Source organism: Centrocercus urophasianus, unplaced genomic scaffold, assembly GCF_019232065.1.
Source record: "Centrocercus urophasianus isolate 14NV4802_14NV808 unplaced genomic scaffold, USGS_Curo_1.0 seq_23, whole genome shotgun sequence".
NCBI classification, from domain to species: domain Eukaryota; kingdom Metazoa; phylum Chordata; class Aves; order Galliformes; family Phasianidae; genus Centrocercus; species Centrocercus urophasianus.
The window spans coordinates 7,125,086-7,197,174 of record NW_024884789.1 but is presented as its reverse complement, the minus strand read 5'-3'; the positions used below and the strand labels follow the sequence as shown (position 1 = coordinate 7,197,174).

At 44.3% G+C, this 72,089-nt stretch overlaps 1 protein-coding gene across 2 annotated transcripts; it reads right to left on the bottom strand.

The window, feature by feature from the left end:
* Positions 1 to 25,493: 25,493 nt before the first annotated feature.
* On the bottom strand, positions 25,494 to 42,029 carry MINAR1 (membrane integral NOTCH2 associated receptor 1). 2 transcript variants are annotated; one of them, XM_042824761.1, is made up of 5 exons: positions 41,887 to 42,029; positions 33,824 to 36,166; positions 32,100 to 32,354; positions 28,579 to 28,689; positions 25,494 to 28,483 (listed from the first exon to the last, which is right to left on the bottom strand). In XM_042824761.1, exons 2-5 carry the CDS (start codon positions 36,119 to 36,121, stop codon positions 28,472 to 28,474), a joined length of 2,676 nt encoding a protein of 891 aa, XP_042680695.1. In that variant the 5' UTR covers positions 36,122 to 36,166; positions 41,887 to 42,029; the 3' UTR covers positions 25,494 to 28,471. The 2 variants fall into 2 exon arrangements, with proteins under 2 accessions (XP_042680695.1, XP_042680694.1); XM_042824760.1 differs by having other exon boundaries at positions 25,494 to 28,689.
* Positions 42,030 to 72,089: the final 30,060 nt, after the last annotated feature.

Here is a 72,089-nt window from a genome sequence, read left to right as displayed (position 1 = left end):
GCCCATCACATTTTCACCCACAATAGTGTGCTGGCCAGCTGTGAGGAGAGGAATCTCATCTGGCTGTGAATCAACATAAGCAGGGGAGATGGGATGCAGAGTCAGGCAGAGAGGCTGTCGAGGATTATTTATGGTTCTTAGTGGATGGACAACTTTCATCACTGAATAACCCTGTAGTCAGTGCTTTTTTTTTGGTACTTCAAGAGCAACAAAGCACATCTGGCATAGATTCTCAGACTGGCAAGTACTGGATTGCTAGGGAGATGGTGTCCTTGATGCTAAGAGGAACTTTCTGTCTTATTTGCAGTGTACACCGGTATAATCAAGAGGCAGCATGGGAAGGGGAGGGAAGAATCATGAGTGATTTGTCCCTGCCAAAGACCCCTTTATTAAAAGTTTTGAGGATGCTCATCTCCACAAGGACTTTGCAAGAAGGAAATTGCAGGACTCCTACGCAGAGAGCTGCAGGTTTGGGTCAGACCAGGACTGCAGAGGGTGGAGAGCGACTCTGAAGGAAAAGGTTTTACACGGTGTCATGCACAGCATTTCTCTGCATCATCCCAGCTTTCTGAAATGGTCACCCAGGCCTGGTGCTTTCCTCACCATAAATTGACAGGGTGGATCTTTAGCCTGAGTCACTCCTAGAATAATTATTATCCCTGAAGTTCAGGAGGAGATAAAGGAGTTTACAAGTTAAAAAAAAATACTAAAAAAAAAGCACTCCTGAGGATCACAGCTGAAGTATTAAGGCCTCCCAGCATATGGTTGCATGGGGCGCCCAGCAATTACCTCCAATGTCGAATAAGCTGTTCATATCACGTATCATTTCCGTGCATTAAGCTGATCTATGTTGACAGAAGTGGGATATTGGGGAGAACGCACTAGGACTCCTGATACCTTGCACAATGAAGACGTGGGTAATTGAAAAAGATGTTCCTTTCCACAAAGCACTGCGGGCCACCTCATCATCCTTCTCTTTCTGTTCCTCTTTTATGGGTAAATTGAAAGCGAGCGCACTGCCTGCCTCCCACTGCTCTTTCCACTGTCTCTCTTTCATGCTCCTGGCAGCAGAGCTGAATGTTGATGGATAATCAAATGGGAGATGCACACTGTGCTCCCGCTATCAGGCAGTGTCACAGCAGCTGGGAGAAAGGCAGGCAGGCAGACCGACCCTCAGATGGAACCCAAACACAGGGACAAGATGTGATCCACTATGTTCTAACAGCAGCAGTTGGATCCAGCTTCAGAATTAAACCATTCTCAGTCACTTGAGGAAACAATTCCCAAAAGCTCAGACTAGGAGTCAGAAATGCATGTTGAGAAAATGCTGCTTCCTCCCTGACCTCGGCAGGATCCACCACCATGCAGTATTTTCTCCAGACTGTCCCTGAATCACTAAAGTGCTTAATAGAATCACCTACATTTTATACTGAAAACACATGGGACTGGATGGACAAAAACCCTCCTGACAGTGCCAACTGGGAGCAGGCAGATGGGAAATGATTGGTGTATGTTTTATGGTCTACTTCAGCCATGCCCAGCATCAGCCTGCAGCCTGCACCCAGGGGAGCTGCACCCTTCCTCCAGGATGGCTTTGTGCTTTAACTGGGAGCTATGATTAAACCTGAATGTCAGAATGCATGGAGAGGCTGAGGAACAAACTCAGGGGAATGGATGCAGTGAGACATTATTTAAAATACCTTGCTTGATTTATGCACCTCCAGTAGCATTTATGCAACCTTTCGCTAATGCTCATGTATTTATGGACTTCAGTTTTCAGCTGACAGCAAGATGGCTTGGCTTTGCAGAGGAGATGAAGAGTCTCAGTGCTGAACTTAGGCTCATAACCCACCATAAACTCAGCACTGTGGGTTCCTGGCCTTTTCCTACATTTTAAGAACTAAGTGGGACCCAGCAGCCACAGGTTTAAAGGATAAATATATATATATTAAAAAAAGAGAGAGAAAAAAAACAACACAACACTGAGAAATAAACCACCACACACCTACATGCAGGAGGAAATAACTTCCCTCAGTACATAATTAAGATGAGCAACTCTCTGCCACAGGGTTGTGGAGACTGAAGGGATAAGTATATTCATAGATGGCAAACTTCTGGAAGACAAAGCAGGGATGAATGGGATGACTGAAGTGCAGCCTCTGCTTAGGAATTACCTGATTCTGATTGCTATGAATGAGGACATGAAGGAGGAGGTGGATGCTTAAGGACAAAGCATGCATTACAATCCTGCTCATATTCCTGCTAGAAGATCTGCTGCATGCTGCTGCCAAAGGAAGGACTGGGGACAGAAGAGCGACTGGCCTGACTCAGAAGAGCTGCACTTAAAATCCTGCCCCTGTGTTTCACTGCATGCAGGAGGTGGTTCAACAGCACTGAGCAACAACGTGGGGAGGAAAATTAATTACACAACTCGTTTTGGGGGGTCATAAAACTGGTTTGTTCTGCAGATAAAAACATTATAAAATAAAACATAAGTCATTTAAAAATGGAAACACAGCAGGAGAAGAAAGAAAGGATAAAGGAACAGAGAGGTACGGAATCTGGAAGGACAGATAAGCAGCTGGAAGATGAAAGAGGAAAATAAAATTAGAAAACAGATCTGTCGTGGAAGGAGAGCCACAGAAATACGCACTGGAGGGGCAAGTCCTTTTGGGGACTAAAATCAGTGGATGTAACACTGCCTGCAGATTTTCAACATAAACTTTTGCAGAAGTAAACTTCTGAATGATTACACTGGCATCTAACCTACCAGAAATATGGCCACGTACAGATATACATATACACTTATGTTGATTTCAGTCTATGTATGTAATTTTACTTAAATATATGTGTATTCTATACTATGTACATGTACATAAAGATAAATATATGTAAACATATGCATGTTTGTAAAGACATATTTATACAGTTCTTTTCACAGCTCCAGGAAGGGAAAAAAATAAAAAAAAACAACAAAAAGGTTTTGTGAAGATAACAGTGTTTGCTGTTGTCAGTAATCAAAAGCTATGTTCATTTCACCTGTTCCTTCCTATCTGTGCCAGAGGCACATCACCAAAAAATGTTTCCCACCAAAACATGAGGACAACACAACTGAGTGAAAGTTTTACAAAAACAGAGGCTGAAAGATTTGTAAACGAACACAAAGTGAGACAGGCACCCATTGTCCAGAGAGGCTGTGGATGCTCCATCCCTGCAGGCATTCACAGCCAGGCCGGATGTGGCTCTGGGCAGCCTGGTCTGATGGTTGGCAACCCTGCCCATGGCAGAAGGGTTGAAACTACATGATCTTTGAGGTCCTTTTCAACCCAGGCTATTCTGTGTCAAAAAAACATCCACCAACTGTACAACAGACCTGAAAATTCATTGCTGTCACAAGTAATGACATTCCTGGAAGGTGCTTCCCCATAAGGAGCATGCCGCAGCCCCATCCTCTGCACGCAGCTCCCACCTGGCCTGGGCTGCTGCTTTGGTGCGGGATGGAGAAAGGAAATTCTTGTGCACACTGCATATGCGTAAGGCACGAATTATAGCAGCAAGGCTTTCTGTGACCTTTGTGTATCATCCATCAGAAAGCAACAACTCATTGTGCATCCGTACAGTGTTGGAGCAAATGGATTTCATTGTGAAGAAAAAAAAAAAAGCAATGAAGCAAGGAAGCCGACAAGCTCGAAACAGTAAGCGTGCATTTGAGTTCTCTCCTTGATTCAGGCCCTTTTCTGAGAGTTAAATATAGCTCAGTGAACACAAACGTGCCCCTCCTTCCTAATCCACTCCAAAGTGGAGCTGATTAAATCCGGCCATTTATCACAGTCCCACCGCATTGGGCCGAGCTGCGCCGAGCGGCTGCAGCACCGTGCAGAAAGGAAATCCCAACAAGGACATGGCACAGTTTTGTAGGACCAAATCCAATTAAAACATTTCCATTTTCATCTCCTGACCACCCAAAGTAAAGCAGAGTGTATCCGGCTTCAGAGAACTTCAAAGAACTGTTTAATTGCGTGAATATTTTAAACATAACATGAGGGATGAATTCTCTGCTGCTCTCTCAGTCAGTGCAGCTTCACAAAGTCACACCAGTGAGGAGTCTGTCCCCAAATGAGGAAAAAAGTAGAAAGAAAAAGAAAAGAGAGAAAGAAATTTAAAAGGAGAAAGAAAAAAAGTAATATCCCGGAGTGGAATTTCAGCTTCTGTGTAACCTTTAAATATTTCTATTTCTGCTTCCCAAATGATGTATCATAAATTTATGAGCGAAAGTCCAATTTTGGGTATTGTCCCTGGCTCAGCAGAGCTTGCCTTGCTTATCCATGGGTCTTGCAGCAATGATAGTCTCCACTGCTGAGCATCTCTGTGCCCTGCACTAGTCACTGCCCTATGGGAACTGGAGTTTCAATGCATAGGAATAACTATTTCCCAAAGACATATAGGAATAATTATTTCTTAATTCTCCCAGCCTTAGAGGGAAAGATAATTCCCATAGTACTCCAAGAATGTTATTGGGCAATGAGTGCTGGGAGGTGGTGCTGCTCTGCAGCACTGGTGCAATGGGTCTGGTGTGGTGGCTCTTGAAGTTATCTCATGTCAGAAAATAAAGCAGAAGATGAACTAAGGCTCCTGCAGCTGAGTTCTGCACCTGAAGAACCTGGATCTGAAAAGCCTTTCAGATTTTTCAGGAAAAGGGTAGATATGGCACTGAGGGATGTGGTCAGAGGATATGGTGGCATGGGTTGACGACTGGAGCAGACGATGTCAGAGGCCTTTTCCCATCTTCAAGATTCTATGATACTATGAAAGGACCAAGGTGATGACGAAGCAAGTACTCATGCTTCCTTCTATATGGAAAAGTACAGAATTTCAAAATTTCAACAGGAAAAGACATACTTTGCAGGAAAACATTCTAAACAAAAACAAAAACAAACCAACAACTACTCAACAGCCTCAGCTGCTCAGTAAACAACTGCTATAGGGATTCAATGCGTTCATCCAGCAGATCCATGTAGTGCTGACAGAGTGGCCTATTTAGCCTCAAGGCTCAAGAAAAATTAGCACACACCAGAACCTTGGCAGTAAGTGGATTCTGAAATTTAATGGGTGAAAAACTGCGTATATTAACTGTTAGGGGAAAAAAGTGAGCTGATGTCAGGTTATTGTGCAGACCCTCTTTGGGGCTAACTGCTCCAAGGAAGGGCCTCAGGCATCTCCCATTTCAGGTGCGGTGGATCTGCTCAAACCCTACAATAGCTGGTTCAAGGTTGGACTGAATGAACTTAGTGGTCTTTCCAACCTTAATGATTCTATGGATCTAAGTTCACCACAATCTGTGTCCCAAGGACACCCTGCTGCCATCAGACCTAAAGCAAAGCCCAACATAGCACCTTCCAGTCTGCACTCATCTTTGTCTCACTTTGGGAAGTGCCATCTGAGGCTGGGGCTGCCTTGCAGGTGCAATCCCAGCTTTTGGCAAGAATTCCCAATGGGCCAAGGCAGCAGATGTTGTGTGACAGCCCCCACGGCTTCACCTCCCAGCTGAACATTTTGCATGCCTCCAAAAACAAGGAGATGAGGACAGAAGGTTTGTCCTCCCCTCTGGTTGCCCTTAGCAGGTGCTAGTGCAGCACACATAACCCAAAACTCCATAAAGAAGCCTGCCTGCCTGCCTCCAAAGCTGCTGGAAAAGGTGACTTTCCTCTGCAAAGCAATGACATAAAAAATGGCCCTTGCTCACTTGATATCTTTCTGGCAGGCACTCAGTCATGCTCTCCTTGTCTTCCTTCTCCTTTTTCCTAAGGCTGGTGCCAGAGCTGAGTGAAGGAGGGCTGGGATGCAGCACACAAAGCGGGCTGTGCTATGTGCAGGTGCTCCCCACACCCCTGCCCCGACTCCACACAGAACACAAGGATGGGATATAAAACAGATGCACCCTGATCATAACATTCTTTAACGTCAAATTAAGCTTCTGTGAAATTTCAGGATAAAGTAGACTTATATAAATAAAACCAGTGTCCAACTCTGTTCCCCCATCTCTGATATTAAGATCTGATTGTTTCCCTGCCCCTGAGTCCTAATAAGGGAGAAAGGTCCAGGACTTGCTACAAAACAGAGAGATTTGTGCATCTATTTGCTGGAGAAATGTTGTCTCTGAGTTTCAAAACAAGTGATTTACTCCCTAAATATTTGTGTAAAGTTTTGCCAGTGTGGAAATAGTCTTCAGGCATCACTTTCAAAATGTCATTTCTGAGAGTTCAGCTTTTCTCTACTGTTATTCATCAAATCTGCCACTTTTTACTGTCTAGACTTCTACAGCACAAATGCCTCTCTAAGGAGGCAATTATATATGCTTTTTTAATATTCTTAAATGTTATCAGATGCCTGCAAAACAGTTGTCAGATCTCTTACAAAAATCTACGAGACGGCTGTTTTACTTGGAGAGCCTTTGCTCACAATAAATCACATTAACAAGACCAACTTAGTGCAGTTTAACTCTTCCCACAGCAACTTCGGTCTTTCCCAAATTACACAGGTTGCACTTTTCAAGCTGTGCCAGCTCTTTTTCCCTGTTAACCAAAATTAAGGGAGAAATTCTCCAAACCATACTTCATTTCTCATTTCTCGTGGAGGAAGAGCATGGTATTTAGCAGCACACTTCTTCCCTCTCCATCTTGAAGGATACACCAATTAAAGGGATTGAGAGCTCAAGGTTTTGTCTCCTGAGTTCAGAGTGACTGCCCTCAAAACTAGCCTCAATGAACACATTTTTGTTAGCAAAGTGGTGATGAGCAGTGATGCAGTGGCACAGCTGCTCAGGGAGGTTGTGGGGTCACTGTCCCTGGAGGTGCTCGAGAACTGTGGGGATGTGGCACTGAGGGATGTAGTCAGTGGGCACAGTGGAGTGGGTTGATGGTCGGTCTGGATGATCTTAGAGGTCTTTTCCAGCCTTAATGATTCTATGATACAAGTTATTGGGGAAGTGGCAATGAACCATCACTCTGAGATCAGGAGGAGAACCAGATAAGCACCCCAGATTAGGGGCTTGAGGCAGAAGAAGAGTCCAGAAATATCTCTCTCCAGCATTTTCTATGGGTTTCTCTAGGCATATGGGAAACCCAAGGGAACCCTTCCTTATCCATTCCCTGCCCATTGCTATGGCTCAGGAGATGCTATGCAGAACACCGAGGATACAAAGATGGATTCACTGCTTGCATGCAGAGCCTGGGGTATCTAATAGTCCTTGACCACTGCATGGATTGATTTTCTGAGTTTATTAAAAAATATGTATATATATATTTCAATGTACATCTAGCTGTTCTCATCTGTGAAAATAAGAAGCAACCTCACAGCACTGAGGCCCCGAGATGGAAAAGCAGGAAACAGATTTCAGACAAGGCACCACAAAAGCATTACCATCATACTGACCTGAATAAAGGACAGTGGAAATAAAGTAGAAATTAAGTAGAAGTGAAGAGTTAACACAGATACTCATTAACTTGTAAGATCTGGGAATTTCACTCTGCTTGTTGTAGAGCTCAGAGGAGCAAGCTATCTGCAAGGACTCCTCCCCAAGGAAGCATTGCCTTTTGTACCCATGGAAGTGTGCACGCAATGGAGAGGCAGATGTACAAAACTCAGAGCTGCTGCTTCCAAACAAGCCACTCTCATTGAAATTCCTGATGGATTTGTGTTCCCAGGTATTCTCTCAAGAAGCATGTCACTGTCAGTGGGGGAGTGACTGGGAGGGGAGCACACAATCTGTATCCTAAATCAGAGCAATCTCAGAAAATGAGCTGGCCAAAGGACAGTGGAAGAGGAATGGGGCATGCGATGAAAACACATAAATCCGTCCCCCAGCAACCTTGCATGTCACGATTTTTAGACACCCTCTCAGAGAGCTGAACCTGTGGTTACCACTTATTTTGCTTGGGTAATTCAAACTCACAACACGAGCTGGAAACTTCAGCCCAGCTCATATCACCACATACAGTCTCAAGCGCTCATCGTGCTTTTGCGTTGCAAACAGCAGTGCCAAACGGTGCACCCCCAGACAGCTCAGCCTCCTCGTCTGCCATGGCTCAACTCCAGTGATTCAGGAGAAGCTGCTGTGCAGAAAACCTCACTCAGTCCATGAACCATTTTGCCTTTGCAACCTGACTGGTGACACGTGAAATAGTAATTTCAAGATGGAGCCACCCTTAATGGCAGGCGCTGCTCTAGCAAACGCAGCCAGCAGGCAGATCTCACCTTGACCATCCCAAGGTCACAGCCTGCAACATCCCTGGTGCTCACGTGGGAGGTGCTGCGGGCTCCTGGGTCACTGCACTCATGGCTCCGAGCATGGAAAAGAAGGGTGAGAACAGAGCCAGAGCAGCTTTCTAATGTCCTTTACCAAAATAAAACACAGTGACTCATCCAAAACTTTCAGGAAAAAAAAAAAAATTAACACCACCTGCAAAATCTTTTCTTTGAGGCAAAAATAATCAGAAAAATCTCACTGCACTCAATAAACTTCCAAGGTTTCCTGTGCTTCCTGCCTCTCACCTGAGATATTTCCTGCTGATCACTCAATAGCAGTTCAATCACCAGTGCTGCCATGCTTCCATAAACACAGCAAGCTGAGTCTGGTCACAAGGAAGCTCACTAACACAGGAGTTAGACCAACCCACGTGTTGTTGGGTTGGGTTTCTGCTTGCTTGTTTTCTCCTTTTGTTAGTTTGTTTAAAAAAATACATATGCAATTGCAAATCTTATCTTCTCTACACATACAGCTCCTGCATGGAAAATGTTCTTTCCACTCAGAGAACATCCAGGGGCACAGCATTAGCTGCAAGCAAGCAATGCAAATACTGAAATGCCTTATCACCATCACAGAGTCCAAGTGTGAAAGCAGTATTTGACCCAGAGATATTTTTCAATTCCTTTTTTTTTAAAAAACTGAGTAGAAAAAAAAAGAAAGAAAAAAGAAAAAAAGATGACTAAAAGCTTCTGTAGGAACATTTGAATAACAAACAGTGCAACATAAATAGCAACTGCTTCCTGACAGACTACAGTGTGATTCTCAAAAACTCAATTGCAAGTTTGAAAAATTTAACGTATTTCCCTTCACCAGAGCTCCTCAGATGACCCACACCCATGAGGAAACCATGCAGAAATTAAAAGCAGGGCAGGCCCGAGGCAGGTTTGCTTGAGACATAGGAAGGATGCTATTGAAAACTGGAGGTTTTTGGGGATACACATCCTGCTGTTCTTCTTACGCTCATTAAGCAGAATAATAAACAAGGAGAGGTAATTCAAGCACATGAATACAAGGATACTCACGTAGCTTTTGATGAGGAAAGCAAATTACTGCTCTGCTTGAGGAAAGTGGATCAAACCCTCAGCTTGCAGCTGATCCCACTTTGAGCAGGAGTTGGGCTGGGGCTTCATGAGGTCCTTTCCCAGCTGAGTCCTGTAACTGAGTAACAAGCTTTTCCTGCAAATACATGGTGTTCCTGAGATGCTCCTATCCAAATCTGAGATCTAGGCAGAGGGACAAGGATGAAAGAGCTGCACCACATCAGAAGTAGCAGAAGAGATTTAAGAGTTTCCTCCCGGCAGTTGTGCAAGGTGCCAATTCAACACTCCTCCTGAGAATGCTTTACTGCATTTGGGATTGCAGTGTGAATTCCCAGTAGGTGCTTCACATTAAGTTTCTGAGTTCATATCTGTGAAGATTTGATTGAACCCAGAAACTCAGCCAAAACTGCTGAGCTTCATCCAATTACAAGGTAAACTACTGTAAAATCCAAACAGTGTCTTGGCAGCTGAGTCGAAGGTTAGATTTCATATGAGAGAGCAAACCCAAGGGAGTTTCCTGCAGTTTCAGGTTTCCCAATATTTCTGACACTGCAGAGATAAACCTTGATCTATTCTGATGAACGCACAACTGTAAAAGTTCCTTAAAATCCCCAAGAGTTTTGACATCTCCTGGGCAGTTCATGTCAGCCATCAGGTTTTGCAGGAGGTTCTGTGTGCAGTTGGGTTTATCGTGGCCAGGCACAGGGGGAGGGCTGCTGGCTCAGTGGCTGGGACAAGCACTGCTGTTGTCATTGTTCATTGCTTCAGACCCAGCTGGAAGATTGGATTTTCACTGTGTGTGGTTATTGAGAATTAACCATGTATTGATCATGCCTTTTCAATGCCCAAGATTAATCAAAGTGTGGTGAGTTATCCATTCCCAGGATGCACTTTTCTGTGCACTTACACTTGTTTTTCTGAAAGAGCAAGGGGACTCCAACAAGATTTGAAACCCTCACAAATGATTTTCCAAGACAAAATGAGTTAACGTGCTATTAACATGAGTTTTAACAATCCCAGGTGTCAGCTGAGCTTCTACTTTGCTTTTTATTTCTGAAATCCATGGACAGCCTACCGGTGCATTTGACTTCAATTGGCAGCAAGCCTAGGTCACCTTCCCCACACCTCTTCACATCTACCCCCTCTCCAGGATGTACCACCACTACTCATCATCTGAGGAATGAAACTTTTTTGGTTATTTCTGTAGCTGGCTGATAGTACTACCAGAAGATTGAGCAAGAATACAGTTCATTGAGAACTCTGACCAGTTTCCTTTGGGAAAAACAAATATTTTGTTGAAAATCTTGATGATGCCTATAGATTTCAGTGAGCTTTTAACCACAACAGTAAAGAGCAAGACCACCATGCTTTTTCTAGATGGGAGAGTAGAATCCCAAGGGGGCTGTGCTGGGGATGATGGATCCTGTTTGTATCCCTCCAGGAGATTAGGTTCTTACAAACAAGCACATGGGAAATGAAACGCTGGAGTAGGAGAAGGACAAGAGAGTGTGGGCAAATGGATGTAGCATGGTGAAGAGGGCCGCAAACTCCCCAAAGCACCCTGTGGCCCAGCATGGCAATGGGGCAGCTCAAGGTGCTGGCACAGGGCAGCCCCACTGCCCATAACTGCCACATTCCTTTCGGTTACGACTCCTGTCTGGCTGAGGTGGAATCGACAGCAATGAGGGTGTAAATCCATTTCCAGCCAGTGAGAGCACAGAGCACTCATTAGCATTCTGCAGGCAGAAGTGGTCTGCTTACTCTTTGATGGAGGTGGCCGTAAGCAGCAAGCAAAGCAAAGATAAAAATTATCATTGGAGGGAATTATTGGAAGTTTCCCCTTCTGGCGTGACAAAACCAAGCACCCTCTGTGTTTAAAAAAGACATTTCCTGATTGTAATCACAAGCCAGAAGTTCATAAGCTTTTATTAACAGCTCAGACAAGAAAATTGAAGTATGTGATTAGCAAACGTTACAAAGGCAAATAAGAAACGCCGTATCTTTCCAACACCGTAAGCACGTAAAGCTAAATCAACCGTTTTGTGATTTGGGGAATACAATGGGCTGAAACATATTTCAAAGGAATTAGCATGGCCAAAGTAATGCATCTTAATGTGTCGGGCTGAATTGTGTGTTGAGAGAGCAAGGAGGGAGGGCTTAGCTCAGAGGCAACCCAGGCCTCCCTTTTTCCTGCTGTGTTCCACAAATCCTCTCATTTAAACACAGGGGTACTTAGATTAGCATTTCCATTCTCTGTTCCTAGCTATTTGGGTTGGGGCATTTTTCCCTTAGAAGTGTGGTATGTGAATTGTGCTGCATGCTAAAACAAGGCTGTAATGAGCAAAAAGCAGTTATTCAGCAAATTAGTCCTGACCATTGGAAAAAAGGTCAGTTTTCTTCTCCCTCCTCCTTTCTAGCTTCCAGAAGTTAGGCTCACTCAAAAAATGCAGAGGCTCTTTGTGCTGTGTACTCTTTGAAATAAATCTTACCTTTACATATGTTTGCACTATAAAATGGATCTGTGCTTACACTAAATGAAATATTTACTAAAATGATTATGAACATTTTTCATTTGTGTAAGTCAATTAATTAAATTCTTTAACGCTGTTTCAAGGGCTGGTGCATTTTTGCAACAAAAATAATGTTTTGGCCATGCTAATTTTTCACATTGTTAAAAAATTGGCAGACCAATTAATATCAGACAAATATTCAGAACAGTTCTGGCAGTTTCTCATTATCAATAAACGTGAGAGTCTCACATTTGCAGACCTTTGCCAATGATTAAGAAGCTCTACTGTTCAGCTCTGCATTGTTCAAGCTCAGGTTGTTTTCCAATGCGGTGGGGAAAATAAATCCCTGAGAAAAATCTGTTGCTTTCAAGATGTAAGAAGTGAGGAAAGAAGAAAGCAGGACAAACGCACTTAAAAACTAGGATGGCAACAACAAAGCCAGGCTCTCAGCTGGTGCAGTTTGCCCTATGTCTCTTGAATCCACTAAAGTATCACCATGTCACAGCAGCCATGGGTCTGCCTGTGCTGCAGTGCTTACAGGCACAGATTCCTCTCTCTACCCAAAGTATTTCTTAAAATCGTAGAATCATTAAGTTTGGAAAGAGCTCTAAGATCAGCCAGACCAACCACCAGCCCACCCTCACCATGCCCTCTGACCATGTCCCTCAGTGCCACGTCTCTACAGTTCTTGAGCACCTCCAGGGATGGTGACTCCACCACCTCCCCGTGTAGCTGTGCCAGTGCCTCAACGCTCTTTCTGACAGGAAATTTTTTCCTGATATCCAGTGGTTACTCCACTTTTTGTGGTCTTACTGTGCCAAAGCCAAAATCCAAATTTTCTGATGTGTTGCCAGAAAGGAACTTTTCTTCTCTGTTCCATCTTATCCCTGATCTACTGAGGACTAGGATGCCACACCAAGGTACACTTCAAGGTATCCTGTGGGAAAGAATTCTGCTGGCCTTTGTCTGAAAAAGCCATCCCAATGCTCCTATCCACCTCTGGGCAGCAGCTCTTAGTCCCAGCCCTTCCAGCCTTGTGTTCGGTTCAAAGCATGCCTCACAGGGGAATTACCTATTTAAACCATCCAAGCATCATCTCTTGCCATGGGAATTCGGTGATAATAGCATAATAAATCTTTTCCTTTTCTTTTTTTTCCTTTTTTTTCAGCACTGCTCATCACACAATATTCTCAGGATTCCTACCTCAGCCTTCTGAAGAGGAGTTGCACACTACAGCAGCAGTGTGGCAGCACTGGGGAAGCTAGAATTATCTTTCTAATAAATCTTGGAAGGGGTGAGCAGTGATTCCCTTTGACTGATTTTCATTAACTGAGCTCTTTGTTATTGCTTGGGCGTGGGTTATGAATAAAACAGTTTTCACACGAGTGTACCTTCAGCTCAAACACAATATAATCCGCTTCAATAAAGAGGTGGAAGAACGCAGCTTTCGGAAGCATTTTTATAAAGTGCTGGAGATCCCTCCTGCATGTTAATGCTTGATAAAAATACTGACCCAGATGCAAAACATGGTGGTAAATTAAGGCATAGGACAGCTGAAGCCAAATATGTACACATAGCAACCATCATCCTTGCAAACTGAGATCACAAGCTTAGTGATGGAGGCAGAGCATTCTGTGCTTATCAGTATGTTACATTTTGATCATCGCCTTTGAAATTGCATCTATTTCACCTTACGCTGCTAACTCAAAAAACACAACAATGGATTAAGTATTTGCAAATGAACTGCACGGCTTGTACTACTGTTAAGTAGTTTCTGTGGGAATGCATTAATAATGGATCATTTATTTTATATTCATTTACAAAACCAGACAAGAATGGAGAATTAGATGGTCTTATGGCTTATACAGAGAAAAAAACACAAGCATCAGTTGGCAGTTGGCAGTTTCTTGCTGTTTTCTTTATTCCCTTTCACTTATATGAGTAACCTTTATGAAAACGAGCTTAGGAAACCACATGATTAAGTCATCAAATAGCTGTAGATCCATCCTTCAACATAAGCAGCATTGATTGGTATGAGACAACTACTTGTCTCATACCACAATTCCATGATTGCTTGAAGCCAATGAAAGCAGTTTCTTCCACCAGAAGAATTTAAACCAACCTGGCAACACTCAAGAAGTGTGGCTTACAGTGATGATGGCCCTAAGGCATCAAAAAAGGCATTATTCCCTCTTGGGATAAAATATTTCAGGATCTTCTGAATTTACTGTAGTTCAGCATTTTCCATGAAAGATTTCTACTTAGCCACTAAGCAGTATTCCTTCTGAGAATCCACTTTTAGTTCCCAACTGACTACTTTATTCCACTGTTATGTGCTCAGTGGTAGATGTCACTCCTCCTTACATCCACTTTCTTCCCCGTTTGCTCTTTCTCTCCCCATGCATGACCAATTGTGATCCACTGGTACTGACCACACTGTTGAGAGCTTCCATATACAATACTGTGTGGATGGGTAGAATAAGCAAGGTCAGCAAAAACTCAGTGAGAATTTTTGAGGGTGTTAGCCCTTACATACTCTAGTCAGCACAAATCTGGTGTCAAAGGCAGCCACAGAAACTCACCAGCATTGCTGAGAAATGGTGGTTGATAGAGCAGGGCTGACTCAAGTCAGCTCCTCAGTTGAGGTCGATGCTGACCCAAGCTCTGGTTCAATCCAGGCTGCTTTCCCTGCATAGGGAGCCCAAAGGAAAGCCACTGCCAGTTCAGTATTCATCCCAACACCACTACAACACCCTCTGCCCACAATAGAGTTGTGCCATGAGAGTGCATTGTCTTCTTGGAGGCAGTGAATCATACAGAATCACCTGGGTTGAAAAGGACCGTAATGATCATCTAGTTTCAAGCCCCTTGCTGTGTGCAGGGCTGCCAACCACTAGAGGCTGTTCAGAGCCACATCCAGCCTTCCTTTGAATGCCTCCAGGGATGGGGCATCCACAGCCTCCTTGGCTTCTGTGCCAAGTTTTCACTATGCTGCTTAGTCAGTGCTGCTGCAAGCAGGCAGTGTGGGAATGTGGGTTGTGCTAACGTCTCTGCTGCATTCCTATTGCAGGGATATTGCACTCGTTAAACACAAAAAACTCTTTTCCCCACAATGACAGCAACAAACAGGGATTTAAATGCTTGGCTGTGTTTTCACAGTGCCACTGAGAGAATGTGCAAGAGGAAAAGCAGCTCAGTTCAATTTGTGTTATTTATTAAGTACTTGAAACCCTGCTGCAGGACTGTGAGACATAATTAGGCATGAGGTCAGAGGAGCTCCCAACACAATAAACAACTTGGTTTGGAAAATATCTTTTCCTGTTCATTAGGAAAGCGAGTGTTAAGCAAGTAATCTGTCTCTCCAGTGAAATTTCAGTACAATATATGTCATGACATGTCTTATGAAATGAATTACAGGGCTTTCTGATAAGGGCTCACATTACTAATAGTAAAGTGGCTTCATACACCCAACAGGGCTTTGTTAAGATGGAAGCATATTGTAGCACTAATGAAGCATGAGTTCAGCCTAATTAACGGGATGGCAACAGCAATCATACAGCCTTTTCATTCACTTTTATACATTCTGTCAGAGTAACAAAGTTGTGTTCGCTACTGCCGGAACCCTCTGGCTTTGCTCTCTATTTGCACGCCTGCTAATCCTGCTGCTTTGTTCCAACGGGCCCAGATCCAGCCAAACGCTAAGCCCGTATAATCACACACAGTAAGGCAGGGGCCCTGGGCAATCGTGTTCATCCACCCAGCTGCCATCTCCCACCCCTCATGTTTAACCGCAAGCAGGAGAGCTGATCCCCTGAAATCAGCAGCGCCGCTACAAGTTCCCAGTTAAGCACCCACTAAAGTGCTCTTCTGGATTAAGGCCACGGTTTCTAATATAAGAGGGAAAGTCACAGGTAGAAATTGTCTGCCTCAACAACGTATTTTGCCTTTGTTGGAACACGAGCACATTCACGGCCTGCTTCACAACTCACCTGAATGAATGGGAAAGGTTGCTCGCCCTCATTGGAGTTTGCAAGATGAGCCTTGGAAGAGCAGCACGGCGCAAGCCATATTGACCAGCTGTCTGTGCCTAATAAGGGTGTGATGAAGGAGATGTCCAAATAGAAACAAATTTTGTTTCATTCAGTTTGATGCATCCCGTGCAATCTCTCATTTGAAGTGCTAAAAATGAGGGTGCAGATGGGGAGCTACAGATCCTTTCCCCTGGCACTGCTCCAGCAAAGGTAATTATATGCTATCTGCCTCAATCCCTTTATATGGCTTCAAATGCAAAAATCATTCTCCCCTTTTCTTCTTGAAACACAGCAGTGCAATGCTGCAATTGCAGAACAACAACCTGGCCCTACCTGAATCATTCTCTTTAGCACTAAATCTCAAAAAAGGCTGAACTGCTCCAGTAAACTCCATGAAGAATCATAGAGACATTAAGGGTGGAAAAGATCACTAAGTTCACCCAGTCCGACCTCTGCCCACCATGCCCACTGACCACGTCCCTCAGTGCCACATGCCCATGGTTCTTGAGCATCTCCAGACAGGGACACCACCTCCTCCCTGGGCAGCCTGTGCCACTGCATCACTGCTCTTTCTGAGAAGCATTTTGTCCTAATGTCTAATATAAAACTCCCCTGACACAATTTAAGGCCATCACCTCTCATCCTATCACTGTTACATGGGAAAAGATGCCGACCTCTAACTTGCTACAACCTCCTTTCAGGGCATTGCAGGCAGAAGCCTGTATCACTTCAGGATACAGCTTCACGTGGAGCTTCCAGAGTGCCTCAAAAAGTAGGAGAGCAGATAGAGCTGGTGGAAGGGTTAGTGCAGAGATGCATGGGATGGCAAGCATTTTTGAGGGAAGCTCATCTCCAAGTCTGAAATAATGAAAACTGACAGCAGGTCACCTTTCCACCTCATTACAGTGGTGCCCTGCATGGTGGTGTTCTCTGGTGTTGCTCCTGCTGTCAGTCACTTGGCACATCCCCTGCACTAAATCTGCACAGAGGTTGTTCACAGTCTGTGTTCAACTCAAGCCCGAAGATCAATTGTCTCCCACCTTCAGAACAAATTTATCTTTTCTTTCTTAAAGTAAATCAGTCACGACATTTTTGCACAGAGTAACTTTGTAGGCAACATGAAACGAGGCGAAGGAAGCCATGATCAAGGTGTCTGGTTAGGACTACAGTCACTGAGGACATGTAACAACTTGCCAGATTTTGCTCTTGTTTTAAAATGCTCCTCTGAAGTGGCATCATCTTTTGATCACATATTTAAGTGAAACAGAGCATTGCTGTAAAACTTACTCCTGATGAATTTTATTCACTTCTGATCAGTTACTACCTATGGCAACCTGCTAAGAGAAGAGCAGATAATTCAGTATTATTGGGGGAAACTGCCCTTTACCTGCCCTGAATGCAGCTCTTCACTTCCCAGGAGGTTTTTTCCCTTCCACTGTTACAATTCACCTAAAAAAAGACACAGCTCATTTGTACATGATGAAAAAGAATCCCCATATACTTTATATTCATGAAATAAAATGAAAATCGAGTTCTCTTGTTATTTTCCGTTACATTTATGCCACAGTAGCTTGTAGTAAAAGTAAGATGGACCACTCTTACCATACTAAGTCATCCAAAAAGTCAAAAAACATGTGCAAAACAATGCTTTCCCCAAGTTCAAGCTCATGCTGAGATTCCAGAAAAGCAGTGCAACACGCTCTTGCCAAATGCAGTGTAAAAACAGAGCTCAGAAACACGAGGGGCATTTTCTGTAGCAACAACAGAAAATATAGCAGCATACATCTCTATTTGCAGGTATTTTCCTCTCTGCCTGGCTGATAAAGGAGAACTAGGGGAGATTTGGGGAAGAGAAGGAGGCGATGTGGGAACAGGATGTTCTAATACTTCCAACAGAAGCCTTTTGCAAAAAGGACGTCAAATCATTTTTGTTGATCTAAGAAAAAATATTCAGGATTGAAAGCCTCATTAGAAATGAAGAACTGAGACACAACGTGTGCAAGCTCATGACACAAACAAATAGTTACAAAATGGCTTTATTATCTGAAAGAACATTGCACCATCGGCAACAAATATGCTGTTTGTCTGTACTTATATTCCAAACAGTGTTGTTACCTATACATCATCGGTTCTACATTTGTCTGCGTTCTCTTCTCCTCTTTTTCCTGAAATAAATCATACCCATTAACGCCTAACGGCATCGGACATGTTCCCGCGCGCAGGCTAAAGTGTTCCTTTCAAATCCATCAAGATACTCCACTCTCTGCACATTTTGACTTGCGCTGCTGTGACATCCTTTCAGCATCGGTATTCACTTTGATGGAAAATGTTTCAACAAATGTTGTCTCTATAGACAGAGCCAGCAGGTCTGTGACAAAGAGAAGAAGAGGAGTATGGGCGACCCTGGGCACTGCGAGAGCTCACAGCATCAGTACTGAAGCTCTAAGGAAATCAATAATGACCTGACAGAGCTTTTAAGGAATACATTTGATTACAAACAAACAAACTTCAGAATAGAATCGTTAAGATTGGAAAAGACCATCACCCAGTCCAACCATCAACCCACCCCCACCATGCCCACTGACCACATCCCTCAGTGCCACATCCCCATGGCTCCTGCACACCTCCAGGGATGGTGACCCCACCACCTCCCTGGGCAGCCCGTGCCAATGCACACCGCTCTGAGATTAAATTTTTCCTAATATTTTACCTGAAGCTTCCCTGTTGCAACTTAAAGGAGTTAATTCTCATCCTCGCTAATTACACAGGAGAAGTTTCTGCGCTGTGAGCTCCGTGTCTAAGGGGAAAACTTGACCAAGATCAAATCTATATGGTCTGGTCCTATTGGAGCTAGGGGTGTGCGATGCCTTAAAGGCAGCTGGATCTGAGGACTGTCTCTTCCTACTGAATGCTGCTTCCCACAGCACAGAGTGCAGGTACACTGCAGGGTGCTTGGAGTGACATACTGACTCTGCCGAAGTGCTGGGAACTCGGACTTCAATAGCACCAGAATTTCACCCTTGTCCACAAAAGTTTAAAAGGCATTGATTTTCCTGCTTTGCCTATTTCTTCCAAAAAATAGAGCAATTGCTCTCATTTTCTCTCTACTCCTTTGGAAATATACAGGAAAGAAAAAAAAAAAATCAATAACACTAAAAATACTGTTAGAAAAACATCGGTGGAAGAACAGGGGAAAGTTAATCAATTAATGTTTTAGGGGGGAGAAAAAAGCTCCTGTCCTAGGCATTTATGTACAGCTCAGCACATGTTAAAAAGCTGCAATTCACCAATCCTTCCTCAATCCAAAGTAAGAGCCAACCTGGGCAGGTGGTTCCCCCACACACACACACTCACAATGTTTTCCCCATCCTCCCAGCAAGCCAGTCCTCTCCTGACACACCGGACCACCAAGAGCTGAGGACAGACAGCCTCATTCACAGCTGGTTGTTATCTCAGCCCTTCTGCTCTGCAGACAGATTTCAGCAGGAAGCAGGCAGGGCAGATGGAAATGGGGAGCAGCGATGGCAAGGACATACGCTGATGCAGTAGGTGGGATGGTGCAATCTGACCCATCCATCTCTCACCAGCCATTCCAACATGGGCTCCTGCAAGGAAAATAACAGGGGAAAAGGTATTTCAAGCTCTCTTTTAAAAGATGCTCCTATTTTTAGGGCTTTGCAGCCCCCTCTCATTGCTTTTTACTCTTTCTCTGTTTCAGACAGCTGTTTGAGGGATTTCCCTCTCACCCACAACAGGAAAATTCTTGTTGACAGCAAATGGCATGAAGGCTCAAGCAGTGGAAGACACAACTGGCCAGGGTTATTACACCTGGCCAGGGGTATTACAGTGACCAGTGTCCACAGAGTGGCATATTCACAACTATAAATGAGGAATAAGCAGTAATGCCATTGTGATCCACATATACAGCCTCCTTACCATAACAGCCTCCAGGGGCAAGGACAATGGGAATCACCCAACGGGAGCAAAAAGCACTGAAACCCACCATGAACCAGCTGGAACACCTCCATCCCACCCCAATATCACTAATGTTTGAGCTCATACTGCTTTTCTGGGGCCAAAGCAAGTTAGACAGCAAAAATTTTGCCTGCAGAAGAAGAAAGGCCGTGTCAACAGAACAACATCCTCTCCTATGATACCATTCCTTTGTTACCTTTTTCTTAATCATTTTCACCCTCCTGATCAGCAGAACTGAACTGGAGGAGGAAGATTTTGTCCACCTGTGAGCTTGTGTCTCAAGGTCAGCAGAGGTTTCTGAGAAATGAAGAGTTCAATCAGCACGTGTAACAGCAATCACTAATTACAGAAATGTTTGTTCCTTAGAATACCAGAAACACATCCCTGGTCTCAGAGGGATTCTGCTCCAGCCTGTCACATACTATTTCCCACAATATACGGCCATCTCTGCACTGGCTCCTCAGTTCACCTTGATTCATGAATAACCATTGCTCCCTCCCTACTGTAAATACAATTCTAAACATATGGGAGAGAATTTGTAGTGAATTAGGGCTGTACATTATCTCCATGATTAGCTGCATTTGTTACCCGGCAGATGTCTGAGCAGTAAAATTCCCCCCCGAGTACAGTATCCTAGAGTTCCCAGCTCCTTGATAACCAGTCCAAGGATTTCATGTTCCCACTGTGCTCTGATCTGGGTGGCCCTCAGCAGATGCTTGCTGCCTGCCTGGCTCCTGCAGCGCTAATCCTGCCCTCCCCACACCACCACCCAGCAGAGCATCGTGCTTCCTCTACTCTCCTTCCCTAAATGCTTTCCTGGTGCCATTCATCACTTTCATGGTACATTATGACAAGCAGAGCCGAGCACCTCCCAGGTGCTGTAACACTCCTTGCCTCCAGAGTTTCAAATTTGGCTGTAACTATGATAACAATAATGCCATCATAAGCATTAATGCCGATATCTCAGCCCATATCTGGCCCCCATTTTCCTCAGTACTTCAGAAACAGAAGGTGAGGGAAATTCTCCATTCCAAGAAAGAGCCTGAGGAGTCACACAGGGAATTACTGGCACAAAATGAAAGCCCACGGAGATCAAGCATCTCATCACAAAACATACAAGGCATACAGTTCTGCCTTGAGAGCTTGCACATGATTGCCTTTCCCCTCAGTGGTGCCTCTATCCCAGGGGGGCCTTGTTTTTGTCTGCTCATATCTTTCAGCAGAAAGAATACCAGTGCCACTGCCCCCAGACAAGGCTGCTGCTCCTACAGACTGGATAGCACAGATGCTCCAGCACCCAACCAGATATCTTTTGTCCACCAAGAGATCTTTGCTGGCTGCCATCACTCATTCCTTTGCCTAGCAATCACTTAACATGAGCCCAAGTTCTACTACAGTTGGAGCTCATTTTGTGGGACCAACAAGCTCACACACATCAGGGGAAGTTCAGGTTTGTTATCAGGAAAGGTTTCTACACCAGAGTGGTGCAGAACCCAGTGGTGGGTGTGGAACAGGCTCCCCAGGGCAATGGTCATGGCACTTTGCTGCCAGAGTTCAAGAAGCACCCGGACAAAGCTCTCGGACATAGGATCTGATTTTTTGTGTGATCCTGTGTTTTGGACCCAGGAGCTGGAATCAATGGTCTTTATGTGCTCCTTCCTACTCGAGATAGTCCATGATTATATGATAATTTGGATTTCACTGCCCTTCCCTTGAGCTCCAGTAAATCTGGTACCTAAACACTTCACACTTTTGCTTTGAGTCCCAAGTGGTCAGGGTTGCATTTGTGACAGACAACAAGGATATTGCTTGTTCCATAACCCATATGACCATTGGGGCACAACGAGTATAGTTTTTCTGCTGGCTGTCAAACAAAGCCTTGAAGATGACAGCAAGTGGCACTGGATCCCCTTTGAATTCTTATCCCATTAGTCTGAAATTGTTCCCCAAGCTGCTCTGTTCATCCAGTACACAAGCAACCACTCATCATTGGTTGCTGGAATAAAAGATCAGCACATCTTTCTCCCTTAGTAAGGATACAAATACCAGTCCACCCTTCTAGCAAGAAAGGATTTTTTCTACTTAGTAAGAAAACATAAGGATAAATGTAGGTAATTTCAAGTGACCTGAGCTTTTATTGACCTATTATTGTTCAGTTGCTTTCAAACAGTGCAGGGTTTAACTGTAGTTAAGAGGCAGGTTTTTAACCCACTGCATTCAGAGATGTCTGCTTTTGAACCTTTCAACTAACCCCACCAAAGGAGTTCAAATCCAGCTGAACAAGCTCACAAGATTTTCAGTGCTTCAATCACATTAAATAAATGGAGAAAAATACATATTTAGAATCAAGATTGGAAAAGAGCACTAAGATCTTCTAGTCCAACCATTTCCTCACGCCTACTGACCACGTTCCTCAGTGCCACATCCCCACAGTTCTTGAACACCTCCAGGGACTCCACCACCTCCCTGGGCAGCCTGTGCCAATGCATCACCACACTTTCTGAGAAATTTCTCCTAATATCCAATATATAGATATTGTGCATATATCCTTTGTTGACGGTTACCTGGGAAACTCCCCAAGGAAAGGCTGTTTGAAGGAATTAAGTGCCATAAGGTGAGAAAACACGGAGTGCTGCTTTACTGAATAGCAATTAGCCATACTAGAAATCACACCATAACATTAATTTTACAGCTACAAGACACTGGCCTTGAAGAGAATTAATACACTTGCACACACTCACTGCACAGTCATAAATTTTCGTAATGCAATTTTATGAGCCTCTTAAAAGGTAACCATTGCAAAAAAAAAAAAAAAGTAACAGGAAAGACAGGGTAAAGTTCAGCAGCAATATTTCATTAGCAAGACAAGGCAAGAATACAAATGACTCAGCCTCCTTGGCCCTCCCCCCTCTCCTCTCACCTTTATGTGGGGAAAAACACTCAGAACGATAAAGATTTGTTCTACTGCAGGTAGCACAACAGCCTGGCAGGATGGGGAATTTTCAATGCAGACAGAGATCTGTCTGTCACTAAAGCAGAACTCACAGCAAAGTTTTTCAGCAGTGAGCAGACTGCCCATCATTTCCACGGCTGGGCAGAATAATTGGCATTTCTCTTGTCCTTCTCCCAGGAAGGGCTTTTTCAGGACAGGTAATTCCCTTTTCCCCTTCTTCTGGCACAGGGGGACACCTGCATGTGGCTGAGGTGGGCATGAGTTGGAGCCCCAGGGTGCGATGGGAACAATGTGTAGATAGCACAGCTTGTACCAGAGAACAGAGCAGAGAACGTTCACTCTGTGAATAGCAGAGTTGGGCATCTTTTTATAAGCACCAGAAATCAGAACTGCACACTCTTACCTAACAGATTTCACCCTTTCATTTTTTGTCTTTGATATACTAAACCAGTTTTCAGTCTTTTGTTTGTAGAGAGTGGTGTACAAGTGCAACCTCCATAAAGCCCAGTGTTAAAGATAATAGGGGCATCTTCATAACTCTGTGATTTCCAGGCTTCCACAATGTTTTGGGAGTCAGTGAGAGGAGATTCCAGATTCCAATTCTGTATTTTGTTTTGGCTGCCAGCTCCATCAATGGGACAAGGAGAACTCCCAAGACCAAGGAGGGCAGGGAAAGCATGACTAGGGATGGATAATAAGGAAGAAACTGCTGCAGAACATTTAGTTTCTAAAAGCCTCCAGTCTCAGCAGTAACTGTATCTCCAGACATATACTCCCTGCCATTTCCTCAACCCTATAATGCATTTCATTTCACTGACAACCTCTCTGGTCCAGCAGGGAATGCAAGCCTCTCCACCTGCCTTCTTGAGCTGGGCTCACCCAGGACTATTCACGAGACCTCCTTGAAAATCTCCATGTATCAGCTTTAAGGAAGGATGAGTGCATCGTTGTTTTTGGAAGTGATTTGTGACTCTCACAGACTGTTTGACCATATTGCAGGAGATAAACAAAATCAAAAGGAACTTACTTAAAGGAGGAGCTGGGCTGCTGACAGCTTGATTCTTCTTTTCTTTGAAGAGCTGCTCCAGTTTCTAAATGGTCTGTGAGGATCTGTGTAACAGTAAGAGGTTGAACAGTCCATGGTCTCTGCAGCCATCACAACTGAAGTTTCCTGGAGGGATTACTGGCAGAACAGAGCTTTTTAAGGCATAATGCTGTTTCCTGAAAACATAACAAAGAAAATATCAGATTAAAGGAAGTATCTCATCTTTATAATTACTCCCGCAGACATTTGCCTTTTCCCGAAGTGCACACCAACACAACTGACCTTTCCTTTAAATAGGACCACACTGCAGATAATCTGGGCTGCAGGCTACTTTCTCTTCTTTGGTCTGAGGATTCAGTGTGATGGAGTCACAGGAGCGCTGTGATTCAATATGGCTCAGAGATCCGGTATTTCGTTTGTGACTCTTGTGTGTCAGGCAGAACCATTCACCAAAGCTCTCTTTGAAATAAAGAATTTATTGATTGGTGTGAGCAATACACTCACAGAAGCAGAGGTTGCATGGGGCTGTGCCCTTGTGGAAGATAGAGCATTGCACATGAGAGCTTCCTTCAACCTCGAGACTCATGTACTCTTTCCAGCAATGGCTGCAGAAAGTTGGCAGCCTCCTGGCCTTCCAGCACAATGATAACACAGATAAGGTCTATATATCCCATACATTCAGTTTCTTGGCTAAGGAACTAGAGCCAGAGACCTTTTTTGGCATGAAGCTGGCCTCATTTAGCATTAATATGACAGTTCCTATTCCTGGATTTGCACTATAAAATAAAAATTCAGAGGGCACTTTCACCTGTAATCTTCTAGACTTGATGCTACAATCCCCCAGAATCAGGATAGTCCTTCTCAAGGGAACTTGTGCTGGTTTGCAGCCCAACCCATGGCCAAGGAGAACCTCACACAGAGAACTCAACAGCCCCATCCTCAACAGAACTGCTAAAGCAATGCGTAAAAGGGGTTTTTGCAGTAGAGATGAGGAAATTGGGGTCTTAGCCTACTGTGTTTCCTGTCGTTGTTCACCATTTACATGCATTGCCTTTTCTGCAGCTCCTCTTTGCGATCTTTGGTGCTGCATTCCTTGTAGTTACAACACCTGGTATTTTCAACAATGTCATTTTGCAATTAACAAGTCAAAAGCAACACATTAAATTCCGATGGAGATCCTAAGCAAATGAATCTCCTGCTGATAGGTGACTATACATAGTTATCTGTTGCACTGACATAAAAGGAACAGCGGTTGCACAAACGCATAAAGGAAACAGACTCCAAAATATTAGTCATGACCTTGTTAGAACAGTTGATACGGCATAATTCAGTCGTGAAATAAGCTACAAAATGAAATATTATGATTAGTGTCAAGAGCTAATCTCCCAAAAGCTCAGACATTGTAATGCAAAGGAGATTTTTAAAGAAACCCAACAAACTCATTTTTCATTATCTTCTGCCATCTTATTATTTCACAAGTGAGAAATCCATTAGCAATTCTGCCAAGAACTAGATGGAGTGCTTAGTTATCTAACACTGCGATGCTCACATCCCATGGCTATCTTGATGTCCCTGGAAAAGAAAAAGAGGAAAAGCAATGGGATAATAAATTACTGTAACTGCTTCATTAAAACTTGGGACACTGTAATTTTCAAGTTTATTTGGTATTATATTTAAATGAACCGAAAGGCAACATTGTACAGTTACTTTATAAAATAAAATCATTACATTGTACATTAACCAAAGCCCCATTAAAAAAAAAAAAAATCCTAAAAAGTCATTTGGGGACAGATTCTGTTCTTGCACTTCTACACATATGACTTATGGAGCTGATTTCTGCAGCTCTCCTGTTGTAGGAAAAGTAAACAGGATTCGCCCCCAGAATACTATTTATTTAATTTTGTAATTCTTGCAGTTGCATTTTATCATGTGTAATATATCAAGTTTATAAGGCATAAATACGAAAAACAGTTCAATATGTTCATCATAATTTTAATTAAATAATACAATCTAAGACACTTTTTTTTTTTTTTCAATCACACCAAGGATTACAATGTACCTATAGCTTTAGTTTATTTTTCTTTTTAAATACAAAAGTCTATCATGTAGTATACAGCATATATGAGTTGATAACTGGTTCACAAGGTCAACCACAATATTCTCACAGGTTTCTATTGTAGGACCTCCCCTTGTTTTATACATTCTGCACAGGGCTGAAGGGTCCCTCCTTCCTGGGCTGCTCTCCTCTGGCAGCAGCAGCAGCCACCACTGCACCACCCTTATCTATTTTAAGCAAAGATGAGGAACTCAATGGGAAGACTTGGAATGCCCATTTTCCATAGGGGAAGCCTAGGGATGCCCATTTTCTACAAGGGAAGGCAAAGTGGTGGCTCCTGGAGGTATCTGTGGAGCATGGAGGTGGAGCCGGGCTCTGCCTTCCCCACTGCCCATGGGCTCCTAGCACTGCTGAGATGCTTCCCAGACACTGCGAGAGCCAAACGGAGCTCAAATTAGGGATTTGTGCCAAACCATGTGCTGGCATGCTGCTACAATGGGATGGGTTGCCTCTGTTCAATGGGAGGATGGGCAAAAGCGTTTCAGTAAATTAGGGGTACTTGGGATGCTGAGCTCTTAGCTTCATGACTCAATCTCCTCCCAGATCCTCAGGATATTTGATGTCCCTAATGCAAAAATTCCTTGATGCCAACAAATAACATTAGAACTTCCTGTCGCTACCTGGAACCAGTGAGATTTCTACATCTACAATCAACATAAATTGTGCATAAGGTAAAATGCAGAGCAATGGCTCTGCGGAGAGTATTCACATGTCTAAAATTAGACATCTTGCTGGCAGTTCTGAAACATCCCTGGGGGTTACTCTACCTGTCTATATTTACTACGTATGGAAGCTGAGCTCCTAAACATAGGTGCTCTGAATCACATGGTGATAGAAGGCCTTAGGGGAGCCCAAAATAGATGGTGTGAATTATTCCCTGTCTACTGTGACTCCATCCTGCAGCACCTGGAAGGAAAGAGAAATCTTAGTATAGAAATGGGGAAAAAAAAACCACAGGATTTGGGTCAGGATTGCACCAGGAGGTGCAGGTTTTGGTGTAGGCTGTGCATCCCATCCACCCAGAGTGGGACGGGCAGGGGACACTCTCACAGCTGCTACATGGCTGTGAAGGAGCCAAATTACCTTCCGTAAAAAGCATTTACTGAGAGGATCTCATTTCTCTCAGAAGACCAGCAAGATCACGTTAATTCTTGAAAATACTTTTTTTAGATACTTTTTCCCATCTATCTGTGACAGAAGAGAAATACTGTCCGGGTATTTACTTACACACTGCATGACAGGGAGTTTCTGTCATAGCTTGAGAATTCCTTTTAACCTGCTACGTGCATTTGGAATAGAGCATTAAATGGATGTTTCTCATGGGGTTACAGACTTCTTGCTGCCCAGTAGAGTCAACCATCATTCTTAAGCACATTAGCACTAGGGAAGCAGAAGGGCTCCCTGCGCTGAATGCATTGCATTAACAGCAAGTTTCCACCAGCGCTGAAAAACTGTGCCCTTAATATAAGTGCTCAGTAACCACCAGCCCTGCAATTTGAAGAGCAATCTGAACTGTATAGAAGGCTTGCGGGAAAAGAAGCTCCATTAGTACCCATTATGCCATGATTTATGTTATGGGCTTAAAATAGCAAAATTAAACCGTTCTATTTAATCCACAGTCTAAAAAAAGGCACAAAGACTTTGTGACAAAATTATAACTGTTCAGATTACATTTGCAAGAACTTCAGCAGAGTGTTGCTTGGATTTGCCAGCTTTGCTTGCTGGCAGGAGTGAAATTGAGACAATTCCACTGTCTGCAGAGGTAAAGAATACCCTTTCGGCAAGGCATGTTTGCCAGCTCTATGCAAATGTTATTCAACAGAAGCAACTGAAACCTCCTTTGATTGCTTTAGAACATAATCTTTTTGGTCTGCAGCACATTGCACTTATCTAAGTACTCAGTGATGACAGTGGGTCTTAGGGCAAGACCAAATATAAAGAGCCCTTTTTAATCTGAACATAGAAATGAACTCTGTTCATGGCTACACAGTCTGCTTTCAATCAAATGATCATGATATGCATAAATACTATAAAATAAATACAATACATTCAGAGTTTTCTACATTGTAGAGCTTTAAGACATTTGCAGCTCCCCGATGTAATGCATATACAACATTCCCTTCTATACAGTGCTTCCTGCAGGTACTCACACCTCCACCGAATGCAACATAGCTCAGACAAACCTCACCCTTTTTCTGGATTCTCATCAGTCTCTGGAAAACATTATATTGTCTCTTTAGGAAAAAAAATATTGCACTTCTAAAAATGCATAAAAATGGAACCGAGTTCCCATCAGCTCTGCCACGCACACGGACCATTATTTAAAATAACACTTCTCAAAAAACCTTCTCTCTCATCATTTCACGTTTTGTCTGCGTTTGCAGCACTCTCCATCAGGATATCCTCAGAACGTTCCTCCTTAGCAGATTCCTCTACAGTTTTGCCACAGGCTGTTTGAAACAGGGAGTGAGCTCTCTGAGATGCGCCCAGCTGCAGTCACGGCTCTGTCTGTGGGTTCAGGATTTCATTGTACAAATGGGAACTACAATGACCAGGATCACCGTACAAGCGGCCGCTGCTATCAGGGCAGCTATCTTGCACACCTTTGCTCTTCTGAACTCGGCTTCTTTGCGCTTTAACAAGGAATCGTAGCCAGGAGTATAAATGTCTTCCATCCAGTACTCTAAGTTGTTCGGGTTTAAAGATTCTTGAGTCTAAAAATTAAAAGGAAACAGTTGTTAAGTGCCTGGGATCTGTCACCAATAAAGCAAGCAAAGCCAGAACGCCTCCCAGCTGCTGTCAGGATGAAGTGAGCTATGGCTGCTCCGTGCATCCGTCCAACTGCATTTCTCCCAATCCCACTTCCGTAAGACGGAAGGAAGAGGCAACAAAATACTGCAACAAATAAACTCCCTCAATGGTATTGTCCTGCTGCAAAATACCCAACATACTTCTGATAGGCTGGAAACGTCATCATCTTGGGTGGCATTTAAATAAGATCTCTTTAATCTCCTTGGCAGCAGAGATGTCAGCAACCGGGCTGTCACTGCTTTCTAAATTATTAAAGCCCAGCTGGTAGGAAGGGTTCCTCACACACATTCCTTACAACTGACATTTTATGAAGCTAACCCTAACTTTGAACCATGGAACCATAGGATACCCCAAGTTGTACGGGACCCGTAAGAATCACTGAGTCCAACTTCTGGCTCCACACAGGCCCACTCAAGACATTGGGGGTTTTTGAGTGTTTTATTTCTTATGGTTTTTTCTTCCTGGTTTTTTTTTTATTCATTACAATTTTTGAGCTCTTTGAGCTTTACATTTCCACCTTGCTTGTGGTTGTTTGTTTTTTTTTTCCTTCCATCCTTTCTCCAAGGGAAAACAGGGAAAAATGGAAAACCCAAACAGCAGGCATTGTATTGTATTTAGTAGAAGAAAAGAAAGCAAAAGTGTGAAAAAGGAGAGGAAAAAAAAAAATTTAAAAATGACAACTTTTCCTTAAAGCTGTCTCCTGCGTCTGAGTATCCAAAAGGCCATTTCTTTAAAAAATAAGGAAGATTCCCCATAGAAATCTCCCAGTGAGAATACCCTAACACAGACGTTTCTGCGCCATAATGGGCCCAATGCAAAGCTCACTGGAGCCAGCACAAAGAAACTCCAGCAGACTTGAGAAGGATTTGGGTAAGCCTTTAATTGGCTCATTGAGATTTGTGGCCATGAGCTGCCGGCCGAAACCTTCCTTTGCCTGGAAGCACTATTTGCTTTATGCAAAGAAGCATTCCATGGCAGTATTGTATAGCCACCTCAGAAATAAACAATTAAGCAGCAGTTTCATGATCATTTAACGGAGATCTCTATGACAGCTGAAGCAGAGACCATCAGCTGAGCCTTCATGCTGCACCATTCATCCTGACAGTGCATCCTTATACACAGGACAAAGCACTGGGATCTCACCTGGACCCCATGCCTTTGACTCAAATGCAATTTTGCAATTTCTGCTTTAAAGGAAGATCAGGAGAAATTTTAAATGAGCAAACAACTGCATAAACAAAACCAAGGACAGCCGTGCTATGCTTCAAGGGAATTATACTTTCAGACCCCTCTGCATTGATATTGACCTTTTAACTACTTCAGAAGGAAGATGCATTATTAAAAAGGCCCATTACTGTTAGTCAGCTTCCTTTCCCATTTCATTGCCAGATGTAGGAATGTTCATTAAAGCATAATGTATTTACTTTCAGTTCTAATAAAATTAATCACCTAGGAAAACCCACTCATCAGTCTGCGTCTGTTCTTTAAGTCTGTCAGTAAGCTCTATTATGAAGTCTAGACGTGAGGTTTGTGGAGTAGATGCAATTCCTACAGTCCTTTTGGGGGGAGAGAATCAAACTTGTAAAGTTTTATCACCTTTATCCTAAAGATAAATGATGGCACTAAGCTGCTTTCTCTGGTTTGCTCACAGTCGTGCAGGGCTGCTTACATGGAAGAAAGCAGTCCTACAAGGACCAGATGGAGAACACTTCTCCCAGGGGAGTTATGCTTCCAAATATCACCTCCCCAGTTGCCTCTGCTCAGCAGATAAGGGCTGTTTTGCTGCAGAGGAACTGCTTGCAACCTCTTCCTACTATAGCACATGGGCTGCAATGACAAGGGAAGGAATTTGGTAAACCCCTTGATGCTTTTAAATCCCAGAGAGCAGCACACAGCTGAGGTCCCTGTGCTGTTCAGTTTCTCTCTGAGTGCATTTCAGCCACTGCAAGGAGCAAAGCTTGGTGAGGATAAGGGTGTTCACGAGAGCTGAGCCTGGAAGTAAATATGCTGTGCCCAAATTCCTTCGCGATCATTTATGCAAGTTGCACTATAGCACTGTGGGGGTGACTGCATGCACTGCTGATCAGCCCTGGGCTGTAGGTCAGTGTGCTTCTACCACTGCCAGCCCAGCAGCTAACCAAGGCAGCTTGCTCGGCTCTGGGGCATGCATATGTCTGCAAGCAGCCCAGAATGCCTGAGGTCAGCACCAGTCCCCTGCTGGCTCTACCTGCTGCCATATAGAATCATAGAATAGTGTGAATTGGAGGGGACCTTTAAAAGTCATCTCGTCCAAATCCCCTGCAATAAACAGGGACACCTCTGAGCTGATCAGGTGCTCAGAGCCCCATCCAGCCTGACCCTTCTTATAGCAGCTTCAAATATACAGTGATTTGGGAAAAATTAAACCCTAAATTGGGTTTGTCTTTCACTAACCCACTCTGCTGTTTTTTGTTATTCTTTTTAAGCTACATAGCTATGCCTGCATTAACAAGTTGTACAACTTGGTAGGAGCAGATCAGCAGAAAAGCAGTAAAGACCCTGGATCTCCCCTTCTGAATTTGAAGGAGAGAAGTGGCTTGGGACTACCTCTGGTTTGGCCCATTAGTGGTTGGGAGTGCATCATTTGCCCAGGGAACACAACACACAATATAGTTTAAAATGAACAAACTCAGTTGGCACTCAGCAGTATGAACCAAAATCAGGCAAGCAGTGACTATTGGAAGAATTAGCACAAAGGCACACACACTTGCAAACTGAACTAAAATGTGAGCAAGACACATTAACTGATCTGCTCTTCATGCGAGCTTGTTCTTCCAACAGCCTCTTCAATGCCATAACAGCGATGTGTTTCAGGAGTTACAGTACTGAATGTCTCCTACAAATATCTTGCTTCATGTTTCCAAAGTGGAAAAACCATTAACACAAATTTTCTGTGAACAATTCAGACAGAATGAGGATAAAAGAAAAAACAACAACGCTAGATTCTCCCCACTGACTTGCTATGAGCAGTTCATCTCTGCACCCTGTTATCCCCGTCTTCTTTGTTAGAGCTACAGATATTGCACTGGCCTACCAGACATTTCTCCATTACAGAATAAGAGGGAACACCAACCTGGCAAGAATCATCATTCAGCAATCAAACATCCACATTTTACTTTGTTCTTAGCCAGGATGGATAGGGATCAGCCAGACTAGTGGCTCAACACTAAATAGCTCCTTTCTGAGCTATCCAAATCCCTTCTTAAATGCATACTCTAGTAATATCCAGTCACAAACAAGCCATTCACATTAACAAAAAAAAAAAGGGACTCACTTGTAGATCCAATGCTGCAATCTTGCCTTTATCCCCTGAATTCCTCGTGTATTCTTCTATGGTCCACGACGGCTGGGCACGTTTCACTTCAGCCAGTTCTGTCAACCTCATATCTGTGTAGAGCGGGTTGCTTTTCATGTGTGACTTGAGTGATGCAGGGTAAGGATGAGGACTAAAGACTTGTTCAATCAAGAAAGCATCTTTTGGCTGTTTGGGGAGTCTATGTGGCTGTGGGATTTCGTATTGCCTGTCTGCCTGCAATAGGGTTCAAAAGAATTTGAGAAAAGAAACAGGACTATGAGGGAGTTAAACACAGAGGACAGAGATATTCCTTTTAGACTCACCAAAAGATATTGCTTATAGGTCACAATAAGAGAAGTACCAGTTAGAACAAAGGCTTTGGTTGTCCTTAATCTTTTTTGCCCACCCTCTTCTCACAACCAGATCAAAGAGGTATTTTACAGACTTGGCTCTCCACAGCATGAACACAAAGAAGATGCAAAGAGGAAATTTAGGTTTCGTACTGTTTGCAGGCTATAAAACTATTCTGAAAATAGCCCTGACACGCAGAAAATCCTAGCTGGCCTGGTATGAGCTCCATGCAAGCTTCCAGATTTGTGTTTCCAGATCAAATCTTGTCAGGAAGATGTCCTGGAATACTCTCCCCTTGACACCATACCACCCGTTGAACCAATCCAACGTGATCCATACTCTACCACAGAAGCAAGGAAGGGACTTTCAAAGTCAGCATTTCATTCTGGGCAGATGAATGTACAGAAATGCTGAGAGTTGGGCTTACTAAGGGTAACCCTTTTCCCCTTCTGCAATCTGCTAATAACCCATGGTTCATGGCTTCTTGTTCATTCCTTTGGACTTGCCCCATCAAACGTCACCCTCTCTTTCCTCAATCATTCTTTGCCCTCTATCCCCATCTTAAGGAGTCACAGCAAGGCCATCTTGTGTTCTTGGTAGACAATGGAGCTGTAGGATCCCCAGTGCCCTCTACCAGCCTCCACTTCCTTGAAACTGAAACAACTGCCCACATAGTATGCAGTTGTAGCTGAGCAGCAACCGTATCTCTGTGCAAGGACAGCCACAATAGGCATGTTATCTGTGAAGGCAGCAGTGGGCAGTGGTTGGAACAGATGGTCAGAGATCCTCCGACTGACGAAAACAAGACAGAGGAGGGTTCAAGACACTTGTAAATGGCTGTGACGGTCAGATACGTAACTACAGTTTGCATCTCATGGTGCACATGCAAAGGTTCTTTTCCTGAGGGATTCAAAACCATGAATATATTTTTTTGCGTTTTAAATATGCTTCTCTGATAATAGCCATCGCCATGCAATTTCAAACCATCTTTTTAAACCAACCTCTGGAGAATTTCAGACTGTAACAATTTTCCTCGTGCTCTTCTCACCAAGTTAATTACCTGGCCTCCTTACATGACGATGATGAACATCATCTTCTTTCAAAGACTTCACCCAAATTATTCCTCTCTCTTTTCAAAAGAGCGAAGTGCTTTTAGGAACAACTTGACCATATTGCAGCTGCTCAGCACAAAATATGTAGGTACAAAATCACTCAATTACGATAACAATAAGGATAGGAATAACATGGCAGGGCAAAGAATTGCCATATCCTGAGGCTCGTGGTGACTGTGGAAAACATTCATAACTAGATTATTTTTAGGTGTTTATTATGGGAGCTAAGGTTGAAATTACCTCTTTAGATTTCCTGTGCCAGTCCTTGTTTTCTCCTCCATCTCTATCTTTCATTTCCTCGTCTGTGATGCCAACTTTGTTGGTGTAAGTAATGGCTCTCCAGTCTCGAGGAGAGTTTGAAATGCTTGCTATTTTGGATTCAGTTGCACTATTTTCCTCTGTTAATGATCTTGATGACCTCCTAGTAAATAAGCTTTTTTTTAAGGCCTTTACTCGAAGACTCTCACTGTTACTTCCGCTGGCGTCTGAACAGCACCATTCAGGATTGTTCTCTAATTTGCTTCCATGAGGAGTGTTGTGGCACTGAAATATCTGGGGGGAATTACTTTCATCTGATGCGGCATCGCTTGTCAGTGAGTTGAGATCTATTTGCACGCTGACCTTCTCTGGCTGCTGAATTTTTTGATCCAACTTGCTTAATTTTCCCAGGACCTGGGAGATTTCTTCTCGGACGCCTGAGAGCGATTCAAGTTTCTTCTCTATTTCACCAATCCTCAAAACTAATTTGCAGACACTTGTTTTCAGTTCATCATCCACGTTACTGATATCTGCCCGGACCACTTTATCTAATTTGTTGCAGGCACTCCCGTTGGAGATTTTAGTCAGATTGTGCTCAGGTGAGCTGTCACAGTCTGATTTATGCATCTGAGACAAGGAACCAGTGCTATTGTAGCACGAAGACTGCATCACTCCTGTGGACCCACTGATACTCATGTCATCCAAAAACCGGAAAATGTCACTGATATCATCACTCACTATTTCAGAGTCATCATCTGAGTGCTTAAGAGAGTGCCGCTCTGCATACTTGGCTTGGCCAGGTGCACACAAATCCTTACATTTCTTATGGTCCAGGACTTGCTGCTCCGTTTGTGTCCCAACACTCATGGTTCTGTCAATACTTAAGATCTGAACAGAAGTGCAATTAATGCTTTTGTCCTTAAACTTTTTGACTGGCTCGTGCTTTTCCACATCTAGAATGGAAGGAATTTCCTTGGGTTTGTGTCCATTTTGTTTCACAGCGTAGTTTGTCTGCATAATGGGTTGCTGATCCTTCGGATTTAGGTAGGACTGATGTCTGTCAGCTGAAGGGAAGTTTGGAGATGGGTTATTTGAGCTCTGGTACCGTGGCTTCTCTTCTGACTGCTTTCTATTAAAAAATGATCGTTCAAAGTCAGGTACCTCCTCAGTATTTAAACTCCAGCTTTTAGCTGGCCAGGCAGTTTGTTTGGTTGGCTTTCCGGTCCACTTTTTTGTGTCCTGGGGCCCAAGAATAGTCGTTGGGCCGAAATACGTTGAAGCTTGAAGATCATCTAAGCTCTCGTGCTTCACTCGTCTTTTATCTGGTATAGGAGAATAAACTGGATTCAAGTACTGGCTGCTGTATGGCATTTCAAAGCTGTGGTTGAAAAAAGTCTGCTTAGAGCTTTCTTTTCTGTTCTGAGGCTCTCTGTGTCCATCTTCTGGCTTTTTGTTGGATGGTATTAAGTTGGGAGATATTGTAATCAGATTATGAAAATCTTCTTTGAATATATTTCTTTTCTGGACACACGACTGCATCACAAATGGCTCGTCGTTTGAAATGAAAGTTTCTTTCAGGCCTGTGCTTATAGGCAAAGAGTCTTGGTCTGAAATAGATTCATTTTCAATGTTCATGGGGAAGTACGTGCTCTGCATCTCACACGGTGGAGACGTGGCAATGGAATAGGATGCCAGAGCCTGCAGCCTGTCCAGAGATGCAGCCCGGCCCTTCATCTCCTTGTTAACTCCAAGCAAGAAGTTGGGCTCTGATGAGGGAACAAACTGCTGGCAGTCTTTGCAGTCCATCTTCCTGCATTTTGAAGACCTTCTGACTGCAAAGCCCTGGCTGAAGTCCTGCTCACTCAGCTCACAGTTGGGCACGCACTCTGCCATGTTGCAGATCTCCGTGTCAGACCTACATGACTCAAAGGACTCCTTCTTCTTCACTTTCTGCCTTGCAACTGGAAGTTTCTCCTTGGCCACTCCTCCATTCATTTGAATGAGATTGAATATCGTTACTATATCTGCTGCCACCATGATTTTCTTTGATTGCTGATTGTTTACAGTGCATCGCATTTTGTCTTTGAATAAAGTTGCTGGGAAATTAGGATCCAGGCAAGCAGTGTAAAACAGCACACTACGGAGTTTGGCCAGCTGGGACAGATCAAACCTTGCACAGAGTGACTTGCAGAGATCCTGGTAAGAAACAGTATTCTGCTTTGTGTCCAGCTCCTCCAAGATCTTCACCAGAAAGAGTGAGGTTTCCTGGTTGGACTCCATAGTTTAAGCGTATTTTGTCATTTAACTGGAAACTGTGTTCCACTTCTACAGCAACACACAACAGCAAACAGAAAAGATTGTAAGTCACCCATAGATAATGCCCAGGACCTTGTAATTCAGCCACAGATGGGACCTGACTCTAGTCATGCAATCAAGGGATTGGTTTTATAACCCAGCCTCAAGTTTCCAACCTCCAAGGCTGTAATCCTAGCATCAATGAAGTCAATAATGCTTAAATGGAAGCAGGATTTCATCCAAGGAGGCTCATTTGTGTCAGTATCTGCCAAAATGAGCAAGTGAATAAACAGTAGGAGCTTTGCAGGGGTTGAACTCATGGCAGATGTACTGTGACAACCTGCTTGCTATTGAGAGAAGAATAGAAAGAGTTAAGGAAAAAAAAAAATCTCACAATCTTGAAACCAATCCAGCAGATGCTAGAGGGCTGCCTGCCAATCAGGGAGCGTCTGAAGGCTGAGAAATATCAAGGACAGAGCACATCCTCTTCAGTGATATGATCCCAGAGAAAGCTGGGCAATGCAGCTCCATTCACCAGCCTGAAGAGACAGGGCAGAGGTGGGGAGAAAAGGCTGCACGTTTCTGTGAATAACAGGAATCACTGAAGCAAGCACAGCTATTGTGAGCAGTGTGTTGGGAAGGTTGTGAAACCATGCTTTGAGAGTGGGAACCAACCTCTGGCTGTTATGGATCTGGAAAGGATGCTAGCAATTCACTGGTCTACGCAGGTCACAGTATGCTGTAATCTGCCAATTCCTATGCCTGGTCACTTGTTATTCTTACTCATAGGAATGACACAAATATTTCTCCTTCCCCAAAAGCTGTGGTATTTCCCCCCATTCATTCCCACCCTTAGATGTCCCTGAAAAAGGGCATCTCTATCCACACCAAGTGCAGAATGTCTATCTGAATGACAAAGCACAGGTTAGGCTTGCAAGGTTCCTTACTACTCCTTTAAAAAGTCACCCCCCATCCAAAAATATCAGAATTCCTGAGCACTGAGCAGAAACATTGAACTCTCTGTGCTGTGGCCTTTCATCTTGACCTGATGTTACACTGCTGATTGCTATCAGTGTCAGAAGCCAGCGTACAACAGCTTTCACAGCCAACACCACAGCAGCACCTTCCACAGGGGGAAAAAAAAAAAAGAAAAAAAAAAAAGCAGTTGCCTGTGAGGAAATCTCCATGCAGATTTGCCTTTTTATTTCAGAAGCATCTTCCTGCTGCCTACGATCAGGAGCTGAGTAGCAACAGCATCAATGTGTCCCTGTGATAGTAAACACCACACTCGGAAACCAATGGCTACAGGGATTTTCAGGCACCTCCGCTGCAAGCATGTTTGCTTTTAAAGCTCCCGTATTATGCACAGCAGCACAGCTCTTCTGCTAACTGACAGGAGAGCAAAAATGTTATATTGCTCAGCGCTCAGCTGCAGAAAGTAATGCTGAAAGCTGCAGGAGGATGGTTGTACCCTTTTCCTCTTTATCAACTGAATGCGCTTGTGCACAGCCTCTTTATCACCCTGCCTTTGCATCTCTCTGACTTGTCACCATTAGGAAATGAAGCATCCTAGCCAAGTCCAAGCTGCTCTAATCTGCCACCGAAGCCACCGAGTGCTCCCAGAATTAACTTGACATGTGGGGCCAGCAACCAGGGGACCAGTGCAGCAACTCAATTTTCAGCATGCTATAAATCTGCCATTTGTGGAAATTGTGGCAGTCTGATGTTTTGCCACCTCAGAGCTGAATACAAGCAAAAGCAAACATCTCCTCCCTTCTGGAGCTTCACAGCTTCTCACCAAATCCACACCTGGACATACATTTTCACAGCCTGATGTACACTTTGCTCTGCCTGCACCAATCTGCCAGAGCCCTCCTTTTTCCCCATTCGCCCTCCTGCTGAAATACACAAGTAGTCATTTTGCAATAAAATACTTCTTAAAGTCATTAACCCATTTTTCCCCTGTATTTCCCAGCACACCGACATTTCTCGTGCCAATGAAAAGAAGCCAAGTAGAGTTTCTCAAAATTTTCTATTTTGCACAAAGCCATTCTTACAGCACTCTTCCCAGCAGAGGTTTCAACTTCCTGCCAGGTAACTAAACTTCATGAATCCAGTATACAGAATCATAGTGGTATTTTCCAACCTTAATGATTCTAAGATCACCCAGCCCAACCATCAATCCACCCCCACCATGCCCACTGACAACATCTCTCAGTGCCACATCCCCACAGTTCTTGAACACCTCCATAGGCAGTGACTCCACCACCTCCCTGTGTAGCCTTTGCCTCACCACCTTTCTGAGAAGAAACTTCTCCTAACACTCAACCTGAACCTCCCCTGGCAACTTAATGCCAACTTAAAGCCATTACTTCTTGTCCTACAACTTAGGCGCTGCCTGCTTTTCAAAGTGCTGAGTATCGACACCTTCAGTAGGGTTCAGAGGAAGCCTCTACATAATTCCAGGTCTCACACTGCTTAGCTGGACCAGCACCAGCAAGGTGCTGATAAGTCAGCTGATAAGGCAGCATGGGAACAAAGAAGTGACAGAGGCTTTGAAACAGGGGTTGTTGAGAGAACTGATCCTGTGGAGGTGGGATTTGGCCAATTTGCACAACTGAGACTGAGCTCTGGGAGTTGGGAATGGAAAAGGCAGGTTGCAAAATTAGACACAGGTCTTGAGAAGCAAGCTAGCTGGGAGGTGGAATTATTACCCCTTCACTCTTTGGCTGTTCACAAGCTCCTCTCCAGTGGGGACACGCTCAGGTGTAAAAGGTTCATTGAGCTTCAGACTGGCCATGGAAGTGGGAGCACTCCTGTGTCAGAGCATCAGAAACTCTGCCAGTAGAATACACAACAGATTCATGCTGTGAGAATAAAATAAGATGCAATACCCCAGAAGGACTATATATGACAGCCTCCAAATCTTGTTTCCAGGCAAACCTGGTGCCCAGGCTTTTAGTGGCACGCTATGGTCTCCTGTCTCTTGTTATGCCTGTGACAGAGGCAGCAGCCTCCTGGCAAGTCATCGTAGGAGCTGCCACATCCCCAGCACTGGGGCCATGTTCATTCATCACATCTCAAAGCAGGACCAGAATAGACCTGGACACGGCACATAAATGCAAAGCTCCAAAATAAGAACAGGAAGAACTTTCAGAGAGGGCATAGAGTCATGAACCAGTCAAAGGCAGCAAAGAGAATGAAAGCACCCACAGCAAGCATACCAGCACAGAGGGGTGCTCACATGGCCTCAATTCCACCCAAATCCTCCTGCCCTATCTTCACATTCAGCAACCCCAGACCAACTTTATCCTCCAGAGACACAAAGCTGACCACCAGGCACAGGGACAGGATCCAGCTTATTCATCCTCAGCAAGACAGCCTCTGATCAAACGAGCCACTTAACACTCCATCCTTAATGATTTTCTTCTATTAACTCCAGGAGAGTTACTTGGACTTAGCTTCCTCAGCCCCAACATCTGCAGCCCTAATAGCACAATTATATCGCAGCGTGGACTGTGCAGCATCATATTGCACGGGCAGTCGATGGGCTCTGGCTCTGACTGTGCACAGATGAGCTCCAGGCTCACCGCAAATCAATGCCTTCTTGCCCTGCACCAAGAGCAGCGAGCGGAGCTCTCATCTTACCACAAAGATCTCGCAGGCTCTGGGGGAACAGACCAAGAGTATGGCAGCCTCCATCGCAAGGAGAATGCGCTGTTCTCTTTTCTGGTGGCTCAACCCAGCGCTGGGGCATGACAGTTTCAGCCCAAACTCTGCCCCACTGCTTTGGAGTACACCAATCCCAACATGGAACTCCAAGTCCCACCTCTGGCAGTGGAAAGGTGCCTTGCAGAAGCCCAGATAGGAGCTGCTGGCAGTCAGTTTGTGTTATCCTCCTCCGTGATGCCCTCCCTCATTTCCTTCCCTGCTCTCAGTGCCTCTGACATTTGCTCTCCCCATTTCCCAGAGCTCACACATGGATGTGGTTACCAGAATCATCATTTCCCTCTCCCTTTGGTTTGCTTTTGTTCTATCGCTGTTGTTGACTACCGGGCCACCCTATAGCACTATCACCTCAACCACAAATAGATGAAATCCTCACATCAGTTCCCCCAGGAAGAGAGAGCTACTTCAGTGTGGGAGAACATTAATACAGAGACTGTAATATGCTGTTTTACTATTAGCTTCAGCTCATAAATCTTGCAGCCTGTCTTCCCTGCGCCAGATACAATAAAACAAGGCAGGCAGGGTGCACTGCACGAAACATGGAATGCATGGAGATGGGGCTCCGTTTTTGTTTTCTCTCACGCTCACAGATACATCTCAATGCCCACACATTAAGAAATGCTGATGGACATGCACCCAGAGCTCTGTTTTCCTTCCACCCGATGGAAGCAAAGTCCCTTCCCACATGCCTTATTCCTCCCCCTGCCTTCTGCTTCTTAAGAAGAAAACTCAGGAGTGCACTTCAGAGCCCCATCCATGCGATAGGAATGGAAAAGCCCTCTCAAGCAGCTCTAGCTCACGCAGGGTTGGAGAGACTATACGCCCAGGATGGAGGGAGCTGTGCCGGCTCTGCGCCGTGCTGCCCTTTTAATTCACTCCTCTGGAGGATTTTAATTCACTCCTCTGGAGCCAGAAGGGAGGAATGGCTGCAGACAGGCATCCCGGAGGAGCTCATTCACTGGCACTGTTCTGTACAGGAACAATGCACACTTAGCATTCTCATGGGCATCACCACCGCTGGCCCCATCCAGGTTCACCTGGGGTGGGTTAACAATGGGAGAAGTTGCTGTTTTCTGGCACTGTTTGAGCAAGCCCTGTGAAAGCACACTGTGCTAACCCAGCTCCCAGCAGAGACCATGCTGTAAAGAGACTCTGCACTTCAGCTCCCCAATAAAATCCAGTAGCCTCCAAAGACTTCCAGGGCATCAGCTGATGGGGAACTTGTGGGTAAAGACAGCATGTCCCCACAGCAGTGTCAAACAGGGTTTGCCATAGGTTTTTCTCATACACTAACATCAGGCTTATTATTTGCATTGTTTGGTTATGTAACACGGGTTAAGATTTGTGTATGGTCTGGCAAAGTGCAATCAGTCTAAAACCATGCAATAAATTACTTGAATTATTACTGCATCAGATTCTCCTAGTTATTCTTTGCCAACTACTGGCCAACAAGCACACACAAACGCTGTCCTGCCAATGCACTATATCAGAGCAAACCCAAATTAAATTTTTTGCCAAAAATTTCTGTACAGTGAAACAAACACCACTGCAAACACTGTCAGACAAATACAGATCAAGTCAAACATGAGCGCTTCATTCCATCCATGCTCTACCTGCATTTCTACATAGCAAACCCACAAACACACCAGATCTGACTTCACTCAGATGGGCTCCTCAACCCAGGGGGTGCAGAATCTCCAACAGGGATTTGGGGGCCCATGTTGGGGCTCACAGTGTTGGTCACCTCTAGAGACAAAACAATCTGTGTGGAACTATGCGCCATGCCAAAGTCATGGAGTTTCAAGATTTTTGAATCTCCCCTTCCTGGGGAAGCCCAGCAAAGAGGTGACACCCCAGGTGTTAGCAAAGCACTGGGGGCTTCCATCCTGCACCCCACATCTCCAATCTGTGGGGGTACCGGTGCTGAGGTCACCTCCCACCCTCCAATCCCTGCATTCTCCCGACAGATGGGGACCACTCGTCCCCTACACCCCATCCCGCACGTCCCCCCCGATGCTCACCTGGGGCTCCGCCTGCCTCTTGCCAGGGAAGCGCGGCCGTCAGGGCTGCCCCTTCCTCTGCAGCAGCCGCTTCCCAGCCGGGAGGAGGAGGAAGAGAAGGAGGAGGAAGAGCCCAAAGCCCCAGCAGGATGCCATAGCGCCGGGCTGCGCTGACAAAGGCGGTAGCAGGTTGGCACGGGAGAAGGAGGAGGAGGGACAGGAGGAGGGAGGGGGCTGCACAAGCCGAGCCTCCCCGCGCCGCCTCCTGAGCCCGCAGCTGCAGGAGGGGGTTCAGCCCGGCGGGAGCCAGCGCTGCGGCACCAGGGCTCGGCGCCCTACCAGGGATGCTACATCTTTTAGGCTTTATAAAATCCTTCTCACAGGTAGATTTTGCAGCCTCCCAGCGTCCAGCTTTCAGCCCCATTATGTCCTTCCCGCACCCCAAACCCATGGGTGTCTTGGTACAAAGGGGTGCATGTGTGCTGGGCTATCTTCCCACTTGTGGCTCGATGCGGGGTGCCTCGTCCCCCCAGTATCTGCCCCTTTGCGCCCGCCGGGCTGAGGACGCCGCTGCCTCGCGGTGCTTCCGCGGTACCGAACCGCATCGCACGGGGGGCTGGGGGCCCTGGTACCCAACCTCGTCTCACAGAAGGACGGTGGCCCTGGTTGGGATGGGGTCACTGGCACAGGGAATGGCTTGCACAGGGCAATCAGCACCTCGGTTGTTGCGTGATACACGTGCAGCACCGAGGCACTCTCACTTGCCAGAGCTCATCCAGCATCAGGGCACTATTCCATTGCTGATGGTCTACTTGCTGTGCTACCCAGGAAATGCTGCAGAGAGTTTTTAATAAAGGTGTTGCTAGGTGGATAAAGCCTCATATTTCATCTCACAGTAATCTTCAGGAGGTGAAATGTCATGTTTTCTTTCCTAAATGAATCCACCCAAAGGACTGCCTGCATGCCATGGACATCTGCCTCTTACTTACTGTGACAAACTTGGGTACAGATAATTCTGCTTTTCTGGAAAAAACAGGGGGCCAGGAGAGGGTTTTTGTCCAAAACCCACTGATACATAAAAGTCCTTCCACTGACTTTGAAAAAAATTGCACATGATTCAGTGTACGTATATATATATATATATACACACACACACACACACGAATATATGAAAAGGGTAGATGTCACACTGAGTAACGTGGTTCAGCAGTACAGTGGTGATAGGATGATGACCTTTAGGGGTCTTTGCCATTTTTTGTGATTCTCTGTCCCTCTCTCTGATATAAAAACATATGCATGCAACGACTAATAAAAGAAGAAAAGGTAAACATGGATATTGGCAAATGGAAAGAGTTTGTACTGAATTTATTCTCACCCACCACTTCACAGAAATGAAAGAGGCAGTGTCCTTGAGCCCCCTTTTCCATGCTTCTCTCTGAGAGTTCTGTGCTCTAAGTAGGTGCTTAGTTGTAAATTGCGTGTTTAGATGACTTCAGCCCTACACCACATCTTGTAGAGAATGCCTTCAGGCAACCAGAATTCACCACAAAGCTCTCCACGTCCTTCAGAACTGCAAGTACTAAGAAGGCAGAAGCAAACCCAGGCTGCAGCTGGAGCACAGTTTGAGCTCTTCCTGTTGTTCCCTCTCTTCCCCCTCAGCACACAGAAGTTACGTATAATAGATGGCAAGGCTCTCACAAGCTGTTTGTGACCAGTAGCAGATATTAGGAGTTACCTGCAAAAACTGATTTGAAACAGTGAAATGCTGCAGCTGGTTTCACACACAGTGGTGTGTCCTGAACTGAAGGCAGCTCTGGAGAGAAGAGGGTTGAAATGTGCAGAGATGGCCCCAAACAGGAAACTCCCAAACAGCCCAGAATGCTGCAGGAACCACATCCCCCACTTTCCCATCTGGACACCAAAGACCCCAGTCCTCACCCTTCTAACCCCAGCCAGGATGGGCAGCAGCTTCATTGGGAATCTCATGCCTGGGGTGAGAAGCATAGCAGATCTCTCTGTCCCCATTCCAATTTTAGAACCATCATCGTTTCCCCTCCCCACCTTTCCTTGACGTCTGCACTTTGTTTTCCACATTCCTTTTCCCTTTCATCTCTTTCCTTCAGTTGCTGGCACATTTTTCTTGTCTAACTCCTTCATAGCCTCCACCTTCCTCCCAGATTCTCATCCTCCCTGTTCAGCCTCTCCTCCCAGGTTTAGGGATGGTGACATGCCCTCAAGCCAAGGCTGCACACATCTGCCCTCCTCATGCTTCAGGAGATCTCAGGAACTCCTAAATCATTTCCTGATAAATCTCTTTTTGAGAGATGAAAGATGATTCTGCGATTTAAACATAATAAGTTTCATTTTGCTTCGGCCCTGACCTGGCTGCTTTCATCCCCTCAGAGTCTGGGCAGAACATTTGTTTCTCTCAGAGGTTAAGACAAATTCCCTAACTTCCTGCTCTGTTAAATAGCACTTAGCAATAAGCAGCCTGCAGTTTGCTATTTTTATCCAGCACTCCACGTTTGCACTCCCTCAGGTATCTCAGTAGGGTACCAATATTGCTTAAGTTGGCTTCTGTGGCCAGCGCGCAGTGCGTGATTGATAATGGGCAGCCATCGTGTTCAGCTAAACAGGTTTTGGCACAGGATTCTTTAAATATAGCAACAACAAAAAACAGTCTGTTGAGCAGCATCCACCCATACCAGATGTACTGACTGGAGGTTATGCCAGACGTTCAAAGCAGAACACTTGACACTAATCCTGGACGATTTTTCCCCCTAAATTACTTACAAACAAAGAGAATGGAAAATCTAAAGCACAGTGGATAACAAAACAATTCCGTGAGCACTGACTTAAATTTTAAAACAAATTTCAGGATAGATATCAGGAAAAATCTCTTCTCAGAAAGAATGACACTGCCCTGGAATGAGCTGCCCAGTGAGGAGGGGGAGTCACCATTCCTGAAAGCTCTGAAGAACTGCGGAGTTGTGGCACTGAGGGTCACGGTTTGTGAGCACAATGGGAGTGAGATACTGGTTGGACTGTGTGATTTTAGTAGTCTTTTCCAACACTAATGACTCTATGGTTCCCTCTGTTTTGCTGAATTCTTTTCCAGTGGGATGGGAACAACTACCTGTTGCTGGTGTAAGTGCCCGTTAGAAACAAGCCCACAGAGCAGCCCAATATTGTATGTTCAAGCATTCACAAAACAAACCTTTAAGACATGTACAAAAACACAGACGACTGAAGTGGTCACAGGCTGATACACCTGAGACCAGAAACTTCACATTTAAGCTTGTGTGACCAAGTGAAGCATTCCCACAACAACTCAAGTCTTTGTATTCATGACTGCTATGTTATAAATGAGCCTTCACCTGAACTCTTTAGTTCAGCTTTTTCTGAATGCATCATTAACCACAAGCAACAGATTCAGGCACTTCTTAGGAGCAGCACATTCAGATTCCCTTCCTTGAGTGAACACGCACACAAAAACACAGGTACAACTTGGTTTAGGGAGAAAAAGGAAGAGATAATTAAGGGCTATGTTTCAAACAAAGCTCCTAGGAGAAAAGTGCTGGAGGGCTGCGCAGATGGAGTCAGCGTGGCTCATGCTCATCTGTGCTCAGGTTTCACTCTGCTTCTGCACCGCTCCCTCCCAGTGTGACAGGTGACCACCTGTCTGCTCTGCAAGATGGCCATGGCCACAGCTTAGCAGCAGGCTGTGCATGGCCATAGGTTGGAGCTGAGGACGTGTTTGTACCACATAAGCTCTGGGGAAGCTGTTTCCTTCCATACCACACACCAGAGAGGTGAAGGTTTTTCCAAGCTGTGCAAAGTGCATGCTGATTTCTTGCAAGTTCAGGTGAATCCTCTATGCAATCTGTCTCTCTGTTTGTTACTGGCCCATCCCCAAGTCTTACTGGTCATGGTTTTATAGAGGAAAAATAAAAATTACCCTCCTGCAAGAGGGAAATACTGAAGGAATATCGTTCACCTCCAGCAATGCTCTGGAGGCAGCCCTGCCTTGAGCCCTGGCACTGCTTCCCTAACTCATTGGCACAGTCTGCCCAGGGAGGTGGCAGGTTCTCCATCCCAGAGGTGTTCAAGAAACAGGGAGGTGTAGCACTGAGGGACATGGTTAGCAAGCAAGGGCCGATGATTGAAGTAGGTGATCTCAGAATCATTAAGGTTGGGAAAGAGCACTAAGTGCCCACTGAAACCTGGAGGTCTTCTAGATGTATCATCAGGCATCAGCTTGCCCCCACTGGCAGCAAGGTAACGTGCAACAGTCCTTAAACCTCTCATGGACACCAAGGAATTCACAAGCACTTTGCTTTTACCACCCTGAGTAATTATTTGTAATTATTTGCTAGGATGGCCTTTTTATGGAAGCCTCTTAAAATGCCCAGCCTGATTTTAGGGCAGGCAGAGACTATTATCTCATCAGCCTGCAGAATAACAGTCGATAGCATTTCACCCAATAATCACCATGCTTAACAGTTAGTATTTGATTAAAAATATCTTTCACAAAGACCTCAGCCTCCAAACAAAGGCATTAAGGAATGAAGAAGCTATCATTGACATCAGGGATTTGTCTGGTACTTGATCCTTCTTGGGTTTAGAAGTGAAACTTTTATCACAGTTTTCCTCTTGGATGTGAGCACCTTCGGAAAGCTCAGCATCAGCATCCAAAGCCTCATCCACCCTTGGCATCCTCTCAGCTTTGTGTCCACAATAACCCCAGGTGCCTCACAGAAACATTGGGTACTGCCCTACTTGCCCCTTGCCCCTAATTTCATCTCTGAGGTTTCAAAAATGAAGGAAGAGCCTTTGTTATTCACTGGCAAGTAAAGGACAGAAAAATCCTATTTTCAAGGTGGACCCAAGGGCTCAGGGAAACACCAGTCACTGTAATGGAGAGGATTAATTCTGACTCCTTCCGGCAGATCAGATGTAGCATTTGTTTGCCTTTAGCTCTCACAATTGTCTCCCTGCTGTTTTAAGCTCTGGTTTCCCATCTCCCCTGTGAGTTCTGCTCCAGGAAGCAATTATTTTGGGAGCAGCCCTAGAATCACTGTGTTCACATCTGACAGTGGGTAGGATGCACCTCCACGTAACCTCTTTAGATCTTCTTAGAACTTCTTTAGATCTGCTTTAATTTCTATCTCCTTCCTGCATCTTTGCTATGGGAATAAAGTTCATGTATCAACCAGATGCTCCAAGGTTCTCACAAATTAAACAGTGTAGAGGGTACAGCCAAAAGGAAGGCAGAAGGTAACCGCTGTACAGGGTGCAAGGTCAGGTTCCTTGGGGGGAGACCTTTTATGGAAGAACCAGAAGAGCCATCCCACATGTTTCAGCCCAGATCTCTGTACCTTTCCCTGCTCCTAGTATCTGTTCCTTTGAGCCACATCTTCAAGAATTCTCATCCTCTTGTATTCTTTTTCCTCATAACAGCCCTGCTGTGGGTCACTGGATCATTCACATCAAATAACACACGGCATAAATAAGATGCATCGCAACAACTCGCTTCTATTAGCCAGGAAATCATGCTTCCTCATGCTGGGAAAAATGGCAGATGAAAGACAAATGACCCACGTGGATCACAGTAACTTAAATTACATTATGGAGACAGTAAACTGCTGGTGACACATCCTGTATGAGCCTCTTTAACCACAATAAATAGATTGAAACCTTCCTAGCATTTAATCTTTTCTCCCATTGACTACGAGCAGGTCAGAGAGAAAAATAATCTCTTCCTTCTACATCTCCACTGAATTTAATTAGTTATTCCAAGTCCATACAAATACATTCTCTTGCAGTATCTGACAGATTACATGCATGCTCAAGCCTAGATCTTCTATAACTGCTTTATCAGAGGGGACCATGTAGAACCACATCTGATATGGCAGTTTTTACAGGATTTATTGAGAATATGGGAAATTTAAATACTTAAAGAGAAAAACAATGAGAATAGTTTAATTTTTTCCCATAGCAGACTGTTCTGGTTTTGCTCTTTTATGGCTTATACCAATTTCACTTTCAGCACTCCATAATGTTCAGGTTTTGGTTTTTTGGTGTTTTTTTTTTTTGTCCCCCCTTAGGTGAACACTGTGCCCTGGGAATGCATGTCTACAGTGTTCCCTAAGATGTCTGCTGCTGCCTCTCCACAGTGACTAGACCTTGCATCAGTGGCATCCATCTGATCTGATCTGTCACAGAGGTGCCCTTGTATCTGCACTCCAGCAGGGCATGCCAGACTCTGCATCAGAGGATAAGAAGGTAATTGATCCCACAGAGGAAAAGGAAGAGCCTGAGGCCAGAGACACAGACTGGAGGAAGGCAACGTTTATGCTTTTACCTAAATCAATAGTACCCAGAAGAAGTGGCTTTTGCTGTGGAGTTATTTGCTTGACGTCAGGCAAGGCTCAGATCTGGAAAGGAGTTTGGTAACTCCTGTGGGTAAGACAGCACCTACAAACTGTGCTTGGAAAGTGCAGAAAAGTCAGAGAAGACACCTTGAATTGACTGCATCTGCAAACAGGCACGAGGCACAGCAGCAATCTTCCTGCTACAAGTAGGGGCCTTTGGGGTGGTGGGCATTTGTCCACATTATTTCAGCTCCAGTGGCAGGTAGCATTATGAGAATTTATCATGGCAAAGAAGTCACTAATAAAACGTCTCAGGTTAGAGCAATAGTGATTTTTCCCATCAAAACCAAACTAAATAATAAATAAATAGCACAGATCCTTTTCTGCTCTGAAGTCGGGAGGAGCCAGGGTGCAACAACACAGCACAAACAAACAGCATGAACAATTTGCAAATAGCTTCCTCTCCTCTAATGGCACTCCTCCTCTAACTTCCCTTTCAGTATGACTTGTGGAGGTAACAGCTATAGATTTACAACTATTTTGACCAGGAGTGGTGCTGCAGAAACAGCAGAAATCTCATCAGGTCGCTGTCAGCTAATCTGACCACACAGCACGGGCACAAACAATTAACACCAAGCACTGACTGCTGGGCTCATCATTACCCAAAAGTATAAGGTCCCCTGAGGACCTGACTTCACATTTGGGTACAATTCAGAATATAAAAGCTGCACCTGAGTAATGTGTGCCTGCAGAGGTGCTTTCACAGAGTACAGAGTTATAAGCACAGGACCTGCAAACATGTTTTCCATTGACTGCAGTATACAACATCTTACTTATCACTAGTCAATTGATGACAAAACTCACCCAGTAAACTCATAAAAGCATTAGTTTGTATTTGTTGTTCACATTCAGAGACATTATATATCAAAAAGGTCAATGCTTCCCAACTAATTCAATTATAATGCAGCCATCTATCACACCAGCTCAGCTAAGACCACATTAGCTTGCAGTTTTTGGAGAATGATAGAAGTTGGAGAGTACAAACAGGATATTCCACCTTCATGACAAACCTCTCTGCAGCCACTCTTTGCTAAATGCTTTTTATCATACCTGAACTTCTTCCTGCAGGAGCCACAGTGGTTAAATATATTGAGACAAGGCTGCAACCTGAAGTTAAGCTAACTGCACCCAGCCTGAAAAATGGAGGTACCCAAGAATGTTTTATTTGCCTGAGTTTGTTATTGCAGGTGTGGCAACTCAGATTCATTTGCTGGCCTTTTTCAACAGATTTCATCACAGAATGAACCTGTCTCGTTAATGCTTTCATTAATTACTCCTAGACAGAGCAGGAAGACACTAATTCACTCAGTGGCATTAGGCACCACAGAAGGGTGTTGCACCTTTGTAGGGCACTGAACAGGGTGAGCATTGCTGGGAAGGCACAGAAACAGGGGAGGCACTGCCCCACATGAGCTGTGTGTTCAGAACACCCAGCTCAAAGCCAGGAGAAAAGTCACTGAGCACACAAACCCTGTGACACTCTGAACTCACAGAGCAATCTGAGCCTCCGCTCCCCTCACACAACCTCGAAGAGATTTGTGTTTTCTTCTTTACAAGGCTGTTGTTTCCTACCCCAGCAGCCAGGAGGGACACAGAGCACCCTGCACGCCTTCCTTGCAGCACTCATCACCCAGCAAACCAGCACCAAGACCAGGAATCATTCCCAGCCCCAGAGATGGGGACGCAGCCCAGGATGTCATTCTGTTGTGTCAGATCTCAACACAGCACACTCAGGCTTGCTGCTTGCACACTGCCTCCCAGTCAGATAAGATATTCCAGCATCTTCCTCGAGTCATTTCTTTCTCAGGGCAAATACATCATTTTCTCAAGTATTTTTACGTAACGGCAGCAGAGCTGATTTGATGGCATACAACTAATGCAAGGCTTTGCTTTTACATTTTGTTGCAATCTGCAAGGAAATTAGATAGAGGGCTCCTGAGATGTATGCATTCTAAGTCTCTGTATCACACTGGAAAGTGTCCAATGATCTAGCAATAAACGAGTGGAATCCAGCAGCGGAGACTTAAGTGTACACAGTTATTTCAATGAGTGGGGCAATAGCAACATCATTCTCATTGCTCTTGCTTCATGTCATGCATGAGAATTCTCCTGCATACCCAAATGAGCTCACGTACCCCTTCTGCGCAAATAGGAAATGCATTCCTCTACTCTGGACATCATCTCTTAGCTCGTGTTGATTCTTATTCTGCGGGCTGATAACACCACTTTTGCCATCAATTTCACCTATATTTATACCAGCTGGAGTTATTCCCCATAACAGAGACCATTGCTGTTCTTTATAAATCTTATCAGGAGGATAAATCAAGAGTAACGCACATTTTTGTAGGCCTATGAATCCTCAACCAGCATTTACTCCCCGGTTTATGCAGATGAAGATGCTCCTCAAGACACTTCTACGCGCACAAGAAAAAAGTTACACGCTGTTCTATGAAGCCCAATGAATTGCAAATTGAAACCCTGTAGATTGCCTGTGCGTGAAGGCAGATTTTATTTCCACACTGAACAAACTCTTGGAAGAGTAACACATTCATTTCAGTACTTACTGCTGGAACTTAAAGTGTTTTTTTCCTGGATCAAGGGAACTTGTAAGGAAAAAACTGCTGTTGGGGGAAGGAAGGCTGCAGCCTTCCCCATTCCTCTCACGTGATGTAAAATTTCTACCAAAGGGCAATACCTGTTCTTCACAGGAAGAAAAATAAAGGAGTGACGCCCTTTGAAAGTGAATACGCGTCATTCCAAACTGATGGTTTAAATTAAATATTAAAGATTAAATAAATAAAGTCTCCAAAACAGAGTTTGATTTATGTAGTGCTGTGCCTTCAGAGAGGATTTGTGGAAGCAGGAACTCACGCTATTGTTCTTTGTAGAAAGAAGAGCAAAATCAATTTTTACAAAGCAAGATTATTTTGGGAGTCAGCTTATCAGAAATGCTGTATCTGGGACATCTGTTTTTCTCTCCCCCATCCTTCCTTTCATTTCTGGTGACTCCAGAGAAGACTGAACAGCATCCCAGATCCTGCCCAGAACTGGGTTACATATTACTGCTCTTATCAATGTGAGTACGTTGGGCTTTACTGCAGTCTCACCCATTTCCAGAAGAGTTATTTCTCACCAAACTCCAGACTCCTAAACAAATAGGGTGAGACTATATTAGTTAGGAGCCCGGGGCCCCAATTCCAAACAACACTGGCACTGGATGGTTCTTACTGGGTTCTAGGTTCCTAAAGCCCCCCACCCTCCTCCTCTGGAAAGGATACTAGGAACAAATGCTAATTAGAAGAGTGCTGATGCAGTGGCACAGGCTGCCCAGGGGGGGATGGAGTCCCTGGAGGTGTTCAAGGGAAAGGTAGATACGGCGCTGAGCATGGGTGGGTTGATGGTTGGACTGGGTGACCTTAATGGCCTTTTCCAACCTCAGTGGTTCTATGTCATGGAGCATCTCACTCTGCCACACAACTCAAGCACAACTTGTCCTGGCCAGGGCAGAGCCTTTCACAGGAAAGAATTTTATAATCATGAGAAAACAGCTGCAGAAGACAGGGAAAGTTCAAAATGAAAGTGGCAGGGAGAAATGGTGTGGGCTTGCAAGAAGTCACTGCAGGAATTCTGCTCTTAAACAGGCCTGAAATCCCTCCAGAATGAAACATGTTATTTTTGAGAAGGATGTTTTCATAGCCAGCATACAAGGATCAGTTGCCAGTGAACAAGCGCAGCAAAAGAAAATACTGGAAAACAATTGGAGATTGTACTAGTGCTAATCACACTGATTAGCACACAACATTGGCCTCATTAACACAGCTGCACCTCAACTTAAACACATTGAGAACGCAAATGGACTCATGAAATGCACACAAGCATAATTAAACAGGTTCATTCCAACCTCCAGTCCACTCAGAGGGGTTTTCTCTCCTCCTGCCCTGCATGTGAAGCCATCTGTAAAACTGATGTGGGAGCTTGCATCAGGACAGCAAACATCTGCAAAACCCAGAAAACTCTCAGGTCAAGCTGAATTTGGCTCCCTGAGTGCAAGCAATGAATGCAAACTCTGTTCTGTGCTGCACACCCACAGCAGGATATGGGCAGAGCAATGCATGGGCCAGGACCTTCAGTGAAGCCTCCAGCACATAACATAGCCTGGATTTTATATCACACACACGTGCTTTCTCCAAGCTCAAAAGACAGACTGTTCTTGCTCAGCAGTGTTTTTCCCCACGTTTATTTTTTCCCTGAAAAAAGTTCAAAACAGTTGTTTTCTGTGATTTAACATGAAGGTAAGAGAGACAGGCTCCTCCATCCTCTTCCAAACAGCGTCCGTTGCCACATGCACCTCCATTGTGTCATTTGGAAGACGTGTTTCCTTCATCCCACTTTCCCCAGGCTTTCTATTGACACCACTATTACAGAAATTGCTAGGTTTTAATGCCCTCTATCCCAAATGGACTGGAACTATTACATAGCTCAAGTTTCTTGTTTCCTGTTATCATCCAAAAACTGAAGATCTGAATAATCTTTCTGATGCTGCATAAAGTGCTGTTAGATACAAAGGGATTTTATCAGGGCAGAGATGCACCTCTTGCAAGGCATTCCTTGTATACTCTCCTGGATGCTCACAGGTGCAGACAGTGACAGATGAAAACACACAAATTCAACCTTCCTACACAAACCAACCCAAAGCTTCACTCGTCCTACATCAGGTGAGGAACCAACAACCCTCATTCTACACAGAAAATCCCTCAGCCTAGACTCCCAGACAGAACCCAGCAGCTTTAAAGGTTAATTTCTAGGCACATATGTACACTGATGGCTCAGCCAGCCTCATTATTAGTTTAGTAGGCTACAAAACTCTTAGTACATCTTGCCATGCTCTGCACTAGGACATTAAGCTGTAAGAATTTTCCTCTTGACACCAACATTTCATTATCTGCTTCTGTTGATTATTCAAATTGCATTAGATGTCGAGCCTTGCTAGATTCAAAGACCTGAGTGAGACGAAGGCAGTTATCTCCAGCACAGACAACACCAAGGAAGTGAGCAAAAAGCCACACCATCCCTCAGGATAATAAGCAGGAGATGTGATATGAAGTACCAAGGCCTGTCCCCCATTCCCTCCTGAAGATGTTCCATAGCAGAAATATTCAATTTCACAACCTTGGTCAGACAAAAACAATGGAACTTTCACCAAAAAAAAAAATAAAATAAAATAAAATTGGAGATTGCCTAATTATTCTCTCAACTAACAGTGTTAACCTCATTTTCTCCTGCTAAGTGAATATCCTAAGTGAGTTCAGTGCTAAAAGCAGCTGAATGTCAAAGACATTGATCTTGGCTCCAACCTTTGCTTTTATAGGGTTTGCATCTACCCTGTTTTGGCACCATGCTATTGGTTTCTATTAGTGCCAAAGTACCACTCTGTTTTGTTTGTGCTTGCTCACAGAGCCCAGCCCTTCGAGGGCAAACACCAGCCTGGGTACACGGGGAAGCTAAGCTGTCATGGGAAGAGGTTCCTCCTGCCCTACGGCATCCTTCTCTTCCCAGTACTTCCATGCTACCACCTGGAGGGGGAAAATGATTTACACATGGATTCGCCACCTCATTTCTGTTCTGAAATCACTATGGACTCTGCCATGGGGTTCTGCCCACTGGCAAAGCATGACCACCCATTGCTGGCAGTGATGGGGAAGCAGAGGGAGCTGCAGCTGCACCCTCCTGACTTGGAACCACAGGGTCACTGTGAAAACAGTTCTCCCTAGTTTTGCCCTGCACAAACCACAGGATCATTAGATTTAAAGCTTATCTCTGACTTCTTGCAATAAACTACTTCTACATTCAGAGCGTCATCATCCTTTCATTTCTGTTTCTTTCTCCCAGAATGCTGGATGCTGCCTCCAGCTCCCTGCCCGCTCTCCAGAACATGAGTATGAAACATTCGCTGTCCCCTCATGATGATACACTGCATAAAGGCACATTAATCACAGAGCCCACATTCATTTATTCACAGCATTATAAACACAAAGAAGTTCTTTTGTTTTGAAGATTTGTTTCCTTAACAAATGAAGGTGGGGGTGCCGAAAAAGAAAGAGAAGGAAATAAAAGAGCTACATCAAAATATTAAATGTGGGAGAATATCAAGCCAATGCACTCACAGATTTCTTGCCAAAATATTTGAAGGACTCCTATATCTGAAACCAGGACAGAATAATAGGAGCAGAAGCATTAAATCAACCTGCTTAACAATTAAAAACTAAATAAAAGATGAAAAGAAGCTCTGACTGAAGAGATTTCTCCGCAGTCCCAAGGAGCTCCTGCTAAGCAGGAGAGCCCTTGTTAGGAGAAATTTCTTCTCTAAAGGAGCAGTGATGCAGTGGCACAGCTGCCCAGCTGTGGTGATGGTGGTGGAGTCACCATCCCTAGAGGTGCTCAAGAACCATGGGGATGTGGCACTGAGGGATGTGGTCAGTTGGCATGGTGGGGTGAATTGAAGTTGGACTGGGTGATCTTGGAGCCACTCAGATTGGAAAAGACCACTATGACCATTATGCCCCAAGCCCACAGCGCTCATCTGAAGTTCAGCAGATGGAGAGAGGCTTTCTGGTGTTTGCCTTCATCATGCCACAAACCTTAACGTTGGGGGAAATGACATCTGCAGCTGCTTACCTTCAGGGGAAAGGATGAGTGTGGTGCTGGGAGGGCTACTTTGTGAGCATCTCCCACAATTACAAAGCATGATATTGGCAAAAACACCATTTGCAGGAAGGATGATCACTCTCAAAACCTAATTAAGCCTTGCCTACAACTAAATGTCAGAGCAAAGTAAAGGTGTCTGCTCCAATTTTGTCAAGAGCCTTCCAGCATTTCCATAACAGACAGTTTGATTTTTGACAGAACTGTGATGCGTGAAGTCAAGGCTTGCCTGCAAACTGCAGATGATGAAGACATGATTAAGGAATTAAAAATCACCGCTGGATATGGTGATCTTAATTAGCTCCCACCCTCTGAATGTTTGCCTGCATTAACTCTGCTCTACGGCCATCTCAAGTGGGCACAATCCTGAGCAGCCAGCAATTTCCTGTAACACCCAGAAAACACAGTAACCTATAAAGCAGGAGGTGGATGCAAGTTATTAAGTCTTCCAAACTCCTTGCTCAAATTCCAAGCCGGCCATTATTTTGTAGTTAATCTTCTGTCCATTTGTGGTGATGAGGGAGACAGATGTTTAATTAGTTTTAACAAAAAAATTCCATTAAAAATTGCCTTGCTTCTACTGAGCTAGATTTATAACCTGTGTAGACAGCACTGAAAAGCCAGAGAAAAATATTCCGTGGGGAACACAAGAAAATGTGCATCTCAGAACATTTTCTCCTGCACTCGGGGACCTCCAAGGTCTGCGGAACTGGAAAGAGAAAAACACGTGCATTTTTCAGCTGTCACCATCTCTTATTCACTTAACAAAGGAAGAAGAAAAGCCTAATTACTTATGGGTCCCTTTTTAATTTGCAGGGTTAGCGATGTTTAAAAAGAAAAAAAAAAAAAAAAAAAGAAAAGAAAAGAAAAACACACTGATGAATTACCCCCGTGCTTACAGCAATAAAAGGAAAACAGTGTTTCTGAGCAGCCACATCCAGAGCAGAGTGCTGTCGGATTGCAGCCCACCCAGCTGCTCCAGTCTTGTGCTCCCAGCAGCCTTTGTTTACAAGATTTTAAGCAATGTTTTGCTCAGGGATCAGTTCCAATGCTACTCTGTCCAAACAATCTCATCAAGGCCGCTGGTTTGCTCAACTTCCTTGTGCACCACTTCCCTAGCATTCCAGATTCAGCAAGCAAAGGTTTTAATCTTTATTTCTTTATGCTGAATTTAAAAAGCACTTTTTCCTATCCCCCCCCCCTTCCCCATCTTTCTCCTTTCTTCCATGTTCTACTTGCACTTAACAGGCCCCTTCCATCACACCCCCCAGCTGGAACAGGAAAACTCTTCCTATGCAGGCAAGCTGTCATTAACGAATAACTACAAGCAATTTCTAGCTGACACTTTTCATCAGACTTCTTAGTACCATTCTTTGGAGTGCAGAGATCTCTCTGGTCCTGGTTATTTCTGCTCTTTGGACCCTCCAGTTCCCCACACCACGCTTGAGACAGCAGACCCATCCCAAGCAGGCTGCTAGTATGCATTTCCCTTTGTAGTTTGCTTACCTCTTCTAATTAACATTGCAAGACTTGATGCTCTCCCTTAACCTATAAGGTCCTAGCACACACAGTCACATCAAACCCTTCAATTAAATATTTGCAAATACAATCAAGACAAATCAGGGGGCCCTGCACAGCCACATCAGTGCAAATTGGGTGTAGACATAGTGCTGATAGGGAGCTGAAAGGATTTCTTTTGATCACAATAAAAGCCTGTGAGCACAATGGCTTTCAGGCTGCATACTCCTGTTTTCTCATACAAAAAGAAACTGCAAGCAGCTCTTTCAGGGCAGATTTCGGCCTTATACTAAATTGAATCTTTTTTCCTTCTTTAAACAACACTGTGCTGTGGGATAAAGAGAGCAGCAAACTTCATTAGCAGGGGCCATTTTTTAAACTGCTGTTAAGAAAAGCAGGTCTTTGAATAAACAACCCTGTGTCTAGACTGAGCCTGAGAAGCATCCACTAAAACCACTGGAAGAGTCACAGGGCACACATGGGTCTCCTGCCCTGAGCACCTGACCAGCTGTAGGTGCCCCTATTCACTGCAGGGGAGTTGGACCAGGTGGCCTTTAAGGGTCCCTTCCAACTCCAACGATCCTATACTACAGGAAGAAATAGCCATCTCAGATCAACCCTGGGAATTTCCTGCATCTTAGTCACTGCCTTTCAAGGAACAGGTGGATTCCCATAGTGCTGTTTCTCACCTCCCCCCCCCTTCAAAATCCCACATGAAGTACGGCTCTGGGTTCCTGGGTATGGGGAGGGGGAAATAAAGACAAATCTCAACAGGGAAGTCACTGCACACTTTGCTCCCCTTGTGCTCTGCCTGCACAACTCCACCAGCTCCCATCATCTCTTCAGTGCAGCATCCACCCCAGCAGCCTCCCACACAGCAGGATGGAGTCAAGAATAAATATCATAGAATGGCTTAGGTTGGAAAGGGCCTTAAAGATCACTGAGTTCCATCCCCTTGCCATGGACAAAGTTGCCAGCTACCAGACCAGACTGCCTAGGGCCCATCCAATCCTGTCTTGAATAGCTCCAGGGATGGTGCACCTACAACTTCTATGGACAAAATATCATTTGGTATGGTCCCAAAACTAACTGAACACTTGAAGTTTCAGTACGTACTCAGAGAGATGGATTTTGAGCTCTGGGATTCAAAGTGGATGACTAATACGAATGAGTTCATAGAAATGGAAATCACCCCCATCTGAAGTGGAAGTAAAACTCAGAGCATAGCACAGTCAAGTCTGGGGAACTGGGTAATTCCTGAGGATAGCAATAATTAAAAAAAGTAAATCTATCAAGGCAAAGATGGCAGCGGGTGCTAGGGAACTGCAAATGTAAAACAATGTTTAAGAAAAGCCCATTAATTCAATTGCAAATGTGTGCAAGATTTCCTGAACAAGTTATGAAGGGAACAGTAATTAAAAGATATGGTGGTTAATGGAAAGTGGTATAAAAAGTAGCACGATTTACAAAGGGAAGCCGACAAATCCAGTATCTTTCTTTAGAAAGATAACTGGTTCTCAGCAAGGGAAATATGGTAGATCTAATCTGTTTGGATATCTGTGAAGAACTTGGTAATAAACTGCTAGCATATCACCAATATTTCCCACTAAACTGTGTCCTTCAGTACAATATCTAAACATTTCTTGAGCACCTCCAGGGTTGGTGACTCCAGCACCTCCCTGGGCAGCCCCTTCCAGCATCTGATCACTCTCTCAGAGAAGAATTATTTCTAAACACCTAACCTGAATCTCCCCTGGGGCAACTTGAGGCCACAAGGAAATCCATTCAGGATCTTCTTCCCACATGTGGTTATGAAATCACCACTTTGGGAATGGCAATACTGTTCTTCTAAAAACTGAGTTGTCATTTTTTATACGGTGCAAAGATCCTAACTGGTAACATACATGAGTCCCTGCCCAGCTGATAGTCACATCTCACTTGGCACTAACCAGTTGCCAGCACAATGTTTTCTTCATGCTTTGTTCTTGCCTTCCCATCTCTTACCTTAGATAAACATCAAAGGATTAAGGTCACTGCTGTTGTGGGGGTTTTTTTATAGTAGATTAAATTCAATTTTCACATTTCTGATGCTTTATAAATCTACACGCAGAATGAGCTTGTTTCAAGGAGCTCAAGAATTTCCTGTCCTTAGAAGCAGAATGTGACAGTGCTGTAAATCTCCTTTGTTTTTAAAATGTTTTGTAGGAATTTCACATCATAAAACATCATGCTTCTAATCTCCCCAGTCATGTAGTTATTTCCACAGTGCAGAACAGCAGTTTGGAGAAAGATACCTACCAGCAAGGAAAAGATGTTGGACCATCCTCCTGCCATCAAATGGAGGAGCTTACTGCATTTTTTAAATGACTATTTAACCAATACTATGCTGCAAACCCAACAGCAATCACTGCAGAAATGCCCAGTGCACAAGTTCCCTCAGCCACAGGAAGATCTGATACCCTGCAGGAATGACATTGGTCCAGACTGCAGCCAACCATACAGGGCTCAGGAGATCTCTCAAAGCCATCCTCCTCTTGGCTTTCACAAACACATATCCACCCAAGCTCTCCTTGCTGCCCCAGCTATTTGCCCCACAAAGCATGATTTTCCCATTACTAGCAATAGCAGTTCACCAGCATGAATGCATATGTATGGCAATTAAAGAAATAAAATCAGGGAAGGCTGCTCACACTGAGTGGTGTAACTGCTATAAAATTCAAATCAGGCTGCACGACCTCATACAGCTCTTCACCCCAACCACAGTAAGCCAGAGTATTAAAAAGAAGCGATTTGAATACTGTGGAGCAAAAACAATATAGAAAGCTGGCACATAATTTTCCTGTCCCCAGGCCATAATGTAGCAGTGCTGCAAAGGTGCCTATTTTGGAAACACCACACAGGCATTTTCTGCCTCCATCCCAGCATGCTCTAATCAAAAGCATCCTGATCTCAGGTTTAGGAGCTATTTGCAAGAACAGCCAACAGCACGCAAGCTATCAGGGAGATTGCTGAAGAGCAGAGTTCTGCACCAAGCAGGCTTGCTAGGACATCACCTACTCAAGGATGTGAATGATAATTTGGATTATTTCTACTTTCTGTGGTGTCCAGCAGCATCATCTTTCCACTACTTGAAGGAAGCTTATAAAAAGCAGGAGGGGGACTGACTTATCACACAGTCTGATAGTGATAGGATGAAGGAGAACAGATTTAAACCAGAAGAGGAGAGATATAGGTTTGATGTCAGAAGAAATTCATTATTCAGAGGGTGGTATGGCACTGGAACAGATTGCCAAAGTTGTCCCATCCCTGGTCAAGGGCTGAAGGCTGGGTTGGATGGGGCACTGGGCAACCCAAGCTGGTGGGTGGTAACCAGACCACGGCAGGGGCTGGAACTGGATGTTTCCTATGGTCCACCCAACCAAGCCCTTCTTGGATCATGGTGTGGTGAAGAATGCTGAGGGGAGGCTGGAGGTGGGATGGGAAGGTACTCAACCCATTGGGAAGGCACCTATAAGAGCAGCCGCATCAACAGTTGGACACGGGCTTGCCAATAAGCAACAGAAGTAGGACCTGTCATGATGTAATTTGTAATCATTTAGCTGCTTTAAAGCAGCTCAGGCACGCATCAATTCACAGCTCTGCTTTCCCTGAGACTACAGGTTCAGCCACAGTGGAACAGAAATCAATGACAATGAGCCAGAGCTCACTTTTTATTGCGGGAATAATGAATAAACAGCTATTCCTTGCAAAGGGTAACACCTACAATTGGAATCCTAGCAAGCTTAAAATATATGAACGTGGCAAGCATTTAATCTTTTATGAGAAGGGGCAGAATATAAATTTATTTCTGGAGAATATTTTGGTTTTTCACATCCCATGATGAATATTTCAGTCAAAAAAATCAAATCAGCTCACATTACCACACGTGTATCAGATTGCACAAAGATACCACTCAGAAGGTAACTGAATAAAGTTTTTAATCTTAGATAACACTCAGTAAGTAAAAGTGTTTTCTCACTATTAAAAACAATGCCGCTCCTGCTTAGCAGGTGGCAGAGGCTATGACAGCTTTTGAAGAGATTGCAATACTGAGCTGGACACTATGACAGAGTTGACAGTACCTCTACACTGGTCTTCAGAGAAGAAAATTTGATTGCAAAGTTCCAGTCTCACAGCATCTCGGGAGCTCACTGGGAGCCATCTATGTGTAAGAGGCTCAGAAATGTACAGATGATTAAGTGTTACTTGCAAGAAGTTATATATTTCAAGAGACAAGAAAGCTGACACCGATCTTTCACTGTTTCACTCCAAGCCCTAATCAGCCACCACGGGAGCAGCACCACAACCACTTGCCTGGGGGTGTTTGTCCCCCTGCATGTTTTGGGGGTCCCAAGATCACCCAGGCCAAGGCCAGCCACTTCAGGACTTCTTTGGACACCCCAGCTCCTGGCTTCCAAGCTGGCCCCTTCCTCACTACCAAACACCAGAACACCACCCTTCTGCAGCCCAGCAACCCTGCCCAGCTGGGCACCCAATAGATACAAAGCCCAGCTACATCCCAGGAAATCCCTGCAGCCAGAATTACAATTGGTTGAGAATGCTTAACAACACAATTAGTTTCAAATGACCTGCTCTTAAGATGTAAGGCAAAAAATATCAAGTCAGGAGGAGTTCTCTTCTTTAATTAACTTCAGTGGAAAATAACTTTGTCAGATCAGGTACGGATGTGTTTGCTTTGGTTCACTAGATTTCCTAATAAACACATTAGCCATAACTTACTATTCCAAGCTTAATTGTGCAGCTATAACAGAACTCAATAAAGAGCACTGTTAACTCTTGCAAAGCTGCAGTTGCTCTCATTATTGCTCCCAGATGGCTGTGGCTGCCCTGGAGTGCAAGTAGCAGGGACCTCACTGACCCATGGGAGAGGCAGAAACATGGATAGTAATACACAGTTCAAGAAACATGTCATGGAGTTTCATAAATTCTTACTTGTATGAGCACAGCTTCTCAAGAAGAATAAAGAGTGGGCAAGGAAAAGTGACAGAGACATGAAAAACCCTGGTTTTGTGTGACAAAGTCACATTTCTATTTCTTCTGATGAGCTGAGCAGCAGCAATTGCTCCCTATGTAAGTATAGAGCACTGATTTGTGAGATGGATGCACTCCTTCTCTACACATATCCTTCAACTGCCGGAGAAATTAACCTCAGCCAATCCATCATTCTGCTATCAGCATCTATCACTGTGTATTAACTCTGGTGACAGCACAAAGTTCAGATATAGGACTCTAAACCCTGCCTGGTGCAAATGAGCTTACGCAGCCCCAGCTTCTGTCATCTCATGGAAAGAAATAATACCGACTACCTCCAGTTTAACAACGAGCGCAGACTGCATATTGCACATTTACAGCTACCCTGGAGAAAGGTGGGGAGAAATGCACTGCTGATGAGTTATACAGAAGAGCTCCCAGCGCCTATTAGACCTCTAATATGATGTAGTCTGTTAAGGGGAACACAGAATGAATTACTGTACTCCATTCATTTTACGAGCACCAGGCAAGAGGTTAGTGGACAGTAAGAAGTTCTCTGACTCAAATTCAATCAGACAGCAGGTAGCACACAAGTTTTCCAGTGCTGTTCCACCCATCATCACTTGAAAGGAGAAAAATGATCCTTGCTTAGCTGTGCTGATATAGAATTATTATTGCCATAATGGGGTGGGGGGATTTTCTTCCCAAAATAGGCTCTGATCTCTGGCCGAGTTCTGTCACTTCTGTATCTTCCCCAAAGCCAACCATTTCCCAAACCACTCATTTCACATGCTTCCAAAGTGATATAAATTTCTTCCACTCCTTGGTAAACTCCATTTTGGCCTAAAACAGTGGCAATTCCACAAAGGAAAATAAATTTGACTTCTTTTGGTCAATGGAGCATGCTGGTCATGGACAAAATCTCCAATTTTCTCCTTCCCCTTGGAAGGACATCCTGTATATGGCCTCACATTGCTCAAAGCAGCTGTGTTTGGGAATGGTGGTTGCAGATGCGCCCAGGAGACTAAATTGCCCCAGACAGGCTGGGGAACCAAGGCATTTACAAGCTCCCTTTCAGGTTCCCCTGCTCTTTTACGAATGCTCTGCATCAAAATGGTAAAAAAATAGCACAAAAACAGCCTCTACTGTAACACAGCAAAAGGCCCAGAGAGCATCAGTTTAGGTCAAGGGAAAGATTTAGAAGGACCAAGAGCACGGGAACAATCAGCAGCAAAATATTGCCAATTAACATAAAAAGCACACAAGATGTTCATTCTATTTAAGCTAGTTAAATACAGAGATTAAATGCTATGAACTATTAAATAAAATTAAAGCCAAAATTAACTGCCATACATGCTACACTTAGCCTTATAATAGCTTATTAGCAATGCTCATCAAGAAGCATCACCTCAACACCGACCCCACGCTCTCCCATGCCCTGTCCCAGCACATGGGGTTGGAGCACACTACTTGAGGGAGTCCAACCCCATCCATCCAAGCCAGGAACAGCTGGCAACGGATCATAGCCAGCAGCCATTGCCCAAATGATCAAGTGGCAGAGCTCTTCACAGAGCAGCTTTCAAGTCTCCCTCTGCTTCCACATGCTCACTTAGCTAGTCACTAAAAATATATCGCTTGCCCCAGAGACCAAGAGGATTAAGTCACAGATTTTTCAAGATATGGCTTTTTATAGGAAAGGAATTTGGTAAGCATATGGAAATTAACAGGCTCTCCAAAAAGGTTTGCTAATTTTAAATGAAGACAGCTCTGCATCACCAGATGTTTATATGCACTGACTGAAGGCTTAATTGACAAGCAATAATTGCTTATTCTTCCCAATATATGGTGAATTACACTTCTCCCACTCAGCTCATAGCACTGATTAGAAGCCCAGCGATGGCAGGCAGAGCAACTCTGATGGAGTCATCTTGGAGAGCAGGAGCTGCACAAACTCCTGCACAGGAGCAATTCCTGCTGCCCACAGGAGCACAATGGGAGATGTACTGAGTTTTGGCAGAAGTCCGTGGTATTCATGAGGGCTGGGTTCCCACAGATCTACTTAGACTGAGCCACAGAAACCAGCAAGTTCAAGAAGTGGGAAAATATTTTTCAGAAAGCATTTAATGGGTTGAGGAGCAGAAGTCCATTTGGAGTTCTTCCCAGAAGACTTGGAGATTAAAGTTGGAGGAAAGCATTCTCACTGGATGCCAAGTCCAACAGCTCTCCAGCCCAGGAGCAGCATTCCTAACAGGAGGGTGCAAAATGGTCAATGTTGAAGAGGTCCTATACAAGACAACAAAACTTCCCCTTCATTAAGTACTGGTTTCAGTGCTCAAGCAAATGCATCAAGTGAAATGCACCATGGCAAGGCTTTACAAGTGCTCTCACAACCACCACCCCCCATACAGCAGTGAGACATGGCTTAGTGGGCTTGGAGATGGGTGGATGATATTAGAGGTCTTTTCCAACCCTAATGATTCAGTAGTTTCAAAGGCTTTGATAAGACTATCACACTGCAGCAGTATTTTCTAACTCTTACCAGGTGAGAAGTTCTTTGAAACCCAAAGCAAGGATATTACAGTGCTCTTTATTTTCTGAATGTTCATTCTGTGTCAGTGGAAAGAGTTTCAGCTTTTCTACATTTTCTGCTCTGGATACAGTCAATATTTAGCCTAGACTGGCTGACAAACAGTTAAATGTCTCCAGCTTCTTTTTCAGTTAAGGCTCTCTTGAAAACAACCTATATCATATTTAATGAACTTGAAGCAATTAGTGCTTATTCAGTAAGTTTCACTGGACTTAATTTTTGTTTTGTATGCAAACAGCATTTCTGATAGGTTCAAGTACAGTGTTTCTTAAAATTAAAAACTGCTGCTGGAAGATGTAATCTAGCATTTCCTTCAAACTAATGCCAAAGTTAATGAAAGCAATCTTGAAGAACGCTACTGTTCCAAAGAGCTCTTAAAATAAGAGATGGATAAGAAGGCACACTCAGTAATAAGGCATTTTCACAGAGGTCCTGGGTTCACCTTCCCTCACAGGGTACTCAAAGAGGTCATCCTTCCTGCCCTCAGGCATATTGGGTCTTCAGATATAGCATTGCTCCAGAAAGGGCTGCTGAAGAGACACAGCAAAAGGTAGAGAAGAGCTAACAAGACTCAAATGAATAGTTGCTCATCTGTCCTTTCCTCTTGCCTAAGGGAAGGAAAAGTCTGCAACAGCAGGAGAAGTGGTCCCAAGCAGCAGCAGAAGCCTTAGAAAGCCTCTAAATCCCCACATCTCTGATTTGCCTCCTATGTTTCAGCAGTGGGTTTGCTGGGTGGATAGGGAGTATTCCTACTTCATCCCCTGAAGACAGGTCCTATTTCAGTGCCAATGACTTGGCAAGCATCGCCAAAGGCTTTGCAGCTTGGGAAAACATCCCATGTTAAACACTGCACCATCACAGGCTTCTGCTGTTTAAGTCAGGGAGATGAGACAAGAACAGAAGAAAGCTGTGAGGCTGAATTGCATCTTTGAGGAATTTCTAGGGCTCCAGCAGTGATGCCCAATTAACAGAAACAACCAGTGCCAAGAGCTCTCCCAAAGCACTAGGCACAGATTACTTTGCAAAACACAGACATCAACTTACCACATTCACATACTGTGCTCTCCAGAGGTTCTACTGCATGTCACCAAGGAGATGCTTCTCCTTAATCTATTACTATAGGCTACAGGCTTAGAAGAAATACAATGAAAAGGAGAAAAATGAGGATAACCTAAAGAAAAAAACATCTGCACCTGCTCTCAAGAAAACAGACAGCTCATCCATCAGCCAAGAATTAAGCAGGAATGGTTGTTCAGTTTGGAGGCTGCTGCTGTACCACCCCAATAAATGGGGGAGTTTAGCCAGCATTCATTCATTCCATGTGCCACTGAGGGTTGTTTGAGACATGATTGGATGGAAAATATTGAGAACCATTGAGTGCTTCTGCAGTGATACTCTGACTGATACTCAGGAAAATGAGGTACTACCCCTGTTTAGGCCAAAGCTTAACATGGCAAAGCTTGTCATAGACTGGCTTAGATTTAAAGGGACCTTAAAGATCACCTAGTTCCAATCCCCACTGTGAACAGGGCTGCCAACCACATAATTCCCCTACTCTACTTCCAGACATGGGACAACACGAAATGGATGTGGGTGTTCAGGGATAGCTGCATGAATTGACCGTGAGATTCTCAGCTGCCCCCTCCACACTGTCCAGGAGGAATACTTGCTGCAAGACCATCTGGTGAGCTGGGAGAAAGGGAGCAGGAAGGGTTAAAGGACCACTCTGAGGCAGACAGACAGGTCTGGCATTGTTGTAGGAAACTCCTAATAGGGAGAAAAGGGAAGGGACAGAAGAGAGAGAGCTAATCTGAGACCCAAAACAGCAGGCAACAAGTGAAACTACGCTGATGGACAGTTGGGAACGCAGAGAAAAGAATTGAAGACGACTGAGAAGTGTTTTTAGGGCATGAAATTACAGGTGGACACCACTACTTTCTTCTTTTAGGACAACAGCTTTTGAATATTCTTGTTCTATCTATTTCTAGTTACTGAAAACTTTCAAGAGCAGATGTGACCCTTGGAGGCTTCTCTGCACTGCAGAAATGGGAGACGCTGCTTTCTGCCATAGAATCATGAGGACTGGAAAGGACCACTGAGCTCACCCTGTCCAGCTGTCAGCCTCTCCCACCATGCCCATTAACCTCATTCCTCAGCCACGGCACACTGCCTTGAGCACCAGCTCCACATTCAGACAGAAAACTGCTATTTCAGCCTTAAGTTCAGGGCCGTTGCCTTGGTGTCCTCCAGCTCCTAAACGCTGTGTCGATGGGGACGGCACAGGCAGCTTTGAGATGGGCACTTCTCACCCCGCCATGGTGGCAGCTCCTGCTCCGTGGCGCAGGGGATGCACTTGGTGCTTCAGAAGAGAACAAGCTGCTGCAGGAGAACCAGCACATTTGAATTCCTGCCCAGCAAATCATCCCCCTGAACGGGAACTTCCAGATCAGCGTTTATTAATTCTGAAGTGTGATTTTGTTTCCAAGAAACTTTGTCGGTTGCAACAATAAAAAAAAAAAAAAAAAAACCTGCTGTGCTGGCAAAGTTTCTGATTGAGGAGAATTCAAATGACAGCACAAGTGTTTTGCTGATAACAAAATCATATACATTTGTTTTATAGCCATTGCTATTCACTGCAGAATATTTATGGCATATGCAGAAAAATTCTATGCATTCAGCACAGTTTAGAATCCTTTCCCCTGGATGGTACTTTTTCTGGCCAGAAGCTTTGTCTGGATTGCATAAACCAACACATCCACTGCAGAACTCTCCTGCTCCCACGTGCAAGGCACATAAACTCACATACAGCTGCTTTCCTCCTATATTTCCACTTAAACCTAAGCAATGTTAGTCTAAGCAGATACTTCGCTATAACCTGTTTCCAGGCAGCCTACCTTATACCTGTTGTTTTATCCAGCTTAAGCCTTGTTTTTAAAATACCTCTTGCAGTTAAGACTGGGGGCATAAGGCAATTTCCAGCTCTGGCTCCTGCCTCGCTCAGTTTGTCTAATAGATCTTTGGGCAATGCTGCAGATTACTTGATGTCTGCTGGATCTCATGTTGTCACCTCTGAAAAAGTGCTGATAGACACTGATGGCTGCAGGTCAGAGCAAACAGCTGGCAAATGGCTACTAGCATTGCTGTGGAGGAAGCTAGACTATCAAGCCTGGAGCATTTATCAGGCTGCAGGGAAGCTGACTTGCCTGCTAAACAGGGTGGTTGGCTTCCTCATTCAGATGAGGAGGGAGTAGGGACTCATATGGCTGTTTGCTGGAAAGGAACAGCTTTCCAGCCCAGCGATACAGCCTGCCTGAATTGCCACTATCCTGACAGCCAGGATATATTGCTTTACTCTTCCTTTCAGAGCAGAACTCATGGATTTGCAGTGCAGCTCCTAAGCATTAATCATCTAGACCCAGAGATTTGACTTTCATGCAACTCCAACAGAGCCCTTTGATATTCAACAGACAGCTTAACCCCCAAGTGATGGCTCTAACACCAGGTTCAAACACAAGTCAAGACCACGTACTTCTACAACGCTGAAGGGGGAGGCACTACAAAGGGCCAGGACACCACCACTGGAACCTGCCTTCCCGAAGGACAAGTGTTCACTGAGGTCTTCAGCTTATCTGCACCAAGTCAGGATATCCAGTTAAACTGTCCAGGCTCATGTCTGCCAAGCGAAGACACCCCAGGTACGTTCAGACAGGAGACTGCCCAGAATTTGTCACTTACCTACCATCGTTACCAAGCACAGCTGGTGCCCTGCATTTCTCATTTGAGCTCAATCAACAAAAAGGCTATTACTGTTATCAGTATACCTCAGACTCCTGGAGTCATCAGACCTACAGCCCTAAGGGCTTTAAAGTCATGAATTAAACCCTAAGAGTCATTATTTTAAAAGTTCCATCCATAGAATCACTAAGATTGGAAAGCTGGAAAAAGATAGGCTAAGATCACTGTCAACTCATCCTGACCATGCCCCTCACCCACGTCCCTCAGTGCCACATCTTCACAAGTTCTTGATCATCTCCAGGGACACTGGCTCCACCACCTCCCTGGGCAGCCTGTTTCAGTTCATTACCAGTCTTTCAGATATTGCTTTCTCTTCTAACAACCAACCTGAACCTCCCTCACAACTTGATGCCACTCCCATTCATCCTATCAGTAGTTACTTGAGAGGCCAACCCCCACCTCACTCCACCTGCTGCAGTATCATGCAAGTGCTCACATCAGTTTGCCCCTGCAAGGGGAAATTGTGAAAAGAACAGCCTTAATTTCTGTGTGCAGTAGGAATTAAAGAAAAATCCAACATGTTTGTCAAGCTGGGCTGCTCTTCAGTTAGTTTTCTGCTTTATAAAATAATCCTATTGGAAACACCTCTGTGCATACATTCAGTCACACTGTTTCAACACAAGAGGAAACCCTACCCAATATCATAGATAGCTTTAACAAATATTGGAAGGATTGCTCTGCAAATACTGGAGTCCTGCATGGCACTGGAATCAAGAACAGAGCTGGCAGGTGGATGTATTGTATCTGTGCACAAACACACCACTCTCCTTCAGCAAGGAGGGCTCATGCCCTCATGGTAATATTCCCTAGTGTGGGTCTCAGCTCAGCTGACAACAGCAGAAGGCAAACTCACAGAATAACATCCACTACAAAAAAGTCACAAGGAACTCACATGTTCACAGCCCCAGTAAGGTAGAGGCTCTGTTAAGAATGGGATCAGCCAGTCAAGTATGACAGTAGACTTCATTCATAAGTGAGAGCCAATGGAAGTAGGATCATAGGGGTTGGAAGGGATCTCTGGAGATCATCAAGTCCAACTCCCTGATGCCTTGCTTTGTTCCATGGGCATTCCATCTAATGCAGGCTGACTTTTGGGAAGTTGAGAGCAGATTTAGGAATCAGCAAGTGTTTACATGAAGAAAGAGATCAGGCAATTTACACGGCTCCATTTCATTTTAGGTAGATAAGAAAGAATCAACAAGGTAGGAAAAAACTGTTAAGATCTACTCCAATCATAAATGCTGGTAAGGCAAAAAAAAAAAAAAAATACATGATAAACTTTAAGACCCCAAATAAACCTGGAAATTTAGAGCAATTTGCAGATTCAAAACACACTCATCTAGGCTGAACCAATTAGTATTTCCTGCTACTAGTTGCAAGTTGTTCTTTCTGGAGAGCACTGAGTGCTCTAAAGCAGCTGTGTAACTCCTACAGGCACTAATAATTCCTCTAATAATTTTTAAGCCCCCTACCACACTGCCATTCAGGTCTCAGGGCTCATCTGTTGCTTCACAGAGGCCCTTTGTTAAGGCCTGATGTGACTGACTGTACACTGGCTGGAATGAGCCAACTCTCACCAAATACAGCTTCAACAAATTCTATGTAGCCAACCGGAAAGTTAAGCGCTGTCTTTTTCTCTGGGATTTATTAAGGTTGAAGTGGTTTTTATAAGAGTCTTCTCAATGCACTGCTGCTATCTTCGCTTGAAGATAAATTAAGGTTTTGATCAGATTTTCTTTCACAGGAATTGACCTGATGGTCAGAGATGATGCCTCATGCATTATTCCACCCAGCGCAGGAAAAGCCTCAACTGCAGCTTTCTGCAAGAGCCCAGTTTTGAGTGCTCAAGGAATCTGACCATTAGAAATCACTAGATAATACTGTTAACCAACAGCAACCATACAACATATTTGCTTTTCATTTGACTTCACTGGAGAACAAATAGTGATTCAACAGCTTAAACTCTGACCGCTTGAAGTGCACAGGGCAAAATGGGTTGCAAAACCACACAGCTCTGTGCCGATGCCTACAATCGCATCTATGCCACAACCACAAGAGACAAATATCTCTCTTATATGCAGGGCCTATTACAGATGCTTAAACTTATGGTTGAGCCAACAGAACTGCTGAGCAAATTCAACAAAGTTGCTTGATATCCTTCACTCCCTCAGAGACATGCTTTAAGTTCCCATGCATAGGTAAAGATCCTGAAATTACCATACATTCATAACAGGAAAACTACTGCATCGCAGACAATAAGAGTTAGAAAGTAATTTTTTCTGTGAATTATATTTGATGAGTGTAACATAAGCCTCCCAGGAAGACAACAACCTTTGTGAACGTGTTGGTAGAACAAACCAATGATACAACTGGGCCACAAGAGAGGCTAATGAGTTTCTGTAATTATTTCAGAAACTCTGCTCAGGAGAAGCTGAAGATTACTGCCATTGCTCAGCAGCAGTAGAATATGAAAACCAGGGCAAGACCAGGCATCCCAATTCAACACGGACTCAACTCAGACCAGAAAAGGTGCAAAAAAAAAAATAAAAATAAAAATAAAAAATTGTAGATGTTTAGCTAATCTCTGAAAAAGAAGATTGAAATAACTCATTTTGGTTTGAAAATTAAAGAGGGGGTTCATTTACAGCCTATGACCAGATCAGGGAGACTAGCAATATCAGACTATCTGTTTATGCACCAAGTCCCAAGATCTGAAGAGATTTTAATCTCCACTGGCAACATAAGACAGAAATCATTCAGGCAGAAGAGGAATTTTTCTTTGGATTTCCAGAGTGAATTCATTGGTCAGTTATGGGATTAAGCCATGGATGAAGGCAAGAAAAAGGTTTATTTTCTATACCAGCCTTTCTAGAAGCTCTCCTCACTGGATATTTCCAGGAAGCAGATACGCTTTTTTATGAAAAGGAAGGAGAAAGAAATCTAATATTGGAAAATTAATAATTTAGGAGCAGAATCAAACTAATTGTAACTTACGTTCAATTATACAAGTGCAGGAATATCAGCACAGTTTTATTATTCATACTTCATCCAATAAAACCCTCAGGCCTTTGTCTCCACTCCAGTGCAATCCTGCATCACAAGAATATTTTGGCATGGAGCAGAGGTCAGCCTGACTGCAGAACAGAACAGCACCTGCTGTAAACACAGTGACTCCTTCCCCTGTGGGATGGCACCAGGATGCTCTTTTCTAATAGGAAAAAAACAACAACAACAACCAGACAAGCACAAGACCTGAGAGCTCATTTGCTCCCATGCTCTGAGGAGCTGCATTGTCAGGACATACCCAGATTCCTCATCCCAGTCCCAAAGTGCCTGGAAAATGGCAGGGCTGGGCACCAGGTGGGGATCCAGCACCTGCTGGAAGACCCATGGGCTCCAGCTGCCCGAGACCTGGGTGGGTTGGGATTTTATTCTGACCATGTGTCATTAATTACCCTCCAAAAGAGCAGGAGATCAATCCCACAATGTTTTAGCAAAAAAAAAATAATAATAATAATAATCAGCTTTGGAAATCCAGCAATTGACTACACTGTGGCTGAACTGACTTGTGGCACAGTTTTGAGGAATTATTTCATTTTCCTTATTGATATAAGCTATGCATTCATAAGCAGCTCAGTGCCTCACCAGCCTCCTGCCAGGCTGAATATTTTAGCTGCAAGATGAGAAACGACGAAAGTTCAAGGTTGCCACAACAGCAATCAGGCTTTAGGTCTGGAAACACTGTAGACAGGTAAGCAAAATCTCTCTCAGCCTCAGGACATCTGAAATTCAATTTCATTTAATGAAGCCAGCTGCAGTGCACTGTGGCACGCAGCAGCACACAGCAGCGCTTTGCTGGAGATAGCAGTCACCCAACAGGACAACTCCATGGTGGCCAACCCAGAAGAACAAGAGCACAGACACCCTAAACAACAACAACAACAAAAAAAAAGAGCAGCTGTATGCTTCCCCAGCTCACAGAGAAGTAGCTGTAGTGGATGTCAGAAGATTTCATCTATGGGGGGGGCCAACAGACAAAGCCACACTTTTTCTTAATGGTAAGCCAAGATGAGCTTTACCCACTGCAGCTTCTAAACAGCAGTGAAGATGGTAGGAATTGACACAGGTTGCCCAGAGAGGTGCTGGGTTCCCCATCC

Bases quoted from the DNA above. Each gene is read 5' to 3' on its own strand.
- MINAR1 (XM_042824760.1), bottom strand. From the start codon at position 36,121: ATGGAGTCCAACCAGGAAACCTCACTCTTTCTGGTGAAGATCTTGGAG. The intron at 32,355-33,823 runs GTAATTTCAACC...ACCCTATTGCAG, and splicing joins GGCACAGGAAATCTAAAGAG to GCAGACAGGCAATACGAAAT. The intron at 28,690-32,099 runs GTGAGTCCCTTT...TTTAATTTTTAG, and splicing joins TTGCAGCATTGGATCTACAA to ACTCAAGAATCTTTAAACCC.